We start from the raw sequence: 58,304 nt of genomic DNA on the forward strand, positions 1-58,304 counted from the left end.
GGTGTGCTCCACCACTCAGCCATGGTGTGCTCCTGGTGTGTTCCACCACAGTCAGCCATGGTGTGCTCCACCACTCTCAGCCATGGTGTGCTCCACCACTCAGCCATGGTGTGCTCCTGGTGTGCTTCACCACTCAGCCATGGTGTGCTCCTGGTGTGTTCCACCACTCTCAGCTATGGTGTGCTCCACCACTCTCAGCCATGGTGTGTTCCTGGTGTGTTCCACCACTCTCAGCCATGGTGTGCTCCTGGTGTGTTCCACCACTCTCAGCCACGGTGTGCTCCACCACTCAGCCATGGTGTGCTCCTGGTGTGTTCCACCACAGTCAGCCATGGTGTGCTCCACCACTCTCAGCCATGGTGTGCTCCACCACTCAGCCATGGTATGCTCCTGGTGTGCTTCACAATAACATAACAGTGACTGTTCTGTGGCTTGCATCAGCACCTGAAGGAACAGTTATTGTCTTTAGTGTCCACTATTCTTATCTATAAAACATGAATGTGGGCAGCAGTAGCTAGAGATGGTGTGGGATGACGATTCCCTTGCTGACCAATGCCTATGGAGCACCTGCTTAGTGCCAGGCAGTGCTGGGCTCGAAGGTACAGTCCTAAAAGCCAGTGCTTCCTTTAAGAGTCAGCATGCTTTTGGTCCCAGCACTCAGGAGGCAGAGGCAGGTGGGTGTCTGCTGAGTTCCAGGCCAACCTGGTCTACAGAGGGAGTTCCAGGACAACCAGGGCTGTTTCACAGAGAAACTGTCTCGAAAAACAAAACAAACAAAAAGCTTACTTTGGCAGCAGCTTGTAATGACTCAGGGAATCGATGACACCCGATCCTTTTTTTTGTTTTGTTTTGTTTTGTTTTGTTTTCGAGACAGGGTTTCTCTGTGGTTTTGGAGCCTGTCCTGGAACTAGCTCTTGTAGACCAGGCTGGTCTCGAACTCACAGAGATCCGCCTGTCTCTGCCTCCCAAGTGCTGGGATTAAAGGCGCGCTCCACCACTACCCGGCTGACACCCGATTCTTGCAAATCGTCCTTCAGTGAGAACAGTTATGTCAGAGATTAACAAACATCACACAGGGATTTTTCTCCAGAGTGACAAATTATCAGTGTACAGGAGGTGGGTAAGGGGTAATAAAAACAGAGAGGGCTGATTTCACAAAGATAAACCAAGCTAAAGCAATGTGCTAAGTGCCTCTGGGAAAGACAGGCCAGAGGGCACAGTCAGGGAAGATCTTTCTGAAGTAGCTGATCACAAATCTTGACTGAAACCTGATTGGTGAGAAGAAATTAGGAATTCAAGGAGACAGAACATTCCAGACGGGAAGAACAAGTGCAGAGGGCTGACAGGAATGGGGTGGAGAGGAGACCACAAACAGACTGCTCAGAAGCACTCTGCACAAGGGGGTGCCCACGGCGTAAAAGCGTGTTATAGCAGGCCTGAGATCTACAAAGGCCTGCTCTCAAAACTGTCCACTGGCTTCTGGAACTTTGTTCTGTGTCCCCAGTAAACATTTAATCAACAGTGACATTACTTTATGCCCACATGTGTTACACAATGTATCTAATGCTTTTCTCTGAAAGTCTGGAGTTAGGTGTAGGAAAAACAGAGGGTGTATACGTGACTGTTCCCAGATGAGGGTGTATACGTGACTGTCCCCAAATGAGGGTATATATGTGACTAGTCCCTGAATGAGGGTGTATATGTGACCAGTCCCCGAATTAGGGTGTATACATGACCAGTCCCCAAATGAGGCTGTATATGTGACCGGATTCCCAAATGAGGGTGTATACATGACCGGGTCCCCAAATAAGGGTGTATGCGTGGCCGGTCCCCGAATGAAGGTGTATACGTGACTGACTGGTCCCCGAATGAGGGTGTATACGTGTGTATACATGACTGACTGGTCCCTGGATGAGGGTGTATACGTGACTGACTGGTCCCCGGATGAGGGTGTATACGTGACTGACTGGTCCCCGAATGAGGGTGTATATGTGACCAGTCCCTGAATGAAAACCTTACAGATCTGCCTTTCTCAGGAGCTTTCCTGAGCATACACAGAACAGACGTGTTGCTGTATTTCCACTGCTAGAAGAGTGAGATCTGTGTGATCTGTGATGGAGATAGGAAGAATTAGATGGCCTGTGTGTGGATTCCTGCGGCCTCTATCTGTCTCTTTCCCCCTGACCATCTGGGCATGCACCCTTGCTCCCCATTTGAAAGAAATCTTTTATTTGATTGTTTTTATTGAGCTATACATTTTTCTCTGTTCCCCTCCCCTCCTCTCCCCTTCCCTTTTACCTGTTCCCATTGTCCCCATGCTCCCAATTTACTCAGGAGAGCTTGTCTTTCTACTTCCCATGTACATTAGATCCATGTATGTCTCTCATAGGTTCCTCTTTGTTGTCTAGCTTCTCTGGGATTGTGAATTGTAAGCTGGTTTTCTTTGCTTTATGTCTCAAAGCCACTTATGAGTGAGCACATATGATATTTGTCCTTCTGGGTCTGGGTTACCTCACTTAATATGATCTTTTCTGAATCCATCCATTTGCCCATAAATTTCAGGATGTCATGAGCTGGGCAGTGGTAGCACATACCTTTATTCCTAGCACTCAGGAGGCAGAGGCAGATGGATCTCTGTAAGTTCGAGGCCAGCCTAGTCTATAAGAGCTAGTTCTAGGACAGGCACCAAAGCTACAGAGAAACCCTGTCTCAAAAAAAAAAAAAAAAGAAAAGAAAAGAAAAGAAAGAAAAAAGAAAAGAGAAAAAAAATTCAAGATATCATTATTTTTTTTCCCAATGTGTAGTACTCCATTGTGTAAATGTACCACATTTTCCTTACCCATTCTTTGGTCGATGGGTATTTCAGTTGTTTCCAGGTTCTGGCTATGACAAACAATGCTGCTATGAACATAGTTGAGCACATGTCCTTGTGGCACGATTGAGCATCCTTTGGATATATACCCAAAAGTGGTATTACTGGGTCTTGAGGAAGGTTGTTTCCTAATTTTCTGAGAAAACGCCACACTGACATCCAAATGGGCTGTACCAGCTTGCATTCCCACCAGCAATGCAGAAGTGTTCCCTTTGCCCCACAACCTCTCCAGCATAAGTTGTCATCAGTGTTTTTGATCTTGGCCATTCTTACAGGTGTTAGATGGAATCTCAGAGTTGTTTTGATTTGCATTTCTCTGATGACTGTTGAGCATTTCCTTAAGTGTCTTTCAGGACCCTGAGGAGTAGCTTACTTGGTGCCAACCAAGTAAGTTCTCTGTCGTTTTTAATCAGTAACTCAAGTTAAATTTTATCTTTCCCAAAGTCTCTGATACAGTCTGACAGCTGAGAGGTTTTGTCAGTTTAAAAGGACAACCTCACCAAACAAATTTCAGTAAATTACAAATATAAGACCTGCAAGTTGTAAAGATGTGAGGAAAAAATACAAGTTATCAAACTTCTCTCATAGTCTTAAAAATACTTTTCATTGTTCAAAAATATCTGTCACAGCCATTCTGACATAAATATGCTACTGTTTATACAATGTGTATGCCTGAAACTTCTGTTTTCACAAACCCAAAGAATTCTTGTGAGTTCCAGGGAGCCGAACTGAAGGATCCACCTTAAACAGGTCAGATAAACCCCCTCCCAATTCCTTGGTCCTAATAATTTTTTTCCTAAACTTAACTTTGTTCTCTGTTCTGCCAATACCTTAAACAGGTATAAGAGACACCAGACATTTCCATACCACAAATGCCGGACAGGAACGAAGAGACCAGCTATGCCAGGATGTGACCAGCATTCTTAGGTTCCCCCACAAAGATGACACCCACAAATAAGCAGGAAGCAGTCTTGAGAATCCACCGCCCCAATTCCTTTAACCTGTGGTGCCTAACCGCCCGCCTTTTTAGAACCCCTACATAGACTAGTACAAGGATTAGATAAGTAAATACATGTAAAGCACTTTCGCAATACCTAGAACATCATAATTCTGAAAATAAGAATAATGATGGGCTGGAGAGATGGCATGGTGGATAAGAACATGTGCCGAGAACTGAGTTCAGTACCCAGCACCCATGCTTGGTGGCTCACATCCACCTGTAACTCCAGCTCCAGGGCATCTAATGCCCCCTGTTGGCCACCATGGGCACTGTACTCACATCCATAAATACACACACACACACACACACTNTAAGATACCTATGTATTTGGTATCTAACTTCCTTTTGACAATCAAGCAAAATCTTTAGGATGTGTTAACTCACCAAAGGAGTAGCTTCCACCAACTGGAAAGCTGAAACCATCATCTGAGAGCATCTAAGGCCTATAGCAGAGATGTCCCTCCTCTACTATAACCTACCTTCCTAATATTTTCACCAAGTGTTTGAAAAATGTCTTGGATCACTTTTTTATGACCTTTGTTATAAAACTCTGCAAACCCATCACCACGCTGAAGCATTAATTTTCAGATAATCTAAATCTGTGTTCCAGGACCACGGCCACTCATTTGGCTCCAGGATAAACTATTTCTTTCCCACCTTGTGGCCAGGGCTGTGTTTCTTGCACTGACACCTTAAGTTGAACCTCCCCCCCTTGTTCCACTGTTAGCACCGAATGCCCCCGCTTCCAGTTAGCACTGCCCCCCCTTCTGAGTGCAGTATGACCTTATCTTGTCCCCCAGCCTCCACTAAATCACATGATCACTGTGGTTCCTTTCACGGTCAGCTCTCTGCATTGTTTAACATACATGTATCTAATATTTCCACGGCTGTGGAGACTGACTGGCTAACCTCCCAGCTCTCAGCAAGTCTCCCTCCATAAGAGCCTGCCCTGGCAGGCTTTTGTCAGCCTGATGTGACTGTAGTCATCTGATGAGTGGAGCCTCAGTTGGGAAAGAGCCCCACAAGACTGGCCAGTCGGTAAGACGTAGCGCATTTTCTTAATGATAGATGTGAGAGGGTCCATCTCACCAAGGACGGTGCCAGCCCATGTTGTGGTCCTGTGTTGAATAAGAAAGCAGAGAGCAAGTCTTGGGGAGCAAGCCAGCAAGCAGCACTCCTCCCATGGCCTCTGCTTCGGTTCCTGCCTGGATTCCTGCCCTGGCTTCCCTTAGTGATGGAAAGTAGACTGGAGGATGAGATAACACTTTCCTCCCAAGTTGCTTGAATCATGATGTTTTATTAAGTAATAGAAACCCTAATACATACACACACACACACACCACACACACACACCACACACACACACCACACACACACACCACACACACACACACCACACACACACTACACACACGTACACATCATCCATATACACACATACACAGCGCGCACACACACATACATACCACACACATATATATCACACACACCACACACATGTACGCATCACACACCACACACATCACAACACATTTTACATACATACCACACACATACATTTCTCACACAACACACACACACACACCACATATACACACACTTTTGACTGGCTAAAAGAGGCTGATCCAGGAAGGAGAGGGTACATGGATGAAGGCCAGAATGCAAAATGGTGCTCCGTGTGTTAGAACTGCAGGGCACATTTCAGCTTGATGTGCTTGACTCTTTATGACTCCATAAAGCCCTGGAAACGGGACGGTCTGGAGTACGCCCTATGACCGCAATCACCGGGGGCTTCCTGGAGGCAGAGCGTGCTGATTCCTGCTCCTTGCTAGGGAGAACTCAGGGCAGAAGGTAACACAGCATATGGACCCACGGTCTGCGAAACCGAAGTCCCTGTTCATGGGTTGGGAAGTTAGAGAATAGTTCAGAAAGCCACGCGTTCTGTTATACACTAGAAAGCACACCTTCAGTTGAACTGGCTGGGTAAAACTTTAGTGGGCGTGGAGAACAGTAATGTTGCAGGTTCAGAGAAAAATGATGTGGGGGTTTGTTGGCCCCTAAGCCGGGACTCATTACCCACAGTCCTGTCAGAGTGTACAAGCAGACAGACCCTTCTTTGCTCTGTTCCTGTAAAGACTTCATTAAATTGTTGCTACACTGAAACATGGTATTCGGAGCCACTTGAATCTGTGTTACTGGGCCATGGTCACTCACACTTTACACCAGAATAAGTGCTGGTATTTCTTTTGGAATGAGAGCTGTTTTGTGTAGAGACGGCTAGCGGAACTATCCCAGGGCAGTGTGATCCACAGCTTCTCCCCTGGTGAGCCTGGTGGTAAGTCATGGAGACTCTTAAACAATGCTTGGCTTGCTTCCAAAGCCCAAGGCAGGTCAGAGGGTAGAGGGAGTCTAATCTAGTTTTCCCACGGTGTAGCAAGCCCTAGTAAAAACAAGGCCAGTGCCTGAGATTACTACAGCCCCTGCTGATCTAGAGCACAGAACTCCACCTTTGTGTTGGAGAGCTGCACCACCGGCAAGCCCTGAGGGCAGGTCCAGACAAGGGACTCTGGGATAAGAGCTGGAACCTCTGCTTGAATCGTCCACAGTCTGGGAATTTCTCTGGCTCCCATAGACAGACTCGTTAACATCAAACCCCATGGTGGCTTCAGCACACTGGCAGCTACTTGGCTCTCCTCAGGCTTTGCCCATATGCTGGCTCACAACCATCTGAAATTCCAGTTCCAGAAGATGCAATGCTTTTTCTTTTTCTTTCTTTCTTTCTTTCTTTCTTTCTTTCTTTCTTTTTCTTTTTTTTTTTGGCTTCCACCAGCACCAGGCATGTATGTGGTAGACACACATATAAGCACGCAAGCATGCATATACATGAATAAAAATATAGTAATATTTAAATAAGAAAGAAAGTCAATGTGGCAAATTTAAAGATTCAGCAGAGGAAGATATCAATGTCAACTATGTACCCCCCACACACAAAATAAAAAATCATAAGATAAGCCGGGTGGTGGTGGCGCACGCCTTTTAATCCCAGCACTTGGGAGGCAGAGGCAGGCGGATCTTTGTGAGTTCGAGACCAGCCTGGTCTACAAGAGCTAGTTCCAGGACAGGCTCCAAAACCACAGAGAAACCCTGGCTTGAAAAACCAAAAAAAAAAAAAAATCATAAGATACCGATGTCAACCATATACTCACACACACAAAATAAAAAATCGTAAGAATCCAATGTCAACCATGTACCCCCCACACACAAAATAAAAAAAATTGTAAAATACCAATGCCAACCATGTAACCTACACACACAAAAAAAAAATAAAAAATTTGTAAGATATGGATGTCAACCATGTACACCAGCAGAGGAAGATACAATGTCAAACATGTACACCCCCCCACACACACACAAAATAAAAAATTTGTAAGATACCAATGCCAACCATGGACCCCTTCATACACGCAAAATAAATTTTAAAAATCGTTTAAGATGAAGGAGAAGTGTACATTTAGTCGAAGAGCTAGAAAACAAACTGATGTGTGGGTGAACGAGAGTGTGGGCGGTCGGCAGGGGTGGGCTCAAGGCAAACATGGAGACAGCATGTCGGGTCTGAGAGCTGACACAGTCTTTCTGATCAGCCCCTCCTCCTCTTGCCTGTGTCATGTGTTCAGCTGGAATACCGTCTTCTCCCGGGTGCCAGCTAACTAGGAGCTATTTACCACACATTTCACAGCACAGAGCAAGGTCCAAGGGTGACGGACCTTGGCCTTCCTGACTTCTGAAGGCCACATAAAGCAATTCCAGCGCCGGAGAGCTGACAAGTGTTGCGCTGACGAGACTGCGTGCAGAGCTCAACTGGAGTCTGGCCATGATGCCGTGCAGTCCGCTTCTTGGAGCCCTGCTCACCATCGTTGTGGGCTGCCTGTGTCTGCTTAAGCTGCTCAGGCACCGCGGGCCCCGGGAGCCACCTCTGGACAAAGGTCTCGTGCCCTGGGTGGGCCACGCCGTAGCTTTCCGGAAGGATATGTATGAATTCTTGAAGAGGATGCGGGCCAAGCACGGAGATGTGTTCACGGTGCAGCTCGGAGGCCAGTACATCACCTTTGTCATGGACCCCCTGTCCTTTGGCCCCATCGTTAAGGACACACAGAGAGCACTAGACTTCAAAAAGTTTGCACAGGAACTGGTGTTGAAGGTGTTTGGGTACCGGTCCATGGATGGGGACCACCGGATGATACAGTCAGCCAGTACTAAGCATCTGATGGGACAAGGCTTGGAGGACCTCAACAAGGTCATGCTGGACTGTCTGTCCTTGGTGATGCTAGGCCCCAAAGGCCCCAGTCTGGATGCCAGCTCCTGGCAGGAAGATGGCCTTTTTCGCTTCTGCTATAGCATCCTGTTCAAGGCTGGCTTCCTGAGCTTGTTTGGCTGCACGAAGGACAAGGCGCAGGATCTGCTTGAGTCCGAGGAGCTGTTCACCAAGTTCCGCAGGTTTGACTTGCTTTTCCCCAGGTTTGTCTACTCCCTGCTGTGGCCTGGGGAGTGGGTAGAAGTGGGCCAACTCCAGCGTCTTTTCCACAAGAGACTCTCTGTGGAACAAAACCTGGAGAAAGATGGCTTAAGTAACTGGTTAGGCTGCATGCTTCAGATTTTGAGGGAGGAGGGAATAGATTCATCCATGCAGGACAAATTCAACTTCATGATGCTCTGGGCCTCCCAGGGGAACACGGGGCCAACCTGTTTCTGGGCCCTCATGTTCTTGCTGAAGCATCAGGACGCCATGAAGGCCGTACAAGAGGAAGCCACCCAGGTCCTGGGTGAGGGCAGGTTGGAAGGCAGAAAGTCCTTTGCCTTCACACTGAGTTCCCTGAAGCACACGCCAGTGCTAGACAGTGTGATGGAGGAGACCCTGCGGCTGAGCGCTTCCCCCACTCTCCTTAGGTTGGTGCAGAAGGATTGCGTCCTAAAGATGGACAGTGGGCAAGAGTACCAGATCCGCCGTGGAGATAAGGTGGCTCTCTTTCCCTACCTCTCGGTGCACATGGACCCCGACATCCACCCCGAGCCCACAGTCTTCAAGTACAATCGCTTCCTCAACCCTGACGGCACCCGGAAAGTGGACTTCTACAAGTCAGGCAAGAAGATCCACCATTACAACATGCCGTGGGGCTCAGGCATCTCCATCTGCCCTGGCAGGTTCTTTGCCATCAGCGAGATGAAGATCTTCATCCTACTAATGGTTATGTATTTTGACTTTGAGCTGGTGGACCCCGACGTGCCTGTGCCCCCTATACACCCGAGGCGCTGGGGCTTCGGCACCACACAGCCCAGCTATGAGGTGCGATTCCGCTACCGCCTGAAGCCCATGCACGCAGTGAGCTCATGAGCCTGACCACACCCTGTAGTCCAGAGTGGCGCCAAACAGCCCTCCTCCTGGCTCTGTGGCACCCCTGCCACTCCCTGGGATCCTTGCTGTCTTGCCTCCTAGACGTCTCATAGGTTGTCACGCTCCGTGAAAGATGCTGTCTCCCCGGGGGGTTTCGCCAGACCCTCCTCTCACGAATAGCTCAATCTCAATCTGCAGCGGGTGTCTCATCCTGGCGGACAAACTGAGCTTGCGCGAGTCAAGCAGCGTCTGGCGAATGCCGCCTCAAACCCTCCTGCCCGCTCTATTCGGTGCCCGTACTCCGCACCCTGGTGGTGTTTTCGATGGCGTTGAGCCATGTGTGTGATTATTCCTAATAAACCGGCTAAGAGAAAGCAAAGGGTTGAAGTTGAGGCTTGTTTTCTGGTCAGTATCTCTTAGCCCAGAGTTTACGAAGAACTAGAACTTGAACAATTTCGAAGACACTCACCGGCTGCTTTGCATTAGTGGGGTCATGTCAGCAAACTCGTGGGTGCTTTTGAAAGTGGCCTAGCCACAGTTTAAGGGCTCTGGAGCCAGGCGTGGAGAATGGCCACACCTGATACATGAGCCCCTCGAGGTTCCATGCCACTTTCTCTTCTCTGCATCGTCTCCTCACGGCTCCCAGAACACCGCTGAGCTGGCTTTCTCTACCTCATGTCCTCTGTCTCCCTGTCAGATCCCACAGCCCCTCAGATATGCTCAGGCTGTGTGGAACTCGCCGTCCATCCCACGCCCTGGTGACGGGCCTTCTTCCCTACTCCCCTGCCTCTCTGCTCAGAGCTGCCCTTCACCCATTACCCAGAGCAAACACCTGGCCTCCTCCCTCGCAGGCATCAGGCCCAGTTCTGTCTGCTCAAGCCGTGTAGTGCTTCAGAAACCTCACGTTCCACCCACCTCTGCTGCTGTTCCTAGGCCTGTAGCTTCTGACTGTTTCCACACCAGGCCTGACCAAGGGTGGGGGGCCCGTGGTTCACAGAGCTATCCGAAACTCTTTTCAAAGAGTGTCTCTAGCTGCCACCATTCATCTCCCTCCATGCTCCTGTCATCTGGGTTGCTTCATTTCTACCAGATTTCTGCAGTGGGGCCGTCCCTAAGGCAAAGGCGTAGCGTTGACTGCAAACCCAGTACCAGCTACTCCTGGAAGCCTTCCTCCACCTCCATCTTCCCATCCCAGACACGGCTTTGTGCCCCTTGGGCTTCCCTATAATGCTTATCCATCCCAGTATACCTAGGCTAGACCATTGCTGTCACTGTCTTGGTTTCCTCTTCCTGCTCCTGGTCCAGATTCAAGCCCATCAGGGATTTGTCCTCGGAGGACCTGAGGGGGGAAGCTGGTGAGAGGTGTGGGGGTGAAGAAAGGGACACAGCACTGCTAGACTGGGCCAGTGTGACTAGCTGCCCCCTTGGGTCTCCTCTGACGGGATTGTCTTCGTTAGTCCTCACGGAGGGGACCCAAGACCCCCAGAACCAAGGACTAAGCTCATCAGAGTCTGGTGACGTGTCCATTTGTCTCTGCCTGCCACTTCTCTAAACACGCATTGTGTCGTAGAAACTCGATTTCCAGCCTGGGCAAATTTACTCTGCAGTCAAACATTTTCTGTCCTTGCATGACCTTATCATCCTGGTGCATGAAATACAGGTGCCCTTAGGGCCAGACACACTTCCTCAGTGTTACCACCAGAGCTGTGCTGGCTGGTAGCAGGGCCTGACTGGGATTAGGACAGGCTGGGGACAACTGTAGCTAGACAGAGGATCCTGGAAAAGGTGGGTCCAGGCAGCACAGGCAGCCTTGCCACCACAGGGCCCATGCAGAGAGGCTTTCCTAACACTGCTCTGCAGCCTTTCAGCCTGCCTGCTCTGCCCTGAGCATTGCTGTGACAATAGGCAGAGGCTTGAGCTGGGGCAAGACGTCTCCACTAGCTGTGCAACCCTGGACCGAGACCTGCCTTTCTTGAATGACGAAGTCAGTCTGAGAGCCCCTACCTGTCCACTTCCACAAGGCAAGGAACACAGGGAGAGGAGATGGACAGGGACATGAGAGGAGGACCGGGGTGGAAAACCGAGAGTCATAACGGTGAGCTTACCAATGGCTCCCATCCAGCCAGCCCGTGTTCAGTTCAGTGGGCAGGAGAAGGTCCTCATTGCCAGGTTTTCTCCCTTTTCACATATTTGGGGGACGCAGGAGCCTGGCCTGCGTGTCCCCGAGTCAGGGCCAGAAGCTCTCAGTTGCAAGTGGTCTGGGCAGCTCTGCAGAAAACTCTCCCCCTGCAGAGAGTGGCCTTTGAGAGCCCAGAAAATTATGTGAAGGACCAAGGCAATCAATGGCCAGGTCTGAGGTGATCAGAGGCGCTCTGTCCCACATGTGGGGTCTCCCAGAAATCTTGGCTATGCAGGAGAATCCAGTGCCTGTCTGCTTGCATGGGTAGCCCTGGGGCTCCTGTGGTTCTGGGTCCTCTCCTTGAGGACAGATGGGAACAGTCCTGTCAGAGGAGACCCAAGGGTACACCTAGTCATGCTGGCCCAGCCCCACGGTGTGTCCCTTCCTTCCCCTCAGGGTCTCCAAGGGAAGAGCAACAAATGGATTCTCTCTGGAGATGGCTTACAATAGAATATGACCAGAGAGGCCTTTTCTGCTGTCTGTGGAGGGACACACAAGGGACCCAGCACTCAGGAGTCTGAGGCAGGAGGATTCATGTTCAGAGACAGCCTAGACTTTCCAGTAAGAGCTTGTCATCCCAAAAATTCACAAGGCCAAGACAACATAAAGTAAAAACAACTTTCCTATGGTGGGTTTTGGGCACCTGGGAGGGAAAAGACTCCCCCACGTAGTTACTGTTGTGAACGCTCCAGTCTCATGGCACAGCGCCAAGGGACCAGAGCTAGCTGCAGGCTGTCACTCCTGTCCTCTCCTTGAGCCCCCACACAGCAGAGTTCTCCTCGCCTCTAAGCCTGGTGGTCAGGTACATACAGAGGCACCCCTGAGACTGTTGGCTAAGGCTGGGTGGGGCCACAGGGAGCCAGGCATGGCAGGCCTGGTACAGACAGAGCAGGGAGCAGAGCAATGTTCAGGCTTGGAAGTAGGTAGGGGTGAGAGGAGAGGCTCTGCGTTGGCCTGGGCTGTACGGACCAGTAAGCTGCTGCACAGGGTCCCTATAACCATAAGCAGGAGTGTCCACAGCCAGCGCTCCACTCTGTCAGGGCTCTGCTGAGTATCGGTCTCTTTCCCAGGAAGTGCACACCCACCCGTACACAGACAACGAGTGCACACCCACTTGTTCACAGGCAATCAGTGCACACTCACTCATACACAACCAGTGCACACCCACACATACATAAACCCATGGTTACACAATCAGTGCATATCCACACATACAAACAATCAGTGCACAACCACATATACACAGAGAATCAGTGCACACCTACACGTACAATCAGTGCCCACCCATGTGTACAATCAGCACACACACACACACACACACACACACAGACAATTAGGAGCAGTTAGAAAGCCTGCGGACACATACTAGATACACATCCATAGTAGATCCACATCCACAGCTGTATGTATTGTATGCGGCCCACACAGCACACTGTCAGGGGCAGACACGTGTACATAGATGCTCTAGACAGATACACACATGTCACCAAGGCTGGTAACAAGGCCCCTGAACGCTCTCACCTGGCATACTGTGTCCCATCCCATTTGCACATCTGGGACACAAAGCCAGGGACTTGGGAGACCTTGGTCCTGTCGCCATAACTTGGGTTGCATCTCATCAGTCTGCCTGACACGCGTGGTCTCGAGAACTCTAATACCCTTCCTCCATGTCCTCAGACAAATCAACCACAGATAAAGAACTGGGGGAGCCTGGAGTCCCCTCTGGACATAAAGAATCTGGGGCCTCCGACAGACAGACCTGATGACATCAGAGTTGAGAGAGGTGGGTATGGGGAACACATAGAACAACAACAACAACAAAAAAAAAAACACTAAAGGTAAGTCAGGCACATGGAGGAACAACTGGGCATGCACATGTGTGTGCATGTGTATGTGATTGTATGTACGAATGCATAAGTGTGTGTACATGTGTATGCATAGGTGTGTTATGTGTGTATGCGTATGTGATTATATGTACGAATGCATAGGTGTGTATACATGTGTGTGCATTGTATGTGACTGTATGTACAAATGCATAGGTATGTATACATGTGTGTGCATGTGTTGTGACTGTATGTACGAATGCATAGGTGTGTGTACATATGTATGCATAGGTGTGTGTACATGTGTGTATGTGATTATATGTACGAATGCATATGTGTGTATACATGTGTGTATGTGTGTGTGACTGTATGTACAAATGCATAGGTGTGTGTACATGTGTGTGCATGTGTATGTGACTGTATGTATGAATGCATAGGTGTGTGTACGTGTGTGTACATGTGTATGTGGCTGTATGTACAAATGCATAGGTGTACGTACATGTATGTGCATGTGTATGTGACTCTATGTACAAATGCATAGGTGTGTGTGCATGTGACTGTATGTTCGAATGCACAGGTGTGCATGCATGTGTGCATGTGTATGTGACTGTATGTTCGAATGCATAGGTGTGTGTACATGTGTGTTCATGTGTATGTGACTGTATGTTCGAATGCATAGGTATGTGTACATGTGTGTGCATGTGTATGTGACTGTATGTTTGAATGCATAGGTGTGTGTTCATGTGTATGTGACTGTATGTTCAAATGCATAGGTGTGTGTACATGTGTGTGCATGTGTATGTGACTATGTACAAATGCATAGGTGTGTGCATGTGTATGTGACTATATGTTCAAATGCATAGGTGTGTGTACATGTGTATGTGACTGTATGTATGAATGCATAGGCATGTGTACATGTGTGTGCATGTGAGCATTGCAGGGAGCACACGGTTACAGAGTGTGAGAACTAGGTAGGACGTTGTCTTCCTGTTCAGTTCTCCATTCACCAGTCATTTGTTCAAAAAAAAAATCAAAAATAAGAGGAAAGAGGGAAGGAGGTAGAGGAAGAGGAGAAGTGATGTAGGAGGGTCTTCATTGGTTAATTAAAAAAGAAAACTGTTTGGCCTGATAGGTCAGAACATAGGTAGGCGGGGAAGACAGAATTCTGGGAGAAAGAAGCAGAGTCGGGCAACTGCCATGATTCTCCGACCTGAGACGGACACAGGTTAGGATCTTTCCTGGTAAGCCACCACCTCGTGATGCTACACAGATTACTAAATATGGGTTAAAGCAAAATGTGAGAATTAGCCAATAAGAGGCTAGAACTAACAGGCCAGGCAGTATTTAAATGAATACAGTTTCTGTGTAATTATTTCGGGTGTAAACTAGCCGGGGAGCCGGGATCTTGACAGGAAAGCAGGCCTGCTCACCTCTTCACTACAGAGAAGGAAGGAAGGAGGGAGAGAGGGAGGGAGGGAGGGAGGGAGGGAGGGAGGGAGGGAGGGAGGGAGGGAGGGAAAGAAAATAAAGGGGGGGAGCAGAGATCCCGTTCTGGCTATTTTCAGTTTTACAGGACGTAGAATCTAACTTGTGGTGGGTGTGTGTGGAGTTTGTAGATTGGCTGAGCAGGAAGGTGAGATAAGAAGGCTGCCCTGACTGCAGGTAGCACCATCCTGTGGCCAGGGTAGCAATGAATAAAAGGGAGAAACCAAGCTGAGCACCAGGGTCCATCTCTCTCTGCCTCCTGACTGGGTGCAATCTGACTTCCCCTACGAGGGACTGTACCTCAAACTGTGAACCCAAGTAAACCCTTCCTTCCTTCGCCACTTTGTCTTCATGAGAAAATGAACGAATGTGCCCCCTGAAGTACTCCGTGAGCATCTGCTATACGCCACGCCCTGGGAGCAGCATGTGGGCTGAAGACTTACAAATGAGCACCTCCACAGCGATCTGGGGACGCAGCTGTCCACCATCCTGCCCTCCGCTTCACTTACCTGGGGTTCCTTTCCTGTGCTGCTGTGCTTTGTCTTCATTGTGCTGCAAGGGGTGAGCCGGCTGTGAGGGGTTCTGTGAGGCTGGGGAAGCCTTGGGGACCGAAGGCTCCCTGGAGAAGGAAGCCTGCACTGGGCTGGGTGGCAGGGAGCATGCTAATAACAAAGCCACGGGGATCCACACGGGGGAGGGGGGGCGGGACAGAGTGGGGCTGCCGCAGGTGTTAAGGTGAAGCCAGCACTGGGGAGTTGTCAGCTCACTTCACTTCTTGACAACCAGACATCACACCCTCCCGTTTTAGTTTCATGCTCTATCCAGTAAGTCCCTGTTGCCTACATCCCACTGACTTTGCCTAGGTCACATGTCCCCAAAGAATCATGTGACCATGAAGATCTAAAATTGTAATTGCTCTATGCATTAGTCAGCTTCCTGCTGCTGCAACAAAGGACCCAAGGTCATCAATGACCAAAGAGAAAGGATTTTGGCTCAGCATTGGGAGGCTGTAGTCCTGTAGCCCCAGATACATGGCTTTGGGATGCTGGTGGTTGGGCCAGATGGCAACGCACGGAATGAGCACACGCAAAGGGAGACACTGGTGAGGGCAAAGGTTCAGGCTCCAGCATTTCCTTCAAGGGCCTGCTCGGAGGTTTCTCCACTACTCAGCAGTAACACCTGGGACCAAACGTTAACACGGGAAACTCAGAGGACGCTGATCCAAATCAGAACAGTCTAAGACTCCACCTGGAGCACAGGGCAGGGCAACTTCCCCCAGAGCAGGTAGGATTAGCTTGGGCGATGAGGGAGAACACGCGTGACCAGAAGCAAACTTTATTACAGAGGAAGCAGACGAGAGCCACGGAGTGGCGAGTGTTCGGGAAACGGAGGAGCTGGAGGGTGAAGATGCCTGGATGCAGCTGAGAAAGCTCTGGCCTTGGGAGGCACAGTCAAGGAAGCACCTGCCACACAGGGACCAGAACCTGAGTCCAATCCCCAGTGTCAAAAAGCCAGGCTTGGTGCATATAGCTGTGCAGCCTCGGGGAAGGGGGAGACGGGGGTCTGCCTTGACCAGGGAGAGACCTTGTCTCAAAAAACAAAGGTGGATGTATATATTGGCACATACATATTCATTGCACACATGCACACCCACTCACACACGCACACGCATATGAGTGTGCACGCACACACAAGTCCTGGCCTTCATGCCAAGCAATGTTGTTGTAGTTATGGGCTCATCCTGTGTAGACTGACAGGGTTCCCTTTGACCTTTCCTTACATGTGTATACCATGCTTTGTCCATGACACACATGCGCCACGTCTCCCCCCCTCTGCTCTCCCTACTCCTACTTCTACTCTCTTGTCTTAGCTTCCACGAAATAGAGGAAATACGTGATACTCCTGTAAGCCTGGCTTACGTCACTTGACTCAACCAGAACACTATCATTTCCCGGCTTCTCCTCGTCTCCTCCAAGGCTGGGTAATGCCCTCCAGTGTGTTTATGGTGTTTTCCACATGTTTGTTAGTGGCTGCACAGCTATGCTGATTCCCGTCCTGGCTGTCGTTTATCGTGAGGGGCATGATAAACATGATGCATGCTTGTCTCCGGAGTTCGCCGACTCCACTTCCTTCAGAGACACTCAGGGGTTTTATTGATGGGTCATTAGCAGTTTTCAGTTCTTTAACCAACAAATTCCTGCCCACAGCGACTGTACCAGTTTACCCAGCGGCAGTCACTAGGGTCCATCTTCCCTGTGTCCACCAGAGTCCATGGTTCTGCTGTTCTTGTAACTTCTCTGGGAACACTGACCTGGGTGAGGTAGACCTGTGGCATCATCCTATTTTTTGTTTCCGTGACAGACAAGGGTGCAGAGTGGCTTTCATGTGTTTATTGAGCATCTTTTCTTTTGAGAAATGCCTGTTCAGACCACTCACCCATATTTTTTTATTGGATTATTTGACCTTGTCAATTTTTTAGTCCCCTGTGCAATCTGGACATTGGCCCTGTTAGGTAAAAGTGAGCTGGGTTAAAGAGACGGATGAAGCCGTCTTTTTATCCTGACCTTTGCCCCTGTGCCTTGGAGACTATAACACTATGTAACTTTGTGCGATGCTGCATCTCAGTTCCTGCTTGTGTTTCCTGAGGTAGTGGAACTTTGCTCCGAAAGTCCTTGCCTCTGATGATGTCTTGGTTGTTTCCCTGTGCTTTTCCTTTGGGTCAAAGCTTTAGGTCTACCGAGTCTCCGATCCATTTTTAGCTGCTCTTGTATCGGATGAGAGATAGGATCTTGTTTTAATCTCCCACACATGCAAACCCAGTTTTCCCAGCAGGATGTGTTGAGGGGCCGCCTTCTCCCCAGCAGGTCTTTCGGAAAGTTCAGAGAAAGCCTTGAACTTGACTGACAGACCTCTGAAAGACTGAAGGTCCTGAGATCAGGCCCGAGCTGGGATGGTTCCTGCCTTCCTCCTGCCAGATGTGTGCCTGCTGTGCTGTTCTCCGACTGGAGCACCTCCAATGCCTTCAGACGACAGCTCTGGAGCTACCATCAAGCCCAGGAAGGTGTAGACCCCTCTGAGTTACACAGAAAAGTGTAACTCAGTGGTGAGGAGAGTGCCTGTGGCTCTTTGCAAAAATGCCACAGAGAAAGAACTCGTCACTCATACTCCACAGACACTTTCTTCTGTGGCATGGGTTTGAGTGTAGCTGTGACCACGCAGTAAGAGCCTCCCTCCGCGGCTCTGCAGGGTGGATGGGCTTAAGGCAGTAACGAGTGGACACCACAGACGGGAGAAATCTGTGGACTGAGTGTAAGTGGTCAGGGCAGATGCCAACGGTCTAGAGCATCGGGGATGCAGGCAGGGCATGAAGTAGGGTGAGCATGGGGCCCCTCGCCAACACCGTGAGATCTGAGCCATGACCCCAAGAACAAAGGAATGAGCCATCGCTCCCCAAGGGGACGACTGTCCAGGCTGGTGGCATGGCTGAGCTCTCCCTACTGGGAGGGAAGACCGGGAGCCCTGCACCCAGAAACTAGGAGGGAGCATGGCAGAGGTGAGATCACAGGCTGGTCACAAAGCCCTTGAAGCCCGAGTAGAATGACCTCACTGGCTGCTGGGGGCCCAGAAAGCCACAGAAGCAAAGATCATGTGGACCATTGCAGTGAATCAACAGACAGCATGGGGTCCAGGGAGACGGAGGAAGGGGCAGCCATGAGCAAGGACGGCTGGTGGTTGAGAATCACAGGGCCAAGCAGTGCAGTCAAGCGAGCCCTGAGAGGGAGCAGTGTTCTTTCTGGAATGGCACGGCCCAGCCACTCAGGCCTAATCAGGCCCCGTATGCCCCTTGTTAAGGGGGTCATCAGCCTGCCTCTCTCCCAGGTCATTCATGCTGACCACATCCTCTTGGGCAGTAACCCTGCTGCTCTCCGAATGGCTAGATGGCAGAGCCTGGGCAGGGCCAGGGTCCCGGTGCCATCTCAGCACGGCAGCCAGGAAAGCTTTCAGATACTGCCGGAAGCGGCGGCTGGAAAAGGCGTAGAGGATGGGCGTGAAGCAGCAGTGGAAGAAGGCCAGGCTCTCCGTCACCTGCATCGTGTAGTCCAGAGAGTGGCTGATCTGGCAGTTCCCGAAGACATGCAGGTCCAAGAGCGAGTGCAGAAACACGGTGAGGTTGTACGGGAACCAGAGCAGGAAGAAAACTACCACCAAGGCCGCGGCCATCCTCAGAGCCCGGCCCTGGCCTGGCGGCCTCAGCCTGACCAAAACACAGCCGATGCGGGAGTAGAAAAAGACCATGGCCAAGAGTGGGAGGAGAAACCCCAGAAGGTTCTGCTGGAAGCGCAGGTAGAGCTTCCAAACGGTCGCGTGTCCACCAAAATCCGCGTAACAGTGCAACACACCATCTGAGGTCTGGTGGACCTTGACAAAGACCATCTCTGGGAGAGAGATGGCCAGGGCCGTGGTCCACACTGCGGCAATGAGGAGCAAGTTCCTGAACCGGGTCTGCGGTCTGTGGAGAGGCTGAGCATGAACGATCTCCAGGTATTTGTTCAGGCTCACGCAAGTGATAAAGAAGATGCCGCTGTAAAAGTTAATCGTGTAGAGAACGCTCACCACCTTGCACATGAAACTGCCAAAAACCCAATGCCAGACCACAGAGATGGCCCAGAAGGGCATCGTCACTACAAACAAGAGGTTGGAGATGGCCATGTTCAGCAGGTAGAGCTCGATCATCCGTCTTCGTGGTGTGTAGCGGAGAAGTACCACCAGGAGGAGGAGGTTCCCAGCCAAGCCCAGCACAAAGATCAGGCTGTAAATGACCGGCAGAAAGACTCTCCCAAAGGAAAGGACCTCATCCTTCCTGCAGACCAAGACGGTCACATCCTCCAGGTAATCGTAGTCGTAGATGGAGCTGCTGTTCTCGGAGCTGGTGGTGAGTGGCAGGGGGGAGGCTTTGGTGGGCATGGCTGAACTTCTGCAGGAAACAAAAAGCCATAGTGAGAGCCTGGGGAAAGAGCTCGGTGGGGTGAGGCACTTGCTGGGCAGGCATTAGGGCCTCAGCGCAGATGCCCAGACCCATGTGAAGCCGGAGGCAGCGGTACATCTATAATCCCAGAACTCCTACAAAGAGACAGGAGACAGAGACAAAAACCTCAGCAGCTCAAAGGCCAGTTAGCCTGGGGTACACGACCGCAGAGAAGACAGAGACATGCATTTGTCCTCCGACATCCACTGGGCTGCCCGTACTCACATACATGAACATGTAAACACATGCAAACACAAAGATTAAAGAGAGAAACCTAAACTATGAACGCCTGTGTCCCCTCAATCCCTGAGCCCAAATAATGCACCTTCCTTAAGTTGATATTCTTCTGAGGCTGTGGCTAAATACCTGAACAGCAACCCGAGGTGGTGCCACTCAGCATGCATGGTACAAGTTGGGGTGACGTGCAGATAGACACTGCATCTCACTGAGCAGGTTAAGGGGAGCATTGTCTAACCAGGGCTGTCACTTCCCCAGAGGTTTTAATATGTGGGTTCAGTTTTGCCAGCATGTGAACACAGAATAGCCAGAATCTGGCTGTTGTCAACATTCTGAGGGGTAGCATGGTTGGTATATATTAGCCTGGAAGTTTCCAGTGCATGTGCCCAGGAGAGTAGCAAATGCCAGAGCAATTTCCAGAATGCTCTGGTATGAGAACTGGACACCCACCCCGCTCACACTGACTCGTGGAGTCCAGAACCAGAAGAGGGTCATCAACTCAGACCAGCGCCTCCAAGTTTGGCTCCAGAGACAGCAAGTCTGCTGAGTAGGCAGAGACTACAAGTCCAAAGCAAGGCTGGCTCATACAGCCAGCTCCAGGCCACCCAGGACTACACAGGGTTTAGTTTAGAAACACAAACAGACTTTTAAAAAAATGTTGGTAGTCAACTGACTTCTGTCTCCTCTGTTCCCCTTTTCATTGACAACGCAAGAGGTTCCTCCATCTTGTATTCTTGCTGAAGCCATTTTAGGCTTGACTAGAATTTGATCTCCTTAGTGGAGAATGCCATAGAAGAATTGCCTAAGTATATTCTAGAACTCAGAGATCAAAATGCCCCAGCTAACTTAGCTGGTTAAATTGTCTGCCTGTGCAGAAGCCCCCTCCCTCCAGCTAACTGCTTATCTTGGCTTCTGTTAAACTGCTTACTGGAGTGGAGTGCCCCTACCCTACCCCTGCCCTGCCCAGCCCTGCTGCATCTGCCAAGTGAAAAGCCGGGGTGTTGGTTTTGCCTTCGAAAACCCCTTGATTTGGACACTCTGTGCTACACGTAGGTTCTGAATGCCTGAGTGTAGACCTAGTCAGCTGAAATAAAGACTTTCAATCGGCTACAAACTGTTTTGGCGGCCATCTCTGGGAGACTCCCCATTACACCACCACAGACTAACATCCTGACTGTGCAACCCCTCAGCAGATTTGTAACTTTGTATCACTCTCCCCTATACCTCTTGTCTATCATGCCACCTCCCAACAAATCAATGCGGCTAGCTGGTCCATAGGGACTCCGACTCATGGCTATTCCAGGCATATTTGTTTCAAGGGCTTCTGGCCCGGAGCTGTAGCTGGATTCCTTCTCTGCATGCCTTGCAGCGCAGGTGTCTTTTGAGCAAGTCCCCTGAACTGTATTAAAGCTTAGATGGAATACGGATTGCTCAACCGTGCTGTCTGCCTGGGTAGCTGGTAGCAGCTGGGCTTGGTTGCACTCTGGCTTACCTCTTGCTTGCAGTGTCTGGTCTCTGAGCCCAGCCAGAATGCTGGTGTTAGTTTCAAATTGGTGCCTCCTTTTTTCTGCTCCCTTTCCAGTTCCCCTGCTGTTCTGGCTTTCCTCTCTTCTCAGAATTCTTTTTCCTTGTTGCCCTGGCTCCTCTCTTGCAGAGTTGTGGGAAGTGGTGCGTCTCTGCTTCTCTAATGAGAATCTGCCTTCGAGGTTTAAAAATACCCACAGCACACATGATTCTCTGCAGTCAGTGTACCATGCAGAGGCTCCCTGCGCCTCTTCCGCCACAGACTACATCCTCACCCATCCAGCCTCTTCCACACCTTCTGTGATTGCTCATTTCTCTCTCTGTGAGGCCTGCATTTCCCACACACATACATCTGGTGGTTCGATGTACAGTTATTTTGAGAATCTGCATGCTAAATGCCATGGCGGTGGGGCATTTTTCCTGGGCCTTCGGCTAAGCTCTGAATGCATGGTGACCACACTCATTTACATCCCTCCAACGGCTTTTGAGCCTCTTTTCTCTGCATCCCAGCCAGCAAGGTTGCACTATGTGTCTCCTTTTGGGAAATATCTTCACCCTCTCTGGTCTTTTGTTTGTTTTGTTCTGTTTGCTTTGATTTGTTTTGGTTTTGAACTTGCCTTGCAGCAGAGGCTGACCTTGAACTCCAGATCCTCCTGCCTGCTTCTCCCAAGCACTGAGATTGCAGGCTTGTACTATCATGCCTAGCTAATCATTTGCTCATTTTAAGATCAGATAGTTTGGGAGAGGGTAATGGCTTAAGGTCCTTATATATATACTCCTGGTATTAATCCCTTGTCAGATGAATAATTCATATTTTTTGCTACCCTGTAGGCTCCCTCATCATTCTTCTGAGTCTCTCCTCTGCACTGCTTTGATAAAGTTCATTTTCCCCACCCCAGCCTCTAGTTTCGGTCTTTGCTTTTGCTGTCTTGTCTAGAAAACCTTCACCCACACCTATGTACTGCTATGTAGCAAAGCATGAGATTGGCATGAACCATGGCGTGGGTGAACATGAGAATAGCATGAACCATAGCGTGGGTGAAGTGAACTTAACTTGTGCTCAATTCTGTGCTGAGTTACAGAAAAAGAGAGGTGGGGGCAGGTACAGAGGCAGAAAAAGAGGACAGTATTTGGGGTGACTGCCTGACATCTGTCAGTCATCCCTTTGACCACCTAATGTGGCTTATCTGACTAGCAAAGTGGGCATCCCCTTCCTTACACCACACACACACACACACACACACACACTGCCGTATGTCCGTCTTGAAGTTGCACGCTTAGACAAAGAGGATGCCCTTCCTTCATAGCAGAAGATGCCTCTTTGATCAAGAATATAGGACTAACTTCACTCCCTGTTAGAACCCAAGGGGAGGGGCCTTTAAGTCCAACACATTGCGTAGCTCACCAGTGGGAAGGGCTTTGGAGGACAGAGGGGAGGGGGGCACTACAGAGGGTCTGCGGGCTGGTGGTGCTAATGAGTCATGAGCCATGAAATACGCACCAGTTCCTCCTAAACAGTCATGAGCCATGAAATACACACCAGTTCCTCCTAAACATCATCTGTACTTTGTTCCCTGTTTTCCAGACCCACTAGGGTGAGCGTCTTATGTGCTCAGTGGCAGCTTGTACTCATATTTATTTATGCCTTTAGTGGGTGGGAATCTCATTCCATAAGAAGTTGGGGGATTGTAGTGATCCCCTTGCCTCGCTTCTCAAGTGCTATAGTGCCGGCACACGCTGCCATAACTTGTTTTTTGTAAGGAGGTTTATGTGGTATGGGTTTTACCTTCTTCATGTATGCTGCTTTCTCCAGTTCTTATAGAATTTTGTGGGCTTTTTATTTTATTTTTATAAGAAGAATTTTGAAAGTGTTGCTGGCTCGAGAGGCCCAAGTGGGACTCTGAGCACATGAGTTTGGAAGGAATGGACTGGGTGGGGACATCACCCCTCCCATGGAACGCTGGAGACTCCCTCTCCGTCAGCCTCTGCCCCACCCTTGGGCTCCTATCTAATAGCATGGGGACCAGATGCTGGGCAAGCCGTAAACATGTCTGGGAAGTCATTTTCCTGGCTGGCCTCAGAGATGGCTCTGAGTGCCTCCCATTCCCGGGCTGGCATCCGGAGCTAAGCTGAGGAGGGGTACAGGTGAAGAGAGCCCTTCTGAGGCTCAGGGCTTGTCAAGCAGGATGCCAGTAACTGCACCCTCGCTGTTCTCTGCAGCTCTGTACCCTTGCCCTGGCCTTGATCTGATTTCTCAAAGACCCTGACTTTTGCTTTAGCAAACATGCAACCTAACAGATGCTGAGATCAAAGTCGGGGACAGCAGCTCTACTTGGGCCTGAGCCACTTCTGAAGGTCTTCCCCCTCCTCCCCTTGAGGATTCTGGGAAGCTCTCCAGGTTCTCTGAAGCAATAGGCCTCCCCCAACACTTCCATCCACACTACCCGACTGATTCAGCAACTCTGTCCTTGTATACTGTATGGACGGCACGTGCCTCCCTGGCCGCTGTGCAGTCCTGTAACTCACAAGAACGAGTGTGAGCACTGGTCATCTTTATCCCCTTATATTCACTTGCTTCTCCATCAGAACCTTGAGCAGAATGAGTTGTTCCCTTCTCGGGGTAAGTTTGTGGGTACTAAAGGAGACTCTGCAGGGAAAACTTTGGGGGATCCAGAGAATCGCTTAAGGACATCCAGTCAGAGGGCCGACAAGTTTAGATTCCGCTAAGCTCACTGTGTCCCATAAAGCTAGGGATGCAGAGGCACACGAATTTATCTGTGGGACAGTAAGGTTGTTATCTATGCTGGGATGTAGCTGAGCTGTTGGTGCCACAGGTTTGGCTCTCAGTGCTATATGGCTGTGGTACACACCTTCAATCCCTGAACTCAGGAGATTTAAAAGTAGGAGGATCACAAGTTCAGGATCATCCTCAGTCACACAGAAAGTTCAAGATGAGACTGAGGTACATTAAATCCTGTCTCAAATAAAATAGGATAGAATAAAATAAAACCTCCAAAAACAAAAACAAAAAGCACAGCTCCATCCACATGGCATGTGGCCTTGTGGGCTGCACCGCGTGAGCTCACTCTCAGGGACAAGTGGCTTTGAGAGCCGCGACGTGTGACCTAAGCATGCCTGGAACTTCCTCCCAGGATGCTCAAAAGCTACTCCAGTGACTTCCATGTCCCAGAGTGTTGGAAGAGAGAGCCGCTTGTTCGTCCCAGCCGCCCAGAATTGAAATAATCACACAGAAACTGTATTATTTAAATCACTGCTTGACCCATTAGCTGTAACTTTTCATTGGCTAACTCTTACATCTTAATTTAAACCATTTTTATTAATCTGTATTTTGCCACATGGCAGTGGTTTACCGGCAAATATTCAGCATGTCTGACTCTGGCGGCTCCATGGCATCTCTCTCTGACTCCGCCCTTCTTTCTCCCAGCATCCAGTCCAGTTCTCCCTGCCTACCTAAGTTCTGCCCTATCAACAGGCCAAGGCAGTTTCCTTATCCATTAAGGTAATCACAGCACACAGAGGAGAATCCCACATCACCAAAGGGTGAAACAGGCATGATGAGGTAACACCCAGCTCCCAAAGCCGTGGATGAGCTGGTGGACTGAAAACCCAAGGGAGAACTGCCATGCCTTAGTCTGAGGTCCCCCTTTCAGCAGACAAACTTAAGTTTGAAGGATACAACTCCTTCAATGGAGCTTCCAGCCTGAGCAACATAGGCCAGAGAAAAGTTGGACAATGGAGCCAGCCCCTGCAGCTGTGCAGCTGGCACGTGGCCTTGGCAGGCAGTCTGCGAGCTCTTCACAGTGACCAACACTGTGGTCAGTGCTGGGAGAACTGAGTGTGGCAAAGGCCATCGTGGGGGTTTCCCCATGCTTGGATACCCCGCACTAAACTCACGTTGCCTATTCAACCTTTATCCAAGTCATAGATCTGAACTTCAAGATCTGAGATCCAGAGCTGCGGACAGGCATCCCTCCTTCCACTGCCCTGGATCCCGGCCAAGAACTCTTTTATTTTGTTTGTTTGGTTGGTTTTGGTTTTGGTTTTTCGAGACAGAGTTTCTCTGTAGCTTTGAAGTCTGTTCTGGAGCTTGCTCTGTAAACCAGGCTGATCTGGAACTCACAGAGATCCACCTGTCTGTGCCTCCCAAGTGCTCGGATTAAAGGCATGCTCCACCACCGCCAGGCACCCAGCCAAGAGCTCTAAAGAACGGTGTCAGGGGGGTAGTTTGCCCAAGGGGCTGACCTCCATCATAGGAGGTCATAGCAGAGTGTGCTGTGGATGGTGCAACCCAAAAAAATGTGCAAACTGCTCAAACAAACAAGACCTCACAGGCTCCGCAGCTCTGGCGACTTCTAGTGGACAGTACCCTTCCTCCCTGAAAGACACCCCTCCCTGCAGCACCCCTGCCCGGTCCCCAGCACTCACACAGGGTACTCCTGGCTGGCCTTCCTTCACCTTCCAGACACAGAGCTGGATTCTCCTAAGTCTGGGGGCTCCAAAGGTGACAGCCGTCTCCAGCACTCCTCGATGCAGGCCTGGCATCGGAACAAATGACGGCGGTGTAAATGGTGTGGCCGCCTCCTCTCCTCCCTCTCTTTGCTCATTTTTTCCTTTCTGATTTTATTTCCTCCAGGCACAGCTCGGGCCAACTTCGCCCCTGCTGCCTCAGGATCCTGTGATCCAGAACACAGCCAGCGCAGAGCCTCAGGCTATCCAACCCTCCCCAGAGACTCCCTGGTTGGTCTGGGGAACTACTCTTGCTCGGCTTCTGATGGCCCCTCTAGCCCTCAGCCCAGAGTTGTGGCATTCTCAATATCCTTGGCCCAACAGTAGCTACAGACATCGAGTCAGCCCCAGCCACTAGATGCAGGGACATCCTCCATCCCCAGAATAGCTACACAGATAGGTTGTGCCAGGCACCGGAAGCCTGTCTCTAGGGGGCTGTGGGTAGTACTGGCTCTCTCCTTCCTCCCTCCATCACGGGTTTGAGAAACCATCAGTTCTCAATCCTAGCTGCATGTGTAGCCACACGCTACAGTTACACAGTGCTCACTGCAGGCCAGGGTCTATTCTCAGGATTTCTCACCTTTGTTCATTCATTCTGTCTCTGGAACAGTACTATGGCAGCTGTCTCTATGCTCCGTTCCCTTAACTTTGTTGAGACCTTCGCTCACAGCACAGCTGACCTCAGACTTGCTACCCTCTTTCTGCACTCTGAGCACTGGATTACACTTTCCGCACTGCACTAACTGCTCCTTTTTAAAGCATCTCTGTCTCTCTGTCTCTCTGTCTCTCTGTCTCTCTCTGTCTCTCTCTGTCTCTCTCTGTCTCTCTCTGTCTCTCTCTATTTTATGTATGTCAATAATTTGCCCAGATAGATGGATTATACCTCGTGTGTGCCTGGTGGCCATGGAGACCAGAAGAGAGTGTCAGATCCCCCGGAACTGGAGTAACAGAGTTAGGAGTCACCCCTTGGGTTCTGGGAACTGAACCTGGGACGTTTGGAAAAGCCTTTGACTGCTGAGCCATCTCTCCTGCCCCAACATGCTATTTTTCTTGATGTCTAAAATAACATGTGTCAAGGGCTGGGGAAAGAAAGTCTGTAAAGTGTTAGCCTTGCAAGCCTGGGGACCTGAATTAGGTCCCCAACACTCATGTAGAAAGCTGGGCTTGGTAACATGCCACCTGTAACTCCTGTCCTGAGGAAGAAGAGGCAGGATGGCCCTGGACACACTGGCTAGCCAGACAACCCAAATCAGTGGGCTCCAGACCAGTGAAAGACCCTATCTCAAACAAAACAAAACAAAACAACAACAAACAGACAAATGACCCCTAAGGAACAATACCCAGTACCAGGGCCAGACGTGGTGGCGCACGCCTTTAACCCCAGCACTTGGGCGGTGGAGGCAGGTGGATCTCTGAGGTCAAGGCCAGCCTGGTCTACAGAGTAAGTTCCAGGACAGCCAAAGCTACACTAAGAAATCTTGTCTCAAAAAAACTAAAAACAAAACAAAAAACAACACCCAAGGTCAAGCTCCAACCTCCACAACCACATGTCACACACAAATAAATATAATGTCTAATGTAAAATGTGCAATATAAACATGAGAAAAGTCAGACATGATGCAAAGTCCCTCCAAACCCCTCCCTGGAAGATATGACTTTCAGTTGATCTTGTATCCTGCCACATTACTAAAGGTGTTTATCGGCTGTACGAGTTCTTTGGTAGAGTTTTTGGGGTCGCTTATGTATACTATCATATCATCTGCAAATAATGAAAGCTTAACTTCTTCCTTTCCAATACGAATCCCCTTGATCCCCTTATGTTGTCTTATTGCTATTGCTAGAACTTCAAGCACTATATTGAAGAGGTATGGAGAGAGTGGACATCCTTGTCTTGTTCCTGATTTTAGTGGATGGCTTTGAGTTTTTCTCCATTTAATTTAATGTTAGCTGTAGGCTTGCTATAAATAGCTTTTATTATATTTAGGTATGACCCTTGTATCCCTAGTCTCTCCAATACCTTTATCATAAAGGAGTAAGATATGACTTTCAGGTCAGGTCGGTCGGTCGGTCTGTCTATCTTCCTGCCCGGAGCCCTGTCTGCAGCCACAGCTGGTCTAGAAGGACCCGCTTAACCAGTCTCCACAGGGTACGGCCACACACACACACCCCAAGCTCTCAGCTCCCTAGGTTGCCTGGGAGACTGCACTTCTCAGGGTTTCCTAGCTTCCTGGGAACGTCTGGGGTGCTGATAACCAAAGGAAGCAGCCACCCTCCCAGAGCAGCCCTCCATGGGAAAGCAGGCCCTCCCCAGCCCCAGCCTCTCCCCCTGTTTTTTTTTAACCTCCCCCGTTGTCATTTTGCTGAATTATCTCCACTACCCCTAAAGACAGAAAGCAGATCAGGATCTGTGCACTTTCCAGAGACTGGGGAACCCCTGGCTGGTCACTGAACCTCTATGAGCCAAAGATTTCTCAACTGGGACCACTGAGCTGTGCAAGCCTCTGACCTTCTGTTTAAACCTAAGATTCACGCAGGACACCAAAGATGAGCCTGGAGAGGAGGTCACTGGGCCCCTTTTTTGTCCCTCTCTCAGTGTGGCCACGTTGAATAAATCTCTCTCTGCTTTTTATTACTGCCTCTCTAACTGGCATACTGGAAAACGGTAGCTGGGTCTGCCTTAGACAGAATGTCAGGACCCACGCTCTGACCCTAACTTCAGCAAAATGAGTGGATCTCAAAGTGAGATGGATCTCAGCCCTGAGACAGAGGAATCCCCCCATCTGAGGCCCAACCCTCGGAATCCACAACACGGGGTCCCAAAGAGGGGAAGAGCTCCCCCTGGGGTAGAAACTGTTCCATGCCTCCCTCTCCCCGGAGCCGGGTCCAGGCTACCAAGACCACTACAGCCTCAGAGCGGCTCCACCCTCCCCCAAGGTCTGCCAGACCTGATTGCCTGGGGACATCCACCGGAGTCTGAGAGGGCCCCGCGGCTGCTGCCTCTTCCTCGGGGACACGCAGAGTGAGTGTGGATCTCCGGACACACATCCTGGTTTCCTGGGGCTGGGGAAGCACGCTCTTCCCTCCCAAGTCCTCCCATCCGCTACAGTGCGCCAAGCTCTGATGGCCCCCACCCCAGGAAGGAGTGCCCCAAGAACAGCCCAGTGACTCTGAAGAGCACAGTCCCCAATTTCCCAGCAGCTGGGTCAAGCACACTAACTCAAACCCAGCAGCTTGCGTTCAACATCCTGGCCACCTGGCTGGTCCTCCCAACTCCACCCAGCACTCAGCTCTGTCCATCCTGGACCCCTTAGTGGGACGCCCCAACTGTGCTGTGTCTGCACAAATCAGCAGCAAAGAGACAGCCTCGCCTCCCAGGCTCCCTTCACCGTCCTTCCTCTCCCTTCTCTCTCACTTCTTGGTGGTTCTATTTTGCAGTCTGCTCTCCCTCAACAGCGGGGAAACTTTCCTGCAGCAGGACAGAAGAGAATGGATGAGCGTGGGTGTAAAGTGTGCTGCTAGCTGTATGCTCAGCACTGAGTGGCTGGCTCTTTTCTCCTGAGGTCCAGGACCTTCTCCTCCAGGCCAGGCCCTGCCACAAGTCAGCCATAAACACGGCTGGAGCAGGCTGCACTGTTGCATTCGCGGAGCTGGCCTTGCATGCTCTGCATCTTCCAGCCACGCAGAGCCGCTGTCCCGGCTGTCGGATTAGTTCATTGTGGAGGCAGAGCTGAAGCTGGCCCCCTGCCTCCAACTAATAGTGAGGGGGCCATAGGTGTGTGCCACCCACTCCATTTGTGCTGTTTGGGGGAAAGAGTCACACTTTGTGGTCCAGGTGACCTCAGACTCCCTACATAGCTCAGGCTGCCTTTGAGGTCACCACCCTCCTGTCTCTGGGGGTACAGCCTCTGTCGGCAGTGGATTTAGGTGGGGTTCTTCCTTCAGACATGAGAAGTGACCATGAACTTGGGCGTTTGCCACTCCACAGACCACCAGAGTGGGGGACAAGATCTGACAGGTCTCCTCTCATACAGAAGAGTCCCAGACCTTCCATGAGGCTAAATACCAGTTATCAGTGGATCAGCAAATAAGGCCCAGAAAGGGTTCAACAAGAGCCCAGAGCCTGTTTCCCTCTTAGAAAACATCTAAATTTCTAGGGCCTGGTCTCCTTCCTCACCCACCCCTCTCCAGTATTCCTGTACAGAAGTCAGTTAGCTTTCCCCATTAGTGCCATGGAACCACAACAGAGAGATCAAATGATTGCAAATGAACATGAACCCATACTATTGACTGACTCACAGACGCCACAGTCTGGACATGGTCTGAACATGTCCCAGACATTTATATTCTGGAAGTTTAGTCTCCAAGGTGGCTATGCTCAGAGGAGGTGGGTGGGACCTTAAGAGACAGTCTCAAGGGAGGCAGTTGGGTTCTGGAGGAGGGTAGTGTTGGAGGAGGTCTCAAGAACGGGTTGTTACTAAATGGAATGAGGTCAATTGTGTGGGCTGTTGCTCCTGCTTGGCCATGTGATGTAAGGCCATCTGCCTTGAGGCTTCTCGCCAGAGTAGGTAGGATATTGGCCCCACAACACACTTGAACCTCCAGTATTTAAAACGTGTGTGTGTGTGTGCGCGCTCGCGCATGCATGAACATGTCACAGCACACATGTGGAGATCAGAGAACAACTTTTAAGACTCAGTTTCTCTCCTTCCACCATGTAGATTCCAAAGGTCAAACTCAACTTGGTAGCAAGCATCATCCTTAACCCCTGATCTATCTCTCTGGCTCTCAACCTCTTCCTTCCTTCCCCCTTTTCCTTCCTTCTTTCCTTTAAAATTTACTCTGCATGCATGCATGCTTGCACACCAGAAGAGGGCACCAGATCTCATTATAGATGACTGTGAGCCACCTTGTGGTTGCTGGGAGTTGAACTCAGGACCTCTGGAAGAGCAGCCAGTGCTCTTAACTTCTGAGCCATGTCTCCAGCCCTCAGCCTCTTTCTTGATAAAGTGTTAGCGGCTCGTATTTTGTTAGAGCAACATGAAATAAACTAATAACCATATTTAATTCCCTCATGGCATTTGCCTGAGTTTCCTTAGTCCCTCCATCCTGAGATGTAGGTCTTGCCTTGCCTTGTCTAGCCCTGATAGGTTTAAAGAATGCTAGCCAGGTCATCCGTAGAACTCTGTGTTCCCACAAAGATTTTACTTTTTTTTTTCTTTTATAATTAGGGAGGACCTGTGGGTTGCTACTTAGAGAACAGGCAGATAACTTGTTTCTTATCATACTGACTTTCGGTCTGCTGGTCACACACACTTCCAGTAACCAACAATGGCCATGGTGTTGCCAACTGCTGACTTTGAGGCCAGCAGTCTCTCTGCCGTGTTCTCTGGAATTTTACTATAAAAACAAAGTTGGCTCTCCACTCTCCTTTTTTTTTTTCTTTTCTCTTTTCCAGATCATTATAGACTGGATCACTTCTTTGCTTCTGACTGTCACAATTTATCTTGCTGGCCCAGCTGTCTCCACCCCTGTTTAAATATCTCGACACATCTGTATCCTGTCCATCTGAGATGCGGCCAGAGGCTGCCATCTGGCCTCCGTGTCACTCCCCAGCTGTGGCACCTTCAATGAGCCACACTTTGGGGTGCAAAAAAGATGGGTAGGGAAGTTCACAGTTCTGCATGGGCAGCCAGGTTTCCAGGGAACTCACCCAAGCACTTTCCCAGCAAGGCTGGTCCTTCCCCGAAACTGGGTCCCTGAGACAGAGAGGAAAGGAGCTGCCTGTCCCTGACATCACAGTAGTGAAGGCCCAGAGGTTTTGGCCAAGAGGAAGAAATCTCTGGCCTGGGTGTAGACCTAACATTCCAGTTGGGTGGGGTCAATGACCTGGCTAGGAGGCTCAGGAAGGAGGAACTATCTCTAGGAAGGCAGATGCACTTTAAGCAATGACAAAAAGTTTAGTCCTTTGATGAGACACTAGACTTTTTCTCCTAGAATCCCATCTCCCTACCACAGCCATCCTAGCAGAACCGTCCAGAGGTTCAGCTGGGTCTGCCCACATTTATGAGACCCGCTCACCTTTATGAGGTGCCAGTTTTCTGAGGTCTTTGTTCCTCCTCTTTCTTTCCGAAGCTGGCCAGAACCCATGTAGGTTTTTCTGGCGCTTTGGGGGCTTCTATCCTTTCTCTGAAGCTCCCCTCCCTGCCATGTGACCTCTGTGCTGACTTAACATGACCGGTGTGACTTTTCCCTTACCCTTCCTTCCCCTTCAGGCAGCTGCTGAAGTTTACAACTTCCTGCCCTGGGGAGTTTCTTTTAGAAAATTGTTCTTGAACTTCCATCTGAGTTGCTCTTGAATTCTTTTATCAATGAAATGAAGAATCCTATGAGAGAGATCCGGCTCCCGCATCAGCCACGGGCCGGGTCCCTCCTTTGCTGTCTAGCCACACAGGCACCAACCTTAGACCTTGCGTCCTTCCCGCGTCCACTTCCAGGCCTCTACAGCGGTGACCAAACCCGCCCACATGAACAGCTGGCAGTATTTGCCCCAACTCCTGCAACACTGAGCGGAAGAGCTCTCCACCCCGAGATGGTTACCAGATGTTTTATGCCAGTCATAAAGCCAGGCAGAAAGTTGAAAATGGAACTCTAACCAAACTGGGGGGAGGGGGGAGCTTTGTGTTAGAGGCATTCAGGAAGTGCCCTGGTTCTCTCTTCTGCAGATCCCAGAGCATAAACCTGGGAACCATTGACTATGGCCAACCTTCATGTCTCCCACAACCTAGCTCTAGCAACCCACCATGAGCCTCCTGCATTCTCCAGGTCTCCCCAAATCCCTATTCTGATTCTTCCCCAGCTCTGGGGCCAATGAGCTATTACTGTTCAGGTGCAGCTATGACCCCCTACTAGGTTACAAGTAGCTCTCCCCCACAGCATGCTCAGCACTGAACCCACGCGGGGCGATCTGCAATCTGCCACGGCTTGCCGGCACTCAGAAGACCAGCTGCTGGCACAGGAGCCCTGGGTGGGCCTGCCTTGTCCTGTGTCTCACCCTCTCTCCTTTCCCCAGTCTTCCTGGGGTGATTTCAGCCTGTCCCCACTGAGCGTATGAGGGATCATCTAGTCTTCTTCCAGGGTCTCGCCACTCTGGGCTCCTAACCCCACAGCTGCCCCGCAGAAAAGGCACCAAGTGAGCACTGGCTTTTACTCACGTCTTTGAGATGTCTGCTGGCTCCAGAGTGACTCGCTGGCCTTCACTAGCCGCAGGTGGAGCTCTGGGCTGCTGGAAGAAAGGAGTCCACTGATGGGAAGGGATGGAACCCTTCCCACAATTCCCAGCTTCTTGTCCTTGATTCAAAATGCTTTCTTTCTTATTTCTTTCTTTCTTTCTTTCTTTCTTTCTTTCTTTCTTTCTTTCTTTTTCTTCCTTCCTTCCTTCCCTTCCTTCCTTCCTTCCTTCCTTCTGTCTTCCTTCCTTCCCTTTTTTTCTAGACAGGATTTCTCTGTGTAGCTTTGGAGCCTGTCTGGGAAGTCACTCTGTAGACCAGAGATCTCACACAGATCGGCCTGTCTCTGCCCCTCGAGTGCTGGATTAAAGGCGTGCACCACCACCACCCTCCCAGGACTAGAGAGATGGTTCAGTGCGTAATGTGCCCGCATTGCAAGCACAAGGCCCTCGGTTTGATATCTGAAACCCAGGTAAAAAGGCAAGTATGGTGACACCCGCAGTGAGCCCTGACAGTGGGTAGGCTGACAGCAAGTGGCAGCATGCACGCCCCCCCCCCATCACAATGGTGGCCTCTCCTGGGGCTGGCAAGTCCCGGCTCAGTGGGAGACCTTGTCTCAAAATCAGGTGGATGATGTCATTGATGCACACGTGTGCACATACTCATAAATGCCATGAGATGGACGCTCTATGCACACTGTGCTGGAGCTCTGGGGATAGGCTGTGTTTCTCCAGAGTGTGTGACACACCCCTCACCTTTATGCTCTTCCCCTCCTCAAGGAGCCACATGTGTGTTGTGTGATGTTGGACTCTTTGGCTTTTTGATCCCAAATCACAATGAGACTTACTCTTAGTTGTGAATGCCCGGCCTTAGCTTGTGTTTCTTGCCAGATTTTCTTAACTTAAATTAACCTGACTACCTTTTGCCTCTGGTTTTATATTGCTCTATTTATGTATGCTTTACTTCACGTCTTTCTCTGTGTCCTGCTGTGTAGTGGGTGCTGGCCCCAATGCCCTCTCCTTGTTCTCCTGCTCCTCCTTTTCCTCGTTTCTCTGCCTGCCAGCCCTGCCCATCCTTGCTTCTGCTTCGCTATTGGCTGTTCAGCTCTTTATTTAGACCATAGGGTGTTTTAGACAGGCGCAGGAACAGCTTCACAGAGTTAAACAAATGCAGCGTAAACAAAAGTCACACGCCTGAAAATAATATACCCCAACACATATGAGTGGCTGTGGCCCAGGAACATGAATTCAGACATTCCATCGTGGTAAGAAGCTGACAAACTGTGACACATAGCCACAGGACTAGGGACGTCATCGGACAGGCACGTTTCAGATGCTTTGGTGGAGAGACCAGGTAGACTGGATCTGTACAGCGGGGACATCTCTGCTGTCCTGTACTGCACAGTGAGGACAGCTCTGTATTCTGTACACAGTGGGGACATCTCTATCCTGTACACAGTGGGGACATCTCTATCCTGTACACAGCGGGGACATCTCTGATATCCTGTACACAGTGGGGACATCTCTATCCTGTACACAGCGGGGACATCTCTATCCTGTACACAGTGGGGACATCTCTATCCTGTACACAGTGGGGACATCTCTATCCTGTACACAGTGGGGACATCTCTATCCTGTACACAGTGGGGACATCTCTATCCTGTACACAGCGGGGACATCTCTATCCTGTACACAGCGGGGACATCTCTATCCTGTACACAGTGGGGACATCTCTATCCTGTACACAGTGGGGACATCTCTATCCTGTACACAGCGGGGACATCTCTATCCTGTACACAGCGGGGACATCTCTATCCTGTACACAGTGGGGACATCTCTATCCTGTACACAGCGGGGACATCTCTATCCTGTACACAGTGGGGACATCTCTATCCTGTACACAGCGGGGACATCTCTATCCTGTACACAGTGGGGACATCTCTATCCTGTACACAGTGAGGACATCTCTATCCTGTACACAGCGGGGACATCTCTATCCTGTACACAGCGGGGACATCTCTGCTATCCTGTACACAGCGGGGACATCTCTATCCTGTACACAGCGGGGACATCTCTATCCTGTACACAGCGGGGACATCTCTGCTGTCCTGTACTGCACAGTGAGGACAGCTCTGTATCCTGTACACAGTGAGGACATCTCTATCCTGTACACAGCAGGGACATCTCTGTCCTGTACACAGCGGGGACATCTCTGCTATCCTGTACACAGCGGGGACATCTCTATCCTGTACACAGCGGGGACATCTCTATCCTGTACACAGCGGGGACATCTCTGCTGTCCTGTACTGCACAGTGAGGACAGCTCTGTATCCTGTACACAGTGAGGACATCTCTATCCTGTACACAGCAGGGACATCTCTATCCTGTACACAGCGGGGACATCTCTGCTATCCTGTACACAGTGGGGACATCTTTGCTATGGGTCTCAGACATGAGCTGCTGACATTCTTATCCAGAAGGTACATTCAGTTAATACATTTCAGAAGGGTTAACCTGACAGTCACAAAGGGGTTGGGTTGGACATAGAGGTGAGCAATGAATGGCTACAGTCATGGCTAAGGATAGTGCACAGATAATTTGTCTGTGGATCTACAATGGTCCACCTCTCCTGGGCCAGAGCCCAGATGAAGAGGAAGAACAGTAGTGTTAACATCCCCTGTACTTGGGCCGGAACCACACTGCTTTAAGGGGTCCATGTATGCTCCCTGCCTTCTTCGCCCTTGGCTCCCTTTCAGGAGGAGGAAAATTATGAAGAGAGATGAGCTCATTCAAATTTCAGGACTTGAATCTGGGCCTGATTACTCAGAACCACACCCGGCTGGTTGTCTGCACCCTTAGTTTTGAATCCAAACATTTACCTTCTTCCTGTGTCTTCTGCGTGCTGGTGTGCGTGTTCGCATGTTTTATTCACATGTAGGAGCATGAGTGTGCCTCTGTGTGCTGTACATGCATGTTTGCATGTTTTGTTCATGTGTAGGAGCATGTGTGTAGAAGTTACAGACCAACATCAAGAGTCTGCCTCCATTACCCTCACCCCTACTCATTGAGGCAAGTCCCTCACTTGAACCCAAGCTCACCAACACAGTCCAGGGTTGCCTTCTCAGTGGTAGTATTTTCATTCATAACCAAACACCTAAGAAGAAGCTAATTAAAAGAGCTTGGGCTCGGGGTTTAAGAAGGAACGTAGTTCATCATGGTGTTGGGGAGGTGCAGTGGCAGGAGCCAGGGGTCACAGTGTGGTGGCAACCATGAAGCAGAGAGTGGATCAGAATCAGGACCTAGCTATCAGACCTCGAGGCCTGACCCCAGTAGGCTCCACCTCCTAACTGTCCCACAGGCCCCTGAAACAGTGCCACCAGCTGCAGACCATGCATTATGACACCCGAGCCAGTAGGGATAATTCACATCCAAACCAACACCCCAGCTGAGGATGTACCCCATCACACACGGTCTCCCAAGTTGCCACAGAGGCACCCCTCAACCAGTCTATGGAGAAAACACCCCTTCCCGTCCCCTTCCACACCAGGAGGTCGCAGGAGCCGCTCTCGCATTCTAGCCAGATCACGTGCCACACGGGAAACGCAGGACAGAATGAGGAAATAGGAGCGATAGGGAACACTGCCTGGAACAAGCAACCAGCAGCGGGAGTAGAGGACCTGGGTGTGGGCTTGAAGTCTGGCAAAGGGACACGGGACAGAGTGAGCCCTCAGACGCAGTTAGGCCTGACTCATTTTCCTAGAAAATGTCGGGGAGTTGACGGGCTCTTGACATATCCAAAGGCTCTGGACACCTGTTCAGTCAGAGCCCCCAGCACAAACCTCATTTAACCACCCCGCTGACTTCAGCTGCCCCCTGCTTCAGGGGTCAGATGGCCTGGCAGGAAGGTTACAGACAGAACAGGGCAGGGAAAAGAGCGACGGGGCCTGGCCCACTTCCACACCACACAGCAGGGAAGGCTTTTGCCACCCCCTGGTGCATGGCTCGCCCCACAGCCTGGTTCTTCTGCCTCTAGAATACAATGCCATTATTTTCTTGTTTTGTGTTTGTAGAGTTGGCTGTGACTCTTCCCCCACTTTCCTAGGCCTCTTCTGGGTGGTGGCCTTAGTTTTGAACCGCTGCCAGGGAGCATATCCAGAAACGAGGGTTGAGGTGATCTCTGGACTTTTCCAAGATTCTCCATGCCTGCTGTCATCTGCGTGTCCCAGTCAGAGCTACAGGGAGTGCTGTCTGGACCAGAAGAATCCTGAGAACTCCCCAAGGGGAAGGTGGCTCCCTGTCCCGCTCCTAACACTGTCTGAAACAGACACTGCTGCTTTGGGCTTGCTATCTGACACGTTGTCGGGCCACCCATGGTGTGTGTCACCATGTGAACTTTCCCTAACAGTCTAACCCCAGCTTATGGAGGAATATTGGTAAAACCACAGCTGTGATGCTGTCCTCCAATGAGACATGAAAATAAAAATATGCTTGGTTATGCCCCGCCTTGGGTCACCATGCAGGCAGCCTGTTCTCTACCCGAAAAAGGGACCCAGCTTCAGCCCAACCCTGCTGTCTCTGGGGCAGGGAAGATGGCTCAGACAAGCTTGAGGCCCTGAATTAGGGTTCCCAATACTCACGGGAAAAGCCAAGTGTGGTGGTGTATGCTTATAACCTTAGCTTTTGAGACAGGCTCTCATGGTAGGCCCAAGCACTTTGGAGCTCCCTGGTCAAATGGGTGAGCTCTGGCGGGTATAATGGCAGCTTTCTTCTCTCTGTCTCTGTCTGTCTGTCTGTCTGTCTGTCTGTCTGTCTCTCTCTCTCTCTCTCTCTCTCTCTCTCTCTCTCTCACACACACACACACAGAGGGTGGGGGTGCCTATCCCACCCTTTCTGTCCACCTCACCAGTGACATCATGACTAACTTAAGTTTATACCTGGATGTGTTAAGTCACCTCTCCCTAAGAATGAAGAACTGGGGCATGGAGGCTGAGGAGGTTTGCACAAGGGCATGATGGGACTAGATTTTCAACCTAAAACATCTTGTGACCAAGCGTATGTGCCTAAGTACTGTCCCCTGAAGCTGCTTGTCCCCAGTTTTAGTACTAGCGACACCCCTCAGGGATTCCTGGCCCGTGAGTTATGAGGGACCTCTTGTCTTTTCAAAGGAAAAATTCAGTAGAACGACAGACAGTTTCAGGCAAAAGTTTACACAGCAAAGCAAACACTCCAGAGAGAATGGAGTGAGCTTCCCCAAGGCAGGGAGCGGCCAGTGGGTTCCGCACTGTAAATTTTAAAGAGTTTTTTAGATGTTTGTGCCACGGGTAGCAGATTAAAGAGCCTAGCCTTGAACACTTGTTCTGCGTTCACCTCTCCATACCCCCTGACTTCTAACATCAGGGTCAACCTCTGAAATGCATTCCCGCTGGCTCCTTCCCCTCCCAAATCATGGTGGACAGCTCTTCCTTTTAGGGTATTTCTTCCCATAATCCTATAGAAAAGCCACCGCAGAAATGACACCGTGAAACCACATTCACTGGGGGATATAGAGCCTTCCCTAGTGCACATGGCGGGGATAATGCCTGAGCTGCTTGTGTAGCGGGACACACTGCACACACACACACACACACACACACACACACGCACGCACATGCACACACGCACGAGGGAGGCGGGGTGGAGGTGACAGAGGGAGTCTGAACCTAGGGTACACACACACACACACACACACCACCGCCCAGTGAATCCACACCTGCAGGCAAGGGGTCTGGAAACTTGGATGGGAGCAGATCCCTTCTCATCACTCCATCAGTTGGAATATGACCCTTGACTTTGTCAGCACTAATACTGCATTTCACATCCCCGTCATAACAGACATCACTCACGACTTCCTGAAAAATCTGTTTCCCAGAACTACAGATATATCTTGAATTTAAAACATTAATAAACATCCACGAGGCTGGGGGATGGCCCAATGGGTAAAGCACTCGCTAAACAAGCATGAGGACCTGAGTCCATATTGCCAGCACCCACTAAAACCTGGGTGTGGGGGCTGCAAGGTGACTCAGCGATTAAGAGCAATGGCTGCCCTTCCAGAGGACTAAGATTTGAGACTCCTAGCATGCTCAGGGGGGCTCACAACTATCTGTAGCTCTAGTTCCAAGGACACGGTCTATGTATACACACAAGCAGGACACTCAAAAACATAAAAAATAAATTTTAAAATTAAAAGAAAAAAGTTCGATCACATCTGTAATCCTATTGCTGGAGAGACAGATTCCTCCAAGAATAAAGTCTGCTGCCTGTCTAGCAGACCTGGGGAACACCAGGTTCACCATGGACACATAGATATACCCCCACACATAACATAGACGTGACATACAGGTTCTCCATGAACACATAGATACACCCCACACAAATAACATAGACGGGACATACAGGTTCACCATGAACACATAGATACACCCTACACAAATAACATAGACGGGACATACAGGTTCACCATGAACACATAGATATACCCCCAGACATAACACAGAGGTGATACAGTGTGTGGCAACTTTTAAAGTCATGGCAATTGAGCCAGCATGGTGAAAAACACCTATAATATCAGCACCCAGGATGCTATGGGAGGAGAATTGAGAGTTCAAGGCCATCATGGGCTACACAGTGAGAATCTGTCTCAAAAACAAAATATTGACAAATGCATTTCAATGTGATTAGCATGCCTGGCCATTTTAATAGGGCTTGGTGATCATGCATTTTGTTCCATGCGTTTTAAAGCCCCACTGTGAGACAGCCTTGTCAACATCACCAGCTTTCTAGAGCAGCCCTGCCAGAATCCGTGGGGAGCATTGGTCTAGAACCAGATTTCAGTTCAAATCTTAGCCCCGCCATTTGCCTGCTAAAGGATCTGGGCATCGGTCCTCTCCTCTCAGGTGCCAGTGTTCCCGTCCAGCACTTGAGTAAAGACTTCCAAACACAGGCTGGGCTGCCAGAGAGGTTCAGAGCCTGCAGACAGTAAAGCCCTCTGCTGGATAGGAGACCCCTCCAGAGATGTCCTCTGGCCTCCTTGTACACAGCACAGCTCTCCTTAGCAGGACCACTACAATGCCTTCAGACCACAGTGACATAGACCACCTAGAGGGTGCTTGATGCATACTCCTTAGGAAGGTTTGAAAAGATCTGTCAATCAAACGTCACTTTCTGGGAGTGAAAAGTCCACACTCAAACCTGAGTGTTCGACATGAGCCTAAGAAGAAAAGTTGCAGCTCTGGCTTAGACAGAGGTTGGGGCATCCGGGATAAGAGTGCCTCTCCCACAGGCTGGGCTTTGTGAGATTTGGACCTCCCGCCTGCTCCAAAGAAAGAGGAACCTGTCAGCTTGTCCACCTGTGGGGCATGAGAGAACCAGGCGCATGCTTGAGAGCTGTTGAGAAGTAACAGACCTATCCTGCTACGTTCTTACACAAGCCTGCTGCATTGGCTGTGTCCCTAGGGATGCAACTGTGATGCACAAATCTCACTTCAATAAATACATCAACAGTTTTTCAATGATTCCACCAGATTTCTTTATATCCCAATGTTTGTGCATTTGCAGCTGAAGGACATTTGTTTCCGGGTTCTGTGTATAAACAAAGCATCTGAAAGTGTTCGCATGCACAATCTTGCACCACGCCAGCTCCTTGCACTTGGGTGAACATCGATGGGCAGAGGCATCCATTGTGTGCTGTGGATATTCTGATCTCATTCACCCCAACTCCTTTTCCCGATCCCTCTCAGATACATCCTTACCTCCCACCTACTCCCAACTTTGTACCTGAATAAAATAACAACCCACCAAGTCCAGTTTCTGCCCATATACTCATAAGTATACCCACAGGAGCATCATCTTACCAAGGGCCACACCCTTAGAGAAGACTGACCCCCACCCCAAGACAGAATGTTGGCTGGCTCAGTCTTTCCCAGGGCTGGTGCAGGCAACAGCAGTCACTGCGAGCTCATGGCCATGGTGGTCCTGCCTTGTTAACCAGTCGTCTTGAAGTGGTGGAAGCTAGTTTAGGCGTGGCTTTGAGGGACTGGGAGATAAAACCTTTGCACCACCCAGGTGCCCTCTCTGTGTAGCTCCCGCCCCCCCACCCCCCCGCAGTCAAGCAGAGCCCGAATCTTCCGTTCCTGTGGCATGAGTTTTCCCCAATAATAAATAAAATATATTTGTCTATCTTTAAGCTAGCCTGGTTATTTCCATATCTAGGTAACAGCAACACGGCCATGTCCACAACGCACTGTTTCAAGCCGGCCTTCCCTTTCCTTTCCCTTCTTCCTCAACAATCCCTGAGCCTCGGGGACAGAGTGTGCCACAGAGTCCCATGTGTGTCTAAGCATCCCATAGACACTAAGTTTCTACACTTTGATCAGCTCTGAGTTTCCGTACCAGCCCATGTCCCCGGATAGAGAAGCCTCCCTCCTGAGGGATGGATGTTACATTTAAACCTGACATTCGCAGATCCATGTGGGTGAACTCCAGAAGACCGTCAGCAGGCAGTTCTGCTCGCATGAGTTGTGAAATATTTCTAAGGGTGGCCACGGCTCCTGTATGTACTCACTGTTAATCCAGACTAACATACAGGGGGAAAATCCCTAAGGTTCTGTTCTGTGGAGGAGGTGGGAGCTTCCCTTTCCGTGTCCTTCTGTTTAGCGTACACTAGCAGATATAATATAAATTATGTAACAGTTTCCCTGGCTTGCAGAAGCTCTTGTTATTGTTGTTGTTGTGTGTGGTGTATGTTACCATGTGTGGAAACACATGTGTGGATGCACATGCATGAGTGTTTGGAGGCCTGAGGTTGATATCAAGTGTCTTCATCGAGGAAGAGCCTCACTTAAACCCACTTCTTGATATGTCTGGGTGTGGGCAGCTGCCACCCCCTCCCGGCGCTCATGGATGCTAGGAGAAAGGTCTTCAATGTGGCTTTAAGAGGCTCTGAAATGGATTGTTAGGGAATAAGAAGGTTACCAATGCCATGGGCAGAGAGCCAGCAAGTAGAGTGGGGGCTCTGAGGAGAGGATTTAGGACCCACGGGACAGAGTAAGGGTCTCTTCTTAGCCCTTTCTGAGGGAGGTTTATTCTCTCTGGTTTCCAGGCAGAAGGCAGAGAAGGGGGCTGGAGGCAGGATGTGTGGCCACCACTAAGCCACTCTGAGGTGAACTCACTTTCCCAGGTGAGAGATGCTGACACCCTGCTCACTAGTGTGGGAGCCTGCCCTGCGTTATCTGGGAGAGGAAGGGCTGCTGGCTGCAGGGGCAGAAGCCTGGGCAGCATCTGGGTTCTGACGCGGTGTTCATATACTCAGGGCCTCTGAACGGCCGCTCTAACTGTGCACCAAGTGCTTTAGCACTGAGCCACCTCCTAGGCTTCCTAGGTTCATTCTGAGAGGAGTGAATCAAAAGGTCAGTGGGCCACACAGTGACTCCCAAAGTCCTGCACTCCAGAAAAGGAACCGGGCTGAGATGCACCAGCATCACAGAAGCAGAGAAGCTACTTCTTCTCTACGCCCTTGATTCTCGGGTGTATTAGTGTTCTGCCTTCACGTGGGGCCTTTCCTACCTCTCCATCTTCCTCTCCTGTCTCAATTCGTCTGGACTTTCTAAAAGTTAAAGAGTCTAAAGGTAACATAGGTTTTACAGCTAATGTAACAAACTCCATCTGACAAAGCAGAAGTCTGTCTTGTAACCAGGACAAGGGAGGTTTTACCTATCAGCTTTAACAGGCATCTCCACTGTTCCAGAACCCAACTGTTCCTTTTACTGAGGGGAAAGATCTGGGGACCCTTCTTTAATGTTTTGTGTCCTTTTCTGTTTGCTTAGAGTCACATTCATGAGTGCACAGGTAATTGTGTTGGTCCTTCACAGAGATGAGACCGCTCTCAGCTTACAAACCCTCAGCGGCACCCTTATGTGCACAGGCCTAGAATCCCCACAATTACAATAGGTCTCCCAAGGTCAAACATTCCACAGATTGGAGACAGAACAAGGTCCTAAAACCAAATTAAGATGAAGGGTTATCTGTTTAAATCCAGACCAGACTCCTGCTCAGTCCAAGGACCCCCTAAAAAAGCCTATTTCTTTTTTTAGGAATTTTATTTTTATGTGTATGCATGTGTAGGGAACCAAAGAAGCCAAAAGCTTCCTATCCTCTGGAGCTGAAGTTACAGGGAGCTCTGAGCCACTTGACACAGGAGCTGGGAACTGAACTCAAGTCGGTTGGAAGAGCAGCAAGTGCTCTTAACAGCTGAGCCATCTCTCCAACCCCAATCACTGTGGAGGAGACAACAGGCGCCCTCTACTGGGAGTTTGTCTGTGGATCTGTAACATCCTATGGTCACCAGAGTCTGGAACGCCAGGGGGCACATGCCCCCACCACACACACGATGGGTATCCCTTAACTTGATGCGCCCCATCTCCTCACCACTCCCATATTCTTGCAGTTGCCGTTCCTTCTTGGCAATGCAAGGCCCCCTCTCTCCATGCGTCCATGCTTCCTGGGGCATCAGTGTTACTACGTGGAAAGCCCCCCCCACCTTCCTCTGAGACCTGTAAGAAACCCCACTCTGCCTCCAGAGTCTAAACACTCACTGGCGCCCCCACCATGCTGCTGTCTGTCTGGTGTTAATAATTCTGCTAAATTATGCTCCTACCAAAGAAGACAATCTGCCTCGGTGTCCCACCTGAACTCTGTAACCCAAAACAACCACCTGTCCATAGTCTGTGGCAGGGAGGAGGATCATGTCTGAAGTAGTTTGGGGGTGGGAGAAATTTGTAGAGTTTAGCACATGAGAACTTGAGGGATGACGCTAAAGCTAAAACATACTACATCCGGGTCTCCTCTGCAAAGACTTGAAAGAGGGAGACCCGTGGGGAAGGTACGGTACCAACAAATGACCGGGTAAGCGAGACGGGGCTTCATGGACTCACTGTATGGTCAAGGTCCGCCCAGCCAGCTCCACTTCACATCCTACCCCTGAGACTATCCCTCCAGCATCTGCATACAGTGCCGGGAACCTCCTGAGAGGCCTTACCCAGTCCATCCCAGGTGCCTCTCGGTACACTGCCCCCCTCTCTCTCCAGGCTGCAGCCACTCCAGGGCTTCAGTGGTCTCTGAAGTGCATCCAGGTTCGCCTTGTTCTCTCAGTTCGAGGTGTTTGCAGCCTGTCAGTTTTGTATCTTCAAAACTCCTCTGGCCAGGCAGCGATGGGGCAGGCCTTTAATCCCAGCACTCAGAGACAGGTGGATCTCTGGGAGTTCTAGGCCAATCTGGTCTACACAGCGAGTTCCAGGGCAGGCTCTAAAGCTACACAGAGAAACCCTGTCTCAAAAAACATTCCTAGCTATCCTGTAACTAGCTCTTGTAGACCAGGATGCCTCAAACTCACAGAGATGTGCCTGCTTCTGCCTCCCAATTACAGGCATGCACCACCACTGCCCAGCTGAATTATTCAGATTTTACCAAAATTTTAGGATCAAAGTTTAGACTCTGGTAGTCCCGATAAACTAGGTTCTGATGTGGGATTTCCCTCTGTAGGCTGTGACTATGTTTTATTACAATGGTTAATAAAGAATCTGCTTCATCCTATGGAAGGGTAGAATAGAGCTAGGCAGGAAAACTAAACTGAATGCTGGGAGAAAGAAGACAGAGTCAGGGAGATGCCATATAGTTGCCCTCTGTATGCTGTGAATATGTTTTAGTATCATTGATTTATTAGCTGCAGGAATATGGGAAACGTGAGATGAATATATCAAGTTAAGGGGTACCCATTGTGTGTGCAGGGCATGTGCCCCCTGGTGTTCCAGACTCTGGTGACCATAGGATGTTACAGATCCACAGACAAACTCCCAATAGAGGGTGCTTATGGTCTCCTCCACAGTGGCTATTGGGGCTGGAGAGATGGCTCAGCTGTTAAGAGCATTTGCTGCTCTTCCAACCAACTTGAGTTCAGTTCTCAGCTCCTATATCAAGTGTCTCAGAGCTCCCTGTAACTTTATTAAGAAGCTACTTTGGCCTGTGACAGGACAGAATAGAGCTAGGCAGAAAAACTAAACTGAATGCTGGGAGAAAGAAGGTGGAGTCAGAGAGACACTACATAGCTGCCCAAGGAGACAGTTGTTGAAACTTTATCCGGAAAGCTACAACCTTACCGGATAAAACACAAAATAATAGAAATGGGTTAATTTAAGATGTAAGAGTTAGTTAATAAGAATCCAAAGCTAATAGGCCAAGCAGTGTTTTAAATAATAGAGTTTCTGTATGGTTATTTTGGGTCTGGGCAGCTGGGAAACGAATGAGCAGCCTCTGACTACACAAGCCTCCCCATATAATTGGCTACTGAACCGAATTCCCATAACACATAGGAACCCTGAACTTACATGACTAGTTGATAATAAGAAAGGTGACCAATAAAAAAACCTCTTGGGATCTGGAGAGACAGCCCAGCAGTTAGGAAGCTCACTGCTCTTGAAGAGGACCTGGGTTTAATTCCCAACACCTACCTGGAAGAGCTCACCAGCCCCTGTAACCCCAGCCCATGGGGTCCGATGCCCTCTTCTGGTTTCCTTGGGCACCTGTATGATTGCAGTGCACACATAGATAAGCAGGTATGTGTACACACATGCATAGTGCACATAAACAGCTCTTCAGGTGGAGACTGCTGGGCGGAGGAGGCCTGAGTACCAGTTTGGTTGTCTCTCACAGGGACTCTGGGTTTGGAAGTGAAGTGGTGTGTAGTTTGTGTTTTATACACGTGTTGGGGAGCAGTCCCATTAAAGGAGTCTTTTTAGACCTCAGTATTCCTGGGGTAGTCTTCTGACTGTAGTATCATCTTCCTGCCAGTAGGGGTCGCCCTGGGCTCCCCAGGTGGTAAGCAGGATGGTCCTCCACAGGAACCCCACTGCTGAACACACCAATGGTCAATTAGACGGCATGCCCCCTGCTTTTCCAGCACTGAAAAACTGGTTAATTACAAAAGCCACGTGCACAGTAAGATTTTTTCTTTAAATCACATTCCTTCACCCAGTCCTGCTCCTTAAGAGAGTGCTCAGGCCGGGAGAAAAAGAGAGGATCTGGTGGACCTGGGCGCTTGATTGGGGGCTGTCAGCACAGAGAAGGAATGTGCCCGTGTCCAGGCAAGCAGTAGGTGGCTAGGATGGTCACAGTGCTGCTGGGCACATCACAGGCTGGGCTGTTTCTGTTTAAACACCTCTCTTCATTTTCTGTAATGCTCTATCCTAAAAAACACGCTTCTTTCATGCATCCAATAGTTTGAGCGCACAACAAAAGTCTCCAAGCACTTACCTGCTGAGAATAGTTGTCTAGGTCTCAGTCAACACCTGAGTGTCTTTCTCTCGCTCTCTCTTTCTCCTGAAAACCTGCTGACCATGGGACCAGGGTATCAGGTAGGCAGTCTTCACTCTCCAACACCCCTTCATGATAAAAGTCCTGGAGAGAGGAGGGATAAAGGGGACACACCTCAACACAATAAAGCTCATACGCAGCCAGCCCACGCCAACATGCACCTAAATGGAGAGAAACTCAAAAGTGTTTCCACTAAAATCAGGAACAAGACAAGGTCAGCCACTCTCCCCACACCTAGTCAATGTAGTTCTTGATGGAGTTGAAGAATAAATAATTATAGTTTTCCTTAGTTATGATAAAATATATAAATATTATAACTGTAATTCTTGCTTGATACCTGTTTTGTTATATGTAATTCTTCTGTGTTAAAGTTAAAACCTTCCTTTTTATTTAAACAGAAAAGGAGAGGTGATGTGGGATTCCCCTCTGTGCTGTGAATACCATTGGTTAATAAAGAAACTGTCTTGGCCTGTGATAGGGCAAAAAAGTAGAGCTAGGCAGGGAAAACTAAACTGAATGCTGGGAGAAGAAAGGCGAAGTTTAACAACTCTATGTAACCACCAGAGAGAAAAGATGTGAGTGGTCAGCAGGAACCTTGCCGGTAGGCCATGAATCTCCTGGTAAAATATAAACTAATAGAAATGGGCTAATTTAAGATATGAGTTAGCCAGAAATATGCTTAAGCTATTGCCCAAACAGCATTGCAAATAATACAGTTTCTGTGTGAATATTTTGGGTCTGAGAAGCCAGGAATGAATAAGCAGTTTCTCCTACAACAATAACCCAGACCAGAAAGACAAATGTCACATGTACTCACTCATAAGCGGTTTTTAAACATAAAGCAAAGAAAACCAGCCCACAAACCACAATCCCAGAGAACCTAGACAACAATGAGGACACTAAGAGAGACATACATGGATCTAATCTACATGGGAAGCAGAAAAAGACAAGATCTCCTGAGTAAATTGGGAGCATGGGAACCCTGGCGGAGGGCTGAAGGGGAGGGGAGAGAAAAGGACGGAAGCAGAGAAAGATATATAGCTCAATAAAAACAATAAAAAATATTTAAAAAGAAAAGAAAAATTAGTTTTCTACAATGAGTCTCACTGTGAATACACAAACCACTCTTGAAGGCAGGCCCTGACCCAACAAAATGGAAAACATGAAATGAGCTTAATAACATTTTGGGAATTCTTTGTCTTTTTTATTTTTAACCTCGCAAATCCTGTGTGTGTGTGTATGTGTGTGTGTGTGTGTGTGTGTGTGCAATGGTTTCTGATTTTGTGTTTTTATTGGACTTCTGTGTATACAAATGTGTGTGCGTCTATGTGTTTCTTGTGCTTTTCCTCTGGCTCTTTTTCTGTGTTTGTTTTGTACTGTTTTCTTCCTTTTCCTTCCTCTTCTTATCATTATTTTGATGCCTGTTTGTATTATGATGAGAGAGAGGGAGGGAGGGAGGGAGGGAGGGAGGGAGGGAGGGAGAGAGAGAGAGAGAGAGAGAGAGAGAGAGAGAGAAAGGGTGTGGATTTGGGTAGGTTAAGACATGAGCAGGATCTGAGAAGAGTTGGGGGAGGGAAACCACAATCAGAATATAGTATATAAATATATTATATTAAAATTTATTTTCAGTTTTTAAGCTGTAAGACTGAATTGTTTAGATATTTCCATTCTTAGTTAGAAGCTGTCATTCTATTTGACCAAATACGTCCCCCATGACAAATACATTAAACATCAAATATGCAAAGCCTCATCTCTATACATCCAAAGACGCAACACTAATGGGTTTATTTTCTTAGGCATTAGAGGATGATTCTCTTTCCTTCATGGCTAAAACATTTCCAAACATTACAGTCCATACTTTCAGAGTCATTTCAGAAAAAAACACAGATTTTGAACCAGTTTGGGTACATTAACCAGAGATTAAGCAGCATAAAAAACAAAACACTCAAAGTCACCTGGCTTAGGAGATGCTGCCGTTCCCTTGCTCACCTAGTAGAAGCATCCATCGAATGCCTGTCTGGCCCAGGGAGAACAGATTTTTGAAAAGTCTGCAAAGGGGAGTGTAAGAAGTCCAGACAGCCCAAGAAACACATTGAAGGTTTGATTTCTGATGCTCTCCGTAAGCAACAAGGCCTTCTCCTAGAAGAAATCTGACCCAGACAGAAGTTAGTCACAGTATCGCTACTAGGTAGGCCAGCTGTCCCGTCCTGCAGTACAGCTCTTCTCCCCTTGGGAGCGCTGCTGCTCCACATCTTGTATACTACGGTTTGAAGGGAAGGCAGGGAGGATGTTAAAATGAGATTTTTGTCACTCTTAAGGGCTGCACTGCAGAAGGCAGGCAGGCAGGTCTTGCTCATTAGTCAGGGACCAGAGCTCTGCACTTTGATTCTTTACCATGAAGGGCCACACGTCTTTAATATAAACACACAGCATGACTACAATGGCCACATAGTCAGTCAGCGGAGCCCCTGAGACATTTGTCAGGAAAGACAAGACCTCATTATATTCATAGAGGAGAGAAATGTGGACCCTGCAGTAAATTACTAAATGCCACAAAGGGTATTTGGAAACAGATGCTGGCACCCCAAATTTAAAAGCGAGTTCTTGCTAACTGTTCAGCAGAAGGCTAGTCCCCTTTAAAAGAGCCACCGTGTCTGTGAGTTCAAAGCCCTAATTTTGCTTCGCTTTAACTTTAACGGTTGTGAGCAAACTCCAGCCAGGCCTTGGGCATACTAAGCAAGTTCTCTGCCATGGGACCACATCCCTGGCCCAGAACTGAGACCTGAGACAGGAATGCGGAGGCTGGCTTTCCCCCCAAGAACACAGCCATCAAGGACAAACCCTACCTTCAACTTCTCCCGCCTCCACTGGTCCCCAGGGCTCTCTGCCATGGAGGGGCACACCTTCGGTTTCCCCATGGTCTGTTCTGTGTCCCTTCTGTCTCCCAAGGTGAAGAAATGAAAAGGGTAAAGCCGTGGGCCAGGTGCGGAAGCTGGAGGTCAGAGGCCTCTCCTGGTCACAGCCCTGAGATTCCCTGGGCTTCAGACCCCCTGATGTAAAAGTTACTCCAACCCTAGAGACTGAGAGGAGGGAAAGGCAGAGGAACGAGGCCCAGCAGCACAACCTCTTGCTTGGCCTCCAAGCTGGGCATAGGTGACCATGTCCACTCACACTGGCCCAGCCCATAACACCCATAATGGCTGACCTCTCCCCTGGGTTCCTCAGGAAGAGGATTTCTGAGAACGCGTAGGTAATTACCTTAGTCATGAGGTCAATGGGAGCCATTGCCTGAAGTACAGAAAGTTAAAGGGCCGTCTATCTGTACCCAGTGAGCGGACACACCCATGAGCAATTTCCCTGTGCTTTGATTCCTCCAAAGTCCAGCTCTGGCACTGCCTGGACACTACACATGGATGAATGTTTACCCTACTTTCCCCGGCTTCTGTGCCCACCCCACTGGCTCTCTGTCTCCCCTTCTCTCTGCCCCAAGTTCACCCATTCTTCTAACCCTCTCAAGCCCCTCCCCTTCCTGGAGACCTGCCCTGAGCCACCTCTGATGCTCTGGCTGCCCCTCTCAGGAGGCACGATACTCTCCAGGAGCACTCTGTCCTCAGCTGGCCGTCAGTAACCACGACGATCGTACTGAAGACCCTGTGTCCCAGCATTACAGACTCTGCGCCACCATTCAGGTTACCCTCCTCTTTACTGCACGAGTGCCACTAACCATGTGTGACTTGTGCTTCATAACAGAATTCATCTTCAAGGTTACCAAGAGCAGCTGATATTTCCCACACACTGTACCCCTGATAAGAGACTTCCAGGAACCGCTCAGGTGGCCCAGGCATCATCGGTCTTTGTCCTGACTTAGAGATCAAATGTCAAATTAGCTTGTGGAATTTGTCCACCTCTCTGTATCTCTGCCTCCAGCACCTGCGTAACCAGTTTTCTAGATCGATGAGAACGGGAGGTCTCAGAAACAATTCCTTTGCTGGGAGTGGTAGCAAACACCTGCAACCCCAGCATTTGGGTGGCTGAGGGACGAGGATCGTGAGTTTGAGGCTAGCATGGGCTACAGAGCAATACCTTGCCTCAAAAAGAAAGGGAGAACAAGGAAGGGGATGAGGAGGAAGCAGTGACAGGAGAGGAAGCGCCTTAGAACCACTTGGCCTGACATTCTTTATCCAAAATTCAAATGTGATGGCAACATCCCCTGACCCACCTCACTGGGACTAGAGTTTATTGCGGGGGTGCTTTCCTGTCCCTGCTTACTTGATCTATACTCTTTCCAGCAAGAATTTCCTTTTATGGGGAAGATACAGATACACGGAAAGCTAGTGGGGAATTCACCTTTTCCTCACTGCCCACGGTTGGCCAATGGCTGCCATCGGGTCCTGAAGGGGAGTCCTGGGGCCTCTTTCTGTGGAGAAGAGTTCCCAAGCCGAGGCCGGTGCCCAGCAGTGACTGATGCACCGGTGGGAACCAGGAGTTCTGGAGCTGCTTCCAACCTCACAGTTCCGAGTTCCCTTCCCAGGCCTGAGGAGGAAGGACAAAAGAGACAAACCCCAACTCCCATTGGTCAGATCCTGCCCTGAGGGTTTTGGGGGACAGAATTTGTCAGCCCGGGCCTCTCTGACTCTTCCCCTGGGAAACTGAGGTCACATGGGATACAAACAGAAGGCTCACAGTCACCTGAGGTAACACAGAACACTAGAAAAAGGGGTGCCTCTGAATCGAAGAGCCCGGTTTTGACGGCGGCGGAACCCAAGGAACCCAGGGAACACTGTTGGTGGTCGGCATCTTAGCGCTGGTGGACTGTCTCTAAGCAACAGCCCCGTTTCCGGAGGAACCAGGAGTTGCAGAGCACACTTGCCCCGTCCCCCTGCCTTGGGATCTCCCTCTGAAAAAAAACAAACCTTGCAAGGCGGCAGGCTAAGATTACTAAGCTCATTTAAATTTTCTCTTGTTTCGATGCCCCCAAACCCTTAAACCCCTCTTCTGGTCACCACGAAGCAGGGTAGAGGACCTGGAGTGTGACTGCTCTGATCAGGCAGAAAACTCTTTCCCGTCTTCCCTGGGCAGCGGGTTCCTCTCCCTACCAAAGGCATCAGGGAGAGTCACTCGGGGCCACCAATTTGGGTGAAGTATCTGTTTGCACAATCCACTCTTCTCCCGGAGCTCTAAAAGTGATTGCTCATTCATCTCTGGCAAAGGACACCATTACTGCGATTTGGATCTAATTTAAATGTCAGCTCCATTTGTGAGCTCTCAATTCATTACGCTGTCAGGGCAAACAGATGGTGCCTCTAATGGGGAGTGAGGGTAGATGGCTGGAGAGCGTGGAGATTGGTCAATAAAAGCCTGTTTGTACTGCCATCGAGTGTGGTGGCTCTCCCAGGAGAGGCGCCTCGTCCAGAGAATTAGCAGCCCATAAACAGGCCTGAAATCCTTGTGGAGAGAGAGGGGAAAGTTGGCATTCTGGGCAGACTGTGGTCATGAAGGGGGGCTATAGAAAGATGGGTGATCAGGAGGGTCCAAAAGCCCACTGCAGGCTGGGTGTGGGGCACACACCTGTAATCCCTGCGCTTCAGAGGTTGAGGCAAAGGCCTGTTAGCTCAAGGTCAGCCTGGAGTTGAGTGAGACTGTCTGAAAAGGAAAAAAGTTCTGTTGTAACTCCAGTAGCTGACAGTGCAGCCAGCGCCTCTGCATGCACTGTTCGCCTCTGAAGGTGCAGCCAGCGTCTCTGCATGCGGCTGCTCACCTCTGACAGTGCAGCCTGCGTCTCTGCATGCGGTTGCTCACCTCTGACAGTGCAGCCAGTGTCACTGCATGCGCCTGCTCACCATGGTAGTGCAGCCAGCGTCTCTGCGTGTAGCTGCTCACCTCTGCAAAGATAGCCTGGAGTCACCCACCCAGGGTTCCAAAGTTTGCTGGAAGCTTCTGTGCACAGGACACCAGCAGGCCCTGTAGTGGCAGAAGCATAGGTACAGCAGTTCTTAATCCTGGATGCTTGCAAGGCAGCGCTCACTCATAGCTACAGTCCAACGTCGAGTGTCAGTCCTGGTGCGGGTCCCAGCCAGGGACCCTGGGGGCAAAACTGCTCCACTCCTTCCTTTGGAAAGTGTAGTGTATTTAATTTGTATTTTAATAAATAAAGCTTACCTGAAGTTCAGAGAGTAAAACAGTCCCACCGGTCAGCCTTACAGACCAGGCAGTGGTGGCACACACCTTCAATCCCAGTAGCCACACTAGTTTACCATAGAAACCAAGCGGTAGTGGTGCACACTTTTACTCCCAGCCCTAGAGAGGACTGTAAGATGGGAGGAGACAACTCTCAGACACAGTCTCATTCTGAGATTCTTGCAGGCAAGATCGCCATTTTGGAATGAGGTAAGAGCCAGTGACTGGCTGCTTTGCTTTTCTGACCTTCAGGCTGAACCCCAAATTCTGTCTCTGTGTTTTTATCCATCAGGCTACTGGGAAGAGTTATCTTCCTGAAGGATGCAGGGAGCTCTGCTTCCCGAGACCAAGGCTCTCTTTGCAGCAGTCACGTGTGCAAATGCATATTATAAAAATAAGACATTCTCTTCAGTTATATTTATTAAATTACAAGCTTTATCATCTAAAACGTCAACATATAACCCATCACTAGCTGAATATTAAAAAAGAAAACTCTGCCTACTTGTTATCTACTGGGAAAAATAATGACAAAAATATATGTTATATGTTTGGTATAAAATTAATATATTTTTTACAGTACTATGATGTGGGATTTCCGTATGTATGCTATGAATATATGTTATTACCATTGGTTAATAAAGAAGCTGCTTTAGCCAATGACTTAGCAGAGTAAAGCCAGACAGAAAATCTGAACAGAGATATAGAGAGAGTAATTGAAGTCAAGGAGATGCCATGTAGCTGCCCAAGGAGAAGGACGCCAGAACCTTTCCAGTAGGCCACAGTCTCACGGTGACATATAGATTAATAGAAATTGGTTCATTTAAGATGTAAGAGCTAGGTGGGAATATACCTAAGACTTGGCCAAGCAGTGTTGTAATTAATATCGTTTCTGTGTGATTACTCAGGTCTGGCCGGCAGGGAAGCAAAAGCAGAGTCTCTGTTTATAGTACTGAGTGTTGAATACGGAGCATTGTGAATGGCTGGCCAAGTTCTCTACAGCTGAGTTGTATCCCAGCCCACCCTCCCAGCTATGTTACAGTTTTAAAAGACTTCGTTATGAGTGGGTATATTTGCTTGTGCATATGTAATATGTGTGAGTACACATTCCAAGGCACACGTGTGACGGTCAGGGGACGACTCTATGAGGTCATGTCTCTTCTCCCACCTTTACAATGGTTCAGGGATCTAAGTCAGGTTGTCAGGCTTTCTTGGTCCTACTGGCACACTTTTTAAAATTTCAAAATAGGGTCTCAGTGTCCAGGAAGGCCTTGAACTTGCCATCTCCCCTGACTCAACCTCCCAAGAAGGCAGTGAAATTGCACCACCAAACTGAAAGGAAAATCAGATGAAGTAAATGTGCACAGACTACTCGTCCCAAATTTAAATGTTTGCAAATCAAGTGAAAGAAGAAGGAGAACTTCAGCTTGAAAGACTTACTGCGTTTCCCGCCGCTGCCCACCCCTGAGAACTGAGAGCGCAGCCTGTATGATACAGGGCAGTAAGCACAGAAGTCAGGAGGCTGAGGCAGGGGCGTCACCGGCACCTTCCTTCCCTCTCCAAAGTCGGTTAGGAAAAAGTAGAACAAATACCACTACAAGAAGAATCATACAGGGTGGTGTGGCAATCCCGGCACTTTTGAAGGGGTGGCTCTGGGGATTTGACACTGACCTCCTCAGGCACCTGCAGAGAGCGAGAGCAAGAGCGAGAGCGAGAGCGAGAGCGAGAGCGAGAGCGAGAGCGAGAGAGAGAGAGAGAGAGAGAGAGAGAGAGAGAGAGAGATCAGGATGCCTTCCCCAATTGTGCCCCACCTTACTGGGACAGGGCCCCTCAGTACGACGCCTGGCCTCCGTCTCAGCTAGGCTTCCGGACCCGCTAATCTCCGTCCTCCCCAGCATGAAGCTGGGACCGCACATACCTGCTATTATGTGCAGCCTTTTTACGTGGGACTGGAGATGGGAGCTCAGGTCCTCATGCTGGCTCAGCACCTTACCCAAGGCACCTCTCCAGCCACTGATGATGGATCGTTGCGTTGGTGGAAACTCAGGTTCCAGGATGGTAAGTAACTTCTCCTAACAGGAATTCTAGTGGTCTTCAAATGCGTGTCATTTCACACCATAAACAGCAGCAAGCTGAATCCTAAGTGACACCAAACTCCACGTTTTTCCTTGCTAGCCCTTATTAGATGTTCTGCTATCTTGAACAACAACAAATTGTACTAAACGCATCAGTGAATAAATCAATTCAAGACTAAAATATTTAAAGTATAATATTTTCGTTCATGGTTATACAAACACACAAATCCTACTTCCCTTTTGGTGACTAATGGAAACATTTTTTACATGGCTGGCTGAAAGCAGGAATATAAAAATAAGAATTACATAAGCTAGGAATAAAGTCTGCTTTTCCCTTGCTTCTCCGCTAGTCTACCAAGCTACTTACGAACATCCTACAGTGTGCACATCTTGAGTAATCAATATTGTGTTTGTAGATCAGCTAGGTAGGATGTAAGGAACACACACATACTGAAGGGGACAAAGATGTCATGATGATTGTGTGTACAGCGCTGACGGCTTACCAGACTGCTCTGAGATTCTGCTGTTCTTTATCCCTTGCTGAGAGATCTGTCAGAGCTTCCTAGAGCATCCTGTCTGATGAAGAAAGAGCAGATATACTTCTCCCAATCATTTAGCTCAGAAGCGGCAAAGCAACTTCAGTCTGTGGTACTGTTAGACCCGCATCTCACACAAGGCTGGACAGAGCCAGCTGACATTTCATTTTCTGTCCACTTACTCCCCTGCTGAGAACCACAGATGCTTTCTGTTCTTGTCAACATCCTGCCTGGACACCTTAACCTTCAGGAGAAAACGTCCCGCTGTCTCTACCTCTTGAGTACTGGGATTCGAGATGTGCACCACCTCACCTGGTGTATGCCATGCTGGAGACTGAACCCAGGACTTTGGGCACGCTAGCCAAGCAGTCTACCAACGGAACTACTTTCCAGCCTGTCTGATATTCTTCAAAAAGGGTCTCCTGGAGCCCAGGCTGGCCTCAAGACCTGCTGTGTGGCTTAGGGTGGCTTTAAAGCCCAGCTCCCCAGTACTAGGATTGCAGGTGTGCGCCACCTCGCTCAACCCTGTCCAAGTCCTTTAATCATAAATCCAAAGCAAAGTCCTCCTGACCATGACCCAAGTCTGCTCTCTGTGACTCAGACTCTGCATTTATCCAAGTGGTTTCCTTTTCCCACTCCCAGGGTCCAAGTCACAGCTGTGTTCCCATGGTTCCCACCATCCTCTGCCCAGTTGGCTTTGTAACAAACACCCTCTCGATCTCTGCATTCCAGCCTTCCAGGCCCCTTCTAAGATCTGGCCTTCGGAGTCTTTGCCAAGACTGAGCACATTTATAATGAGATGGCCATTGAGTAGGTGGCCTCTGGCAATGCCCGCGCTGTGACAGCCACCTGAACTCCCACCCAAAGCACTTGCGCTTTCTTCGCTGCATCTGTAGACCCATTCCTTCAACCTGCTCTGATTAAATCAGTTCTAGGAAGGGACTGAGTCCTTAGGTCTAGAGTCCAGTACCTTCTCCTGAACCGTCTGTATGTCTGCACACCCAATCGCTGATGATGGTCAGGTGCTGTTTTCTCAAAAGGTCTGACACACACTTAAAACCAAAATGACTACTTTGAAAGAAGAGTGCCTCGGGTGTTGATGGGCTGGGGGAGGGCCTGAGTCCTCTGCCCACTGGGTCATTCACTGGGTCATCACAAGAGAGATGAGAAATGGGGACAGCTCTCCCGCGTGCACAACTTCAGGGCTGGCTCACATACACCTGTGCTATCGGGGTTGGCTCTGTTGGGTGAAGTCGTGAGCATGGGAGAGCTCTCCCTACTTTTTATCTGTCTTGTGGAGGCATGGGCGGGGGAGGGTTGATGCCCCCCTCACCCATCATCATCTGGGGCAGGCGGGAGAGCAGGCTCTGTGGTCGGAAGAGTGGGAGAGCCAACCCTGTTAGCGCCGGTGTGCGTGAGCCAGTCCCAAAGTTGTAAACATGGCAAAGCTGTCCTCATTTCCCATCTGGTGGACCAATCCTACAGCTGCCCAGGCCCAAAACCCAAGGTTATGATTGGCTCGCGCCATCAACCACCCCATTCATGATCTGCTGGAGCACACGAAGGGGCCTGGCCTGCAGACCCAAAGCAGCAGGATCTCCATAACACAGAGCAACAATAGGATATCCTGGGGGAGCCCTAGCAAGGACTCGGCACTGATAGGGTAGCAGAAATCAGAGACCTTGAACCAGACCAATGACTCTTTGCCGTGAACACTCACAAGTAAAGATACACGGACAAAGGAGTTTAGGGTGTGATTCACTGCAGCTTCTATGATAAGATTTTTAAGTTTTTCCCTTTATTTTTTCTTAAATTTTGTTTCATTTGGGAGTGTGCAGGGGAGGAGGGAGATATGCGAAGGGACAGGAAAATGAATGGGATCAAGAGGCACTGTAAAAGACACATAGAATACATACATACATACATACATACATACATACATACATACATACTTACAGGAGGGCGCCAAGAATAAGACAGTTGAACTTAAGGCCTAAAAGAACAACTGAGCTTGGAAGCCTCTTTCCCTGGGACCACGTGTGAGCCACTGCTTGAAGCATGAACCAGGAGCTCTCTGAAGAGGACAAGAGTAAGGCTGGCAGGTGCCTCTGTACCACCTGTCCTTCCCACAAACATGTAGGTGAGGTGACATAATTTACAGGAGCCTGGGAAGTGGGTCAGCAGGTAAAGGTGATTGTAACCATGCCTGATCACCCAGGTTCCACCCCCAGACCCCACATGGTGGAAGGCAAGGTTGTCCTCTGACCACACACACACACATGCACACACACTCGCACACACACTAATGTATGAATATAAGGTTTTAAAACTGTAACTACTTGCAGTAAGGTGAGTGGGATGATGTGTCTTCTATATTTCTTCTCCATTACATCTGTATTATTGTGGGCATCTGTCACTGTCGTAACACGATGTGGATCAAACACAGCAGAACCCTACAGTCTCCTGGGGACCGGGGGTTCAGTGGTAGCGTGCTTGCTCAGCATGGGCAATGCCCTGGGTTCCATCTAACACTGCAGGGGAGTCCAAAGCTTCTGAACCACATTATATTTCAGATGCTCACCACCAGAATCCACAGGCTAGCACGAGGGTCACCACCACACCAGTGTGTCACACAGCCTGGCACAGCCTGGCAGGAGGGTCACCACCACACTAGTGTATCACGCAGACTGGCATAGACGGAAGCTGTCCCTGGTCACCTCACCAGGCCTCAGGGGCCCAGAACGAGGGTGGGGTCATTTCTGATGCCATGCAATCATCACCACCTCACTGTGGAACAAACCCCGTTCTGCTCCAGTCAGCCTGAAGTT

At 49.6% G+C, this 58,304-nt stretch overlaps 2 protein-coding genes across 9 annotated transcripts; one reads left to right on the plus strand and one right to left on the minus strand.

Moving 5' to 3' along the window:
- The first annotated feature begins 7,627 nt into the window (after positions 1–7,627).
- On the plus strand, positions 7,628–9,640 carry Cyp8b1 (cytochrome P450 family 8 subfamily B member 1). Its single transcript, XM_050141775.1, has one exon. It carries the CDS (start codon positions 7,744–7,746, stop codon positions 9,259–9,261), a length of 1,518 nt encoding a protein of 505 aa, XP_049997732.1. The 5' UTR covers positions 7,628–7,743; the 3' UTR covers positions 9,262–9,640.
- Positions 9,641–16,069: 6,429 nt separating this feature from the next.
- On the minus strand, positions 16,070–51,237 carry Ackr2 (atypical chemokine receptor 2). 8 transcript variants are annotated; one of them, XM_050141781.1, is made up of 4 exons: positions 51,039–51,237; positions 48,647–48,708; positions 46,632–46,775; positions 16,070–19,723 (listed from the first exon to the last, which is right to left on the minus strand). In XM_050141781.1, exon 4 carries the CDS (start codon positions 19,711–19,713, stop codon positions 18,571–18,573), a length of 1,143 nt encoding a protein of 380 aa, XP_049997738.1. In that variant the 5' UTR covers positions 19,714–19,723; positions 46,632–46,775; positions 48,647–48,708; positions 51,039–51,237; the 3' UTR covers positions 16,070–18,570. The 8 variants fall into 8 exon arrangements, with proteins under 8 accessions (XP_049997738.1, XP_049997737.1, XP_049997736.1 ...); XM_050141780.1 differs by having other exon boundaries at positions 48,647–48,841; XM_050141779.1 differs by lacking the exon at positions 51,039–51,237 and adding an exon at positions 49,538–50,088 and having other exon boundaries at positions 48,647–48,841.
- Between the last annotated feature and the right edge of the window lie 7,067 nt (positions 51,238–58,304).

The sequence above is a fragment of the Alexandromys fortis genome, unplaced genomic scaffold (assembly GCF_014885135.2).
Source record: "Alexandromys fortis isolate MF-2015 unplaced genomic scaffold, M_Fortis_MF-2015_v1.1 scaffold_44, whole genome shotgun sequence".
Classification (NCBI taxonomy): domain Eukaryota; kingdom Metazoa; phylum Chordata; class Mammalia; order Rodentia; family Cricetidae; genus Alexandromys; species Alexandromys fortis.

Excerpts from the sequence above, each read along its gene's own strand:
- Ackr2 (XM_050141777.1), bottom strand. The coding sequence starts at position 29,159 with ATGGGAGGACTTGGGAGGGAAGAGCGTGCTTCCCCAGCCCCAGGAAAC. Across the intron at positions 19,724-29,007 it reads GGATGTCCCCAGGCAATCAG|AAGTTCAGCCATGCCCACCA; the intron begins GTCTGGCAGACC and ends TGTTTCCTGCAG.
- Cyp8b1 (XM_050141775.1), top strand. The coding sequence starts at position 7,744 with ATGATGCCGTGCAGTCCGCTTCTTGGAGCCCTGCTCACCATCGTTGTG.